This window comes from Balaenoptera physalus (genome assembly GCF_965194825.1).
Source record: "Balaenoptera physalus genome assembly, chromosome: 1".
Taxonomy (NCBI): Eukaryota; Metazoa; Chordata; class Mammalia; order Artiodactyla; family Balaenopteridae; genus Balaenoptera; species Balaenoptera physalus.
Genome location: NC_138882.1, coordinates 177,125,159 through 177,191,906, shown reverse-complemented (window position 1 = coordinate 177,191,906; position 66,748 = coordinate 177,125,159). Strand labels below are relative to the sequence as shown.

Here is a 66,748-nt window from a genome sequence, read left to right as displayed (position 1 = left end):
AGGGGCTTCATGGAAGGATGTAGGATCTTGAAGGAAGGCCATTTGTGACTGGGAGGGGCAGGAGAGCATCTCTCTGGAAGGAATGGCCAGCTCTGACCCAGAGCGCAGGGCAGGTTTGAAGAGCAGAAGCCGCCCACGGGGCTGGGGAGAAGTCCAGATAAGACTGGAAAGGAGAGCAGGCCCAGAGAGTGATGGCCACAGTGATGGGAGCAAGAGACGAACAAATAGTCAGATCAGGATCGTTAGTGAAATTGAGGATGGAGGGCACGTGTCCCTGAAGATCAAGCACCATCTTAATCTCCAGACTAGACGGGCTCTTTCTGGTTCAACTCCTACTGTAGGGCTAACCTCATGGTGGGTAAGCCTGAAAGCCCTGGGGCCAGATGAACTGGGTGACCTTGGGCAAATTGTACTGACTTGTTCAAGCCTCAATTTCTTCATGTGTAAAATGCAATAAATAATAGTACCTACATCATAGAATTGTCTAGACAATCAAATGACTTATGCATGTAACACATGCTCCCTAAACATGACCTATAATTTTAATTTTTATTATTCACTCTTACCCGATGATCCGAGAAACCCTGGCCAAAGACTGTATTTCATCTCTTCATTCATGACTTTCCTGGACATCTATTTTTTTTTTTTTTTGAATAAATTTATTTATTTATTTATTTATTTTTGACTGTGTTGGGTCTTCGTTTCTGTGCGAGGGCTTTCTCTAGTTGCGGCAAGCGGGGGCCACTCTTCATCGCGGTGCGCGGGCCTTTCACTGTCACGGCCTCTCTTGTTGCGGGACACAGGCTCCAGACGCGCAGGCTCAGTAGTTGTGGCTCACGGGCCTAGTTGCTCCGCGGCGTGTGGGATCCTCCTGGACCAGGGCTCGAACCCGTGTCCCCTGCATTGGCAGGCAGATTCTCAACCACTGCACCACCAGGGAAGCCCTGGACATCTATTAAGTTTAGAGAATTGTGCTTGATGCTGTGGAGGACACACAGGTGAACAGGACCCGAGAAGCTCATGGTCTATTCGGAGAGGAAGAATAACATCCACCGTGTCCATAACAGAAGCTAGTGAAGGTACATGTGATTGGGGTTATAAAAGTTCCCTGGGAACTGACAGTTGAGCTTAGTCTTGAGACTTGAAGGGTACACAAGGTTCTCAGGCTGCAAGGGAATCAAATACGCTTTCTCCTTCTAGTGCCACAGCGGACGGGATGCCCCGTGATGTGACCAATTACGAGGTGGTATGAGTTTGCTCGGGCTGCCAGAACAAAGTACCAGAGACTGGGTGGCTTAAAGAACAGATATTTATTCCCTCAGCGTTCTGGAGGCTGGAAACCTAAGATCTGGGTCCGTTTCTTCTGAGAACCTCCCTCCTAGGCTTGTAGATGGCGGTCTTCTTCCTGTGTCCTCACATGGTCTTCCTTCTGCGTCTGTGTCCTAATCTGCTCTTCTTATAGGGACACCAATCACATTGGATTAGGGCCCAACCATACGACTTCAGTTTACTTTAATTACCTCTTTAAAGGCCCTATCTCCAAATACAATCATATTCGAAAGTATTAGAGGTTAGGCCTTCCAACAGGAATTTTCTGGGGGTGGAGGGGGGAGTGAGTGGGGGGGACCGTGGGGGACAATTCAGCCCATAACAGAAATTGAAGTTGGAATGATCAACAGCCTGGCCATCACTGGGAAGTAACACAGTTTCTTAGCCTTCAGGTAAGAGGGCCATTCCGGCTTGCAGGAAGGTGGGAAGAGTGGCTGAGACGCCGTGACAGCCCTCTGGGGGCTCCCAGCATGGAAGGGAATGAGGTGCTGAGCGGCACACAATGACACTGGGCCTGGGAGAGGAAAGATCTCAGGCCTGGGTACCAGCCTTTAGGCAAGTCACCCCCGTCTCTATGGTCAGATGCTGCTCTCGACCCTGATCACAGATAGCATCACCAGGGCAGCTTGTAAGAAACAATGTGAATGCCTGGCCCTGCCCCCAGAGACTCTGGTTCAAGGGAATCTGCAGTGTGACCTTGACCTTGGCAGTTTTTCAAAGCACCTGGGTGATTCCGAGGGACAGCCAGATCCCTGGGCTAGCGGATGTCCAAGTTCCCTTCCAGCCCCAGGCCATGATTCAAGCTGACTTGGGTTCTCCATCCCTGGATCACCACATTCTCTGGGCCTTTAGGATCTCTGTAAATGCTTTCATTGAACAAAATGTTCACTTATATGTTATAATTATTCTTTATATTTGCACAGCCCATTACTGTTTGAGGAAGTAATTTTATGAGCATCAGCTCATTCACTCCTCATCACAACCCTTAGGGGTAGGCAGTAGGCAGACATCACTATTCCAACTCCTTTTTATTTTTCTCCAGATCACTTACCACCTTCCGACATGCCATATCACTGGCTTATGTATTTTTATTGTTTTCCCCTCATCTCAGGATGTCAGCTTCATCAGGACAGGGATTATTGTCTCTTTTGTTCATTGCTGGTACATAGCAAGCACTCAGTAAATATTCTTTCAATGAATGAATGAATGAATGAATCATAGAAGAGTACACTAAAGCCCAGAGAGGTTAGGAGATCTGCCTGAGGTCACACAGCAAGTAAATAGAGTAGCTTCTCTGTGTGTGTGTGTTCTTTCTACTCCTGCTCTGGGTTTCCTAGGGTGACTGTGATATTAGGGTGGACCCAGGAGGTACCAGGGGAGAGCGAATCCAGTAGCAGAGATAGCTGCAAATGGACTGACTGCTGTCAGGAATTGCTCCTAGAATCCCAGATAAAAGCACAATTTCCTTGCCAGGGTGAGGAAGTGCAGCTTCTGCTGGTGGCCAAAGGGCTTAATTTACAGCCTCTCATTTTCATTTTGGGAACAGAAGTTTTTCCCTTGCAACCAGTGAAATTGAATCATGGGTTTCCTAAGAATGTAGCATAAAAATGAAGAAGCTGCCAGGTAATGACCTGGGCTGGCTATTTAAAGGGGCAGTCATGACAGTCAAACTCACTGGAAGAGGCCTCAGAAACCAAACAGTCCAATCTGCCATTTTACAGATGAGAAAACAAAGGCCCCAAGAGACCAGGTGGCTTGCTGGGGGTTACAGAAGCCTGGCTCAGCCTTCGTCACTCTCTCCTGTCTTCACCCTCCATCACCCAGATTTTCTCACAGCTGAAATGGGAATTAACCTGAATGCAGGACCGCTGCTCAGCTTGTGGATCACATCTCTGGGTACCACAGGGTACACATTTATCTGTGTAGCAGTCACATGAAAAATCACACGGTGTGCTCTGTAGCTCATTAAGAACCATGGCTTCTGAGCCTTTTGCCCTTTGCTGCTCCCTCCATCCCCTTGGCTGAGAGACAAGGAATTGATTTCAGAATCGACTGGCCTGGGTATGTTTGCTTCCTCTTTTTTCCTGGATGAATCAGTGTGGACCTGTATGTATGTCTCTGGATTCATGATTCTCTGTGCTTCGTCTCCCCCTGAAATTGCCTTCTAGTCCTACAGGACATTTGTCTTGTTTCCCCAGCAACCATCTCAAAAGCCAAGAATAGCAGATTAAGGCTTTGAGGGCAGAGGTGAGAGACTACACGGTCCCGGCCAGGAGATGAAAACCCGGGGGCTCAAAGGCTGGTTTGCAGCAACACCCTCTGCTAACAAGAAAGGGAAGGTTAGCTTGGTGCATCTGGGTATTTTCTATGTGGAAAGAGCAGTTTTTTTGTTATTTTTAAACCTCCTGGTGCCTAAGCATCCATATGGTACATCTGAAACAGGGGTGGTTTGTTGGGTAATTTTATAAGCCATTTTCATTGACTTATAAAACTGTTTTACATAAATATCATCGTCTCTACAGAAAAAAAAAGAACACGGAAAATCCCCATGCTTTATTTACATTCCACCAAATTCCCTTCAAATCTTAATCAGTATATGGACATACATTTTATATAGTTGTCAGAGTTTGCACGTGCTGTTTTCATTTTCTGTTTATACACTCTTATGTGAAAGCGTAATCTTGTGTCTCCTCTACTCTCAATACCCTGCTTTACTTCTGACACTTCTGACCACCAAATGTGTGTGGGGGGGTGGAGGAGTGGGGTGGTTTTCTCAAGGAATTCTGCAACACCAGCTGGGTGTCCTACAATGTAACTCAATTCGGACTCCATCTACCTGGAGATAGCATCAGATCCCCCAGGTTAAGGGCTCAGTCCTACAAGACTGACCCTCACTTCAGATGCCAATCAAAGGTCCAGGTTATTACCTGTGCTTTTGACGACCTGGTATAAATCAGAGGTTCCTGTGACACCCTCCTTGGGCTTGATTAATCTATTAGAGTGGCTCATAGAACTCAGGAAAACAGTTTACTTACTAGATTACTGGCTTATTACAAAGGATATTAAAGGATACGAATGAACGGCCATATGAAAGTATACATAGCACGAGGTCCAGAAGGGTCCTGACTACAGAAGCTTCTGTGCCACCCTCCCAGCACATGGATATATCCTTATTTGCCAACTGGGAGGCTCTCTGAATCCTACCTTTTTGGGTTTTTTATGGAGGTTTCCTTATATAGGGCACGATTGATTAAATCGTGGCCATTGATGATTGATTCAACCTCCAGCCCCTCTCCCCTCTCTGGATGTTGTTCAGGGAGGGCTGCACTGAAAGTTCCAACCCTCTAATCACTTGGCTGGTCCGGCAACTAGCTCCCATCCTTAGGTTACCTAGCGGCTTTCCAAAAATCACCTCATTAACGTAAACTCAGGTGTGGTTGAAAGGGGTTTGTTGTGAATCACAGAAGACACTCATTTCACTTTTACCACTCTGAAGCTATCTTAGGAACTGAGGATAAAAACCAAATATTATAATTAAAGATGCCCCTATGGCTCTAATCACTTAGGAATTACAGGGTTTGGGGAGCTGTGAGCCAGAAACCTTGGATGAAGACCAAAACACATATTTCTTATGTATCTCCACAGTTGGAAACACCTGAGTATTCACATGTCTGGTGCATCTGTTATGAAGCACAATAGGCTAGGCCATTCTTTGTCGCTTGGAATTGTGGTCATTTCTAGCTTTTACATGCAGAATATCACTCGGTAATCCCTTTGCCTGGTGCGGCACCTTAGATGACCAGTTCCTGGTTTGCCCAAGGAATAAATCAAGGCCAGTGGGTCAGGCAGGTTCTGGACTGGGAGCTAGGGGACCTCTGCCTTTACCTGGGCACGTTTCCCCACCTCCCCGGGCTCACACTCTGTGGATGTAAGATCTGGGGGTGACCTGAAGGTCTCTGAGTTGCATCCAGCTCAGCAGAAGGAGGGTCAGGGATTCTGGTCATGGAAGCTTCCACTGCTCAGGGCATGAATTGACTCGGCAGCAAACAAACCACCACATGGCCTTCTTTGAACCTTCCTCTCCATCAGAAATTCCTGTCTGCCTGTCCTCCAGAATATATCGCAAATCTGATCACTTCTCTCCTTTTCCACTGCCACCCCCTGTTCCACACCTCCCTCCTACCTGGGCTCCCTTGATCTGTTCTTCTCAGCCAGCCACAGTGGTCTATTTTTTTTGGCCACACTTTGCAGCTTGCAGATTCTTAGTTCCCTGACCAGGGATTGAACCCGCGTCCTCAGCAGTGAAAGCGCAGAGTCCTAACCACTGGACTGCCAGGGAACTGCCCAGAGTGGTCTGTTAAAAACATAGGTCAGATCAGGCCATTGCCTTTCTTAAACCCTCCCATGGTTTTCCATGGTTCTTGAAATGAAATCTGAACTCCTCACTCTGACCTATAAGACCTCACAAGATCTGACCTCTGCCTGATTCTGACCTCATCCTGTCCACTCTGCCCTCTACCTCCACTCTGGTCCACCATACTGGCCTTATGGGCTTTCCCTCCATCCAGAGTGCTCCCCAGCCCCAGCCTCTCCCACACCAGCCTGCTTGTCCTTTAGATCTCAGCTCACCTGTCTTCTCCCAGCAGATGGTCCTTGCTCTTCCCTCCTTTTCTGAAGGATCCCCTACCCTCCCATGGATAATGATCAAAGACGGTATGTTATTTCCTTCGTAGAACTTTTCACAGGTTGTCTTTCTCTTGTGTTACCCTCTTTTGTGCTTGGGTATCATCTGTCCTCACAGCCCCACTGGAAGGTGAGGTCTACTGGGTGGGGCAGGGCCCCCACTGACTCTGCCCCACCTTGCAGAGTGCCTGGCCTGTAGTGAACATTCAGGAGGACTTAATGAATAAATAAACTGAGAGATGAAGGTTACCTAGAGCCTTTTTATGCTTCTGCCTCACTGAGCTTGGCTTGTGTGTCTGACCCTGGTCAACTCCTCATGGGGAAGGCTGGTGAGAGGAAGAGTTGTTACCGAACTGAACTCGGGTCTGCTCAGTTGACACCAGCAAAGCCAATCTACTGGGTTGTGGTGAAGGAAAGTACAGTGTTTATTGCAGGGCATCAAGCAAGGAGAATGGGTGGCTAGTACTCAAAAGACCTGAACTACCCTGGCCTTCAGGCAAGGGTTTTAAAAGTAGCATTAGGGGTAGGGCTGCAGGGTACATGATCAGCTCGTGGACATTCTTCTGATTGGCTGGTGGTGAGGTGATGTTTTTCAAATCTCAGTCATCAACGTTCTGGTTCCAAGCAGTCTGAGGTCTATGTCCCTGTGGTCAGCATGTAGTCGCCATGCTCCAGCAGGTGGGACGGGGTCTTAGTTTCTGTAGGACAACTCAAGGATATGTGTCAGATTGTTATCTATATCCCTTCAGGAGGAACTAGGAGTCTTTTGACTCTATTTTCTAATCATTAACTGCTTGAGTCTGCTCTTTGGCGCCCAGGGAAGGCCAAACAAGAAGTGGGGGACATGGAGGGACTTGTACCAGGGAAGGCCCTACAGGGTCCTGTTTGGTTTCAGAGTTTCATTCCCGAATCCCTCACGGCAGGTGTGTGCAAAGCCATTCTGACATGGCAGGTGTCCTATGGCTTGGTTGGCCTGGGTTAAGGGGAGAAAGCAGAAGGTGGGGTAGAGCCATGGATGACAGAAGTCTGAAGACCACTGAATTCCTCAGAGGGGAACCTAACAGAGATGCTAGGTCCCCTTTGTGTTGGCGTGTCCACCTCCCCAGCCCCTACCACTTAGCATAATAATTCTTCCATTTATCTAGACTTTTATAAGCATTATCACATTTTTTTTCCACACACACACACACACACACACACACACACACACTGTATTTTATTTTTACAAGAGATAAATAGACTGACACCAAGCATTGTACATGGATGACCACAACAAAAGCAACAATGATTTCAATTACCAAACATGAAACACACTCATACTATGTCATAATATTGACATTCAGTCCAGTAATCCTCCACTGTAACAGCTCCTTTACTTTGCAGTGAAAATTGATTTGTATATTCTTTGCCTCTGAGTCCTTGTGGGATTTTTTTTTTTTAATTCAGACAGAAAGTCACAAAAATTATACTCATCCTCATCAGTTCACTCAGTCCCATGTAATTAATTTTTTTTTCATCTTGATCTTTTGTTAGCACTTTTATGAGTTCATCAGTTTTTCATTAGAGTTCTGAAAATGCTTATTCATTCAGTTCAGCAGTACAGTCAGTTACCAGAAACCTGTACTTGTCAGAGTCTTTTCCATGAATTTCTTAAAGATGAAAGCCTTTTATAGGAACATATTTGCAAAAGCATCAGAGTACACCCAGAACTGTCTGTAAATGACAAAAGACTTAAAAAAGACCACAGTTAAAGATTTGATGAAAGTTCATAATAAGCATTATCGCATTTTTAATTCTCACCACAACTATACTGAGGGAAGTATACTATCTTCATCCAACCGAAAGAAACTGAGTCTCAGAGAGGTTAAAAACAACAACAACAACAAAAAAAACCTGCTCCTGCCTTGCAATTAGTAAGCAATTGAGTCAGGATTGAAACTTGAGACCATCTGACTGCAGAGCCCTTGACCCTATGCACAGCCCAGCAAGAGCTTCTGGAAGTATCTTGAAGTGGTCTCATAGATCTCAGGTCTCAGGACCAGAGCAATCTCTCACGGGGCTCTCTCTGCCTTCTGCCTTCCTTCACAGCCCCTGCTTTGTGGACAGATCTGCCTCTCCCACCACAGAGAAGCTCTTTGAAGCCAAGGATTGTGTCTCATGTATTTGGTGAGAAGTAGAATCACAGGCTGCTCTCACTTTCCAAGACAACCTCATGCCCTGGGGCTGCTCTCGCCTTCTGAGATGGACAGCATTCTGCCTTTGGAATGTGTATCTCTCAATAAACCTGCTTTCACTTAAAAAAAAAAAAAAGTAGAATCACAGAATTACACTTCTTTTTTTAATTGAAGTATTGTTGATGTACAAGATTATATAAGTTACAGGTGTACAATATAGTGAGTCAGAATTTCACTTCTTAATCAATCCTTGTTAATAAACACCACCTGAGTTGCCTGTGAACACACAGTGGGCTCTCTCTGTTTTCAGCCAACTTGGGAGGAAGTTATCAAGGCTTTGACAGCATCTCACAGGCACCAGTGACATAGCATTAGGCCCCAAACCAAACACTTTCTAGAAATAATTTGAAAACACAATGGGGAAACCTGGCTGTACTCTTGATTCTGACATTCCCCTGCTGTGTGATTTTGGGCAACTTACCTCTGCTTCCTGGGCCTCAGTTTCCTGTTTGTAAACGGGGAGATCCCCTAAGCGACCCCCTAAGATCTCTTCTCTCTTTTTATAAATATTAATTGAGGGCCCACTGTGTGCCCGGGATAGAGTACTGGGCTCCAGGGATCCAGCCGTAAACCAGTCTGATGCAGGAGACTGCCAGATTCTACAGGGCAGAGTTTTTGACATTTGCTAGCCCGCAAACCTCCTGGTGTAACATTCTGTGATTGTCTAGACCCCAACCTCCCCCCAAAGCCTTAATCAAATTAGCACAATCCCACTTAATTAATTAATTTATTTATTTGGCCTCACCATGCAGCTTTCGGGATCTTAGTCTCCCAACCAGGGATCGAACCCATGCCCCCTGCAGTGGAAGCGTGGAGTCCTAACCACTGGACTGCCAGGGAATTCCCAGCACAATCCCACTTTAAAGACACCTAAACAAGTACAGCCACTATGGAGAACAGAATGGAGGTTCCTTAAAAAACTAAAAATAGGACTTCCCTGGTGGTGCAGTGGTTAAGAATCCGCCTGCCAATGCAGGGGACACGGGCTCGATCCCTGGGCCGGGAAGATCCCACATGCCGCAGAGCAACTAAGCCCGTGCACCACAACTACTGAGCCTGTGCTCTAGAGCCCGCGAGCCACAGCTACTGAAGCCCAAGCGCCTAGAGCCCATGCTCCACAACAAGAGAAGCCACCGTAATGAGAGGCCCACGCACAGCAATGACTCAGTGCAACTAGAGAAAGCCGGTGCGCAGCAACGAAGACCCAACGCAGACAAAAAATAAATAAAATGAAACTTTAAAACAGCTTAAAAAAAAGCTAGAACTACCATATGACCCAGCAATCCCACTCCTACGCATATACCTGGAGACAACCATAATTTGAAAAGATATATGTACCCCAATGTTCATTGTAGTGCTATTTACAATAGCCAGGCCATGGAAGTAACCTAAATGTCCATCAACAGAGGAATGGATAAAGATGTGGTACATATATACAGTGGAATATTATTCACCATAAAAAAGAACAAAATAATGCCATTTGCAGCAACATGGATGATCTAGAGACTGTCATACTGAGTGAAGTAAGTCAGACACGGAAAGACAAATATCATATGATAACGCTTATGTGGAATCTAAAAAAGGGGTACAAATGAACTTATTTACAAAACAGAAGTAGAATCACAGATGCAGAAAACAAAGTTATAGTTACCAGGGGATGGGGGGGAGAGGGATAAATTGGGAGATTGGAATTGACATATACACACTACTATATATAAAATAGATAACTAATAAGAACCTGCTGTATAGCACAGGGAACTCTACTCAATACTCTGTAATGGGCTATATGGTAAAAGAATCTAAAAAAAGAGTGGATATACGTATATGTACAACTGATTCACTTTGCTGTACACCTGAAACTAACACAACATTTTAAATCAACTATACTCAAATAAAAATGTTTTTTAAAAGGCTATAAATGGGCTTCCCTGGTGGCGCAGTGGTTAAGAATACGCCTGCCAATGCAGGGGAGACGGGTTCGAGACCTGGCCTGGGAAGATCCCACATGCCGCAGAGCAACTAAGCCTGTGCCCCACAACTACTGAGCCTGCGCTCTAGAGCCCGGGAGCCACAACTACTGAGCCCGCGTGCCACAACTGCTGAAGCCCGCGCGCCTAGAGCCTGTACTCCGCAACAAAGAGAAGCCACCGCAATGAGAAGCCCGCGCACCGCAGGGAAGAGTAGCCCCTGCTCACTGCAACTAGAGAAAGCCCGCGCGCAGCAACGAAGACCCAGTGCAGCCAAAAAAAAAAAAAAAAGTCTATAAATATTATAAATTAAAAAAAAACAACAACAGACACCTACACAAACCCCCTGCAGCTCACACCCGGCCTGGTGTATTCGTAAGGCCCCTTCTCCCCTTCTGCCCTGGCAGAAGTCTGGCCTGGGAGACGTGGCCTTGGTGGGCTGAGCGCCTGGGGGTGGGGGTGGGTGTGCCAGAACTGGAATCTCAAGAAGGACCCAGGCCAGCATTAGCGCGAGGACACTGCGGTGAGGCGCCGCCCAGCCAGCGTCCCCAGCCTGGCGCCCCCAGGATGGCCCCCGAGGCGGTGACCGAGGGGGCAACTCGGCCCCTCCCCGGGATCACCTGCGCGGGGCGGGGCGGGGCGGAGCCGGGGGCGGGATCCCGGGCGGCCGGAGCCGGGGCGGCTGCGGAGGCGCCGGCGGGAGGCGGAGCGGGCGGCGGCCGGCGCGCAGGGCTCCCCCGAGCAGGTAGGAGGCGCGGGACGCCGGGGACGCCGGGTCTGCGGGGGGCACGGGCGGCCCGGCTCAGGCGCAGCGGCTCGCTGTCCACCTGCCGCGCTCCGCGGAGGGGTGACGGGAGAGGGAGGGTGAGGGGTTCCCAGTCCCACCCACACCTTCGTTGGAAGAGGTGCCTGGGGTCTGCGCGCGAGGGCGGTGGGCGGTGGTCGGGGTGGAGGGAGGGATATCGGTCACCTTTTGCGGGTTTTGGAAATGGGGATGGGGCATGCGTACAAGTGCCCGGAGTGCCGAGCAAGCTCGACCCTCGCGGAGAAGTGCCCCGAGCGTCAGCCTGCGTTTGGGGGGTTGATATTACGGGCATCCCGCAGGCAGGTCGTTTCCTTGTCCCACCGCCCTCACCAAGCCTCCGGCTGAGGGTCCGAGACTCCCCGGAAGAAAAGGGAGCGGACTCGGCCAGCCAGGAGGTAAAGGGATTTTGAACCACTCGGGACCTGTGTTGGCTTCATCTGTGAAATGGGCGTCTGGACGGGTGAGCCCTGTGTGGAGGCCCCTCCAGGAGGAAGATCTGCGATGAAAACCCACAGCAGGGGGAGGAAACCAGTGTTCTAGCTCAGATCAGCAAACTCAGCAGCTCCGGGGTGGCTCACTGGACTAGCTGCTCCAGAGGAAAGAGGTGGGGACACGTTCTGTGGTCTGGATATCTGGCAGGAGGAGGACATGGGTGTGTCAAATACTAGAGCAGGCTTAGAGGGACCGAGGAAGCCGTCTAGTCTGGGAGGAGGATCTGGAGGGGCGCTTGGAGGGGGTGGGATTGAGTAGGGGTGGGGAAGACAGCATAGTGCTGGTGCTTTAGAATCAGTCAACCTGGGCATTGGAATCCCTGCCTTGCCCCTTAGGTGGCCAATAACTTAGTCTTGGGAAGGACCCTGCATTTCTCTACAGTTCCCTTTGCTCCGTAAGTGAAGCAATTTCTTTGACAGAGTGTCAGCTAGTCCATATAAAGTGCTTAGTACAAGGTCTGTATATTATAGGCACTCAGTAAATATAAGCTGTTAATTTCCACTAGACTGTAGCTTCTTTTTTTTATATATAAATTTATTTATTCATTTATTTAATTTTTGGCTGTACTGGGTCTTCGTTGCTGCACGCGGGTTTTCTCTAGTTGCTGAGAGTGGGGGCTACTCTTTGTTGCCGTGGCTTCTCTGTTGCGGAGCACGGGCTCTAGGCGCGTGGGCTTCAGTAATTGTGGCACGTGGGCTCAGTAGTTGTGGCTCGTGGGCTCTAGAGCGCAGGCTCAGTAGCTGTGGTGCGTGGGCTTAGTTGCTCCGCGGCATGGTGGGATCTTCCCGGACCAGGGCTCGAACCCGTGTCTCCTGCATTGGCAGGCGGATTCTTAACCACTGCACCACCAGGGAAGCCCTAGGCTGTAGCTTCTTGGGGGCAGGGGCCATGTCTCTTTGGTTCACCATTATATGGTGCCTGGCATATAGTAGGTCTCACTACATATTGGTTGAATGAATGAACAATGAATGAGTATGTAGTACAACAGTTGGCACGTGGTAAGTAGTCAATAAATAGCAGTGAATTTAGAGATGATCAGATCCTAACAGATGGGATGATGTAGGAGACGGTGGTTTAGGTGGATGGAGCAGTGGAACAGATTAAGATAAGCCCAGAGTAACAGATTTGGGGCACCCCCTCTTATGGGGGGCAGGGGAGTAACATGATAAGCTCATCCAGAGCACAGAGGTAGGGAGGGCACACAAAATCCTGGAATCCTGAGTCCCAGCAGCCACATGGGAGTAGATGAAGGAGCTGGAACTCTAGGTAGGTCAAGTACCTTTCTCACATCCTCTAAGAGTCCACCTCCAAGTTACAGGGGTAAGGGGAGGCGGGGGGGCGGGGGGGAAGACACAGCAAAGGACTGTGGGTGCCTGATGGGAACGGAAGATGAAAAGGGAAGGGGGCTCCCATGGCCCCTTCATGGGGGTGGGACATTCCTCACCTTGTCCTGCTGTCTCCTGGCTGGTGGTGAGGTAGCTGAAGGGGGCAGTGTGGTGCCAGGTGGGCCAACTACTGTGGGTGTGCTGAGCCAGGCTCACAGTGAGTTGGGCTAGGGGAACGTGTTGGGTCTCTGGGGGAATCTGCTGCAGTGGATTCAAAGCTTATCCCCGTGGCCGGTTCCCACACCCCTTATCACCCCTGTGGACAGTGGCCACTGATGCCTCAGGCTGGGAGGGAGCTATGTTCTTGAGGTGGAGCCACTCTTAGCAAAGTTAGGGACCTTCAGCCTGTCTGACGTCCTGGCAGGCAGCCTCATTGGGTTTCCATCTCCCTGTGGTGACTAGGAGTCTGTGAGAAGCAATTGAAAAGTAAATGTTTAATGGAACATTTGATGAAGGAGGAGGTGAGAATGAAGTGGAGGTGAGAGATTTGGGGGAACACATCAAGAGGAGATGGGAGCCACTGTATCCCTCAAAAGAGCCAAGTTCAAAGCTTCTCCTTTTAGCACTTTCCATAATTGCTCATAATCATTTAATGTCTGTGTTTCCCACCGACTGTAAACTCTATGGGAACAGGGAGCAAGCCTGCCTCCTTCCTTACTGTATCCCCACCTACGACAGTGTCCCGCACGTGGTAGGCATTCGGTGAATGTCTGTGGAATGCACAAACCTGGGCTGAGGACTGGGGCTCTTGGCGTTGAGAGAGGAGAGCACCTCCTGACAGAACTGAAGTAAGCACCGCCAGTTCTTTTTCCCCTGTCCAATCCCTACCCCACAGCTTGAAGGGTGCGTCCCCCTGCCACATGTTCTGTGCCTCCACCCTCTCTCCTGCCACCGTCAGCGTCTTAGGGAAGACTCCACTACTAGTAGACATTTACACCTCAGGGGGAGGCCTAGGCACTGTGCTGCCGCTGCCAGCCCTGCTGCCCTTGACAATCAGCCCCCCGGAGCCCCCCGGGGCTTTGAGAGGAGGAAAGCAACATCCAAGCTGATCCCCATCCCATTGCTCCTGGGACTCAGGGTCACAGAAGGTAGGAGCTACAGGGACCCTTAAAGGTAACAGAGGGCTCCCTCCATTTAAAGGTGAGAAAACTGGGGTCCGGAGAGGATGAGATGCACTCGGTCAATGGGGAGTTAGGGGAGACCTCAAGTCTCCTAATCCAAGCGCTTTGTCACTACAGTGGGCTGTGAGAGTCTCTGGGAATTGTAAATCCTGCAACATTTCTCTTTACTTTCCAATCTTCCAATAAAATGGAATGGAAGGTTAAAAAAAAGAATGGTAAAGTGGATTTTAAGTTGCCCAATAAACCCTTTTAATTAAAAACAAAAACCTCATATGATGAAAATAGACCCCAAATTATGTATGTTCACTTTACTTTTTAAAAGATGTATGTTTGATATTGGAGAAAAATAATCCAAAATAGGAACCTGTCTAACCTAGGCTAAGTATTGCTGGCCAGCAGTGCCTGTGTTAAGATGCCCCCTGCACGTTGCCATGCGAGAGCCTCTGAAGGCAGCCCAGAAGCAGCGGCGTGTTTGTTTCTCCTGGACAACCTCCAAGCGCCGAGCACACTGCCCTATTGGGTTCCCCATCTCCATCCATCCGGCCTCCTGATGCGGTCATTGACATCTGGGCTTCTGGCATCCCACTCTTTGCTTTGGGATCTGGCAGGGTGGATCCCTCTTTGCCTTCTTTCAGAGGAATTCCTTATCAGGACGATAGATCCTCGGTGGGCAGGAGGGGGCAGGAAGAGGGGAAGGGGACTGGGCCAAGGCAAGAGCCTGCCAGCAGGTCTCTGGATTCCTGAGCAGGGCTGGGTGTAGGTAGAGTTGAGGGGGTAGGGCCAGTGGCAGCTGGGCTGGAACCTCTCATGTGGTTTGAAACTCCTGGGGGTGGTGGCTGCAGTTTGGCCTAAGGAAGGAAAAGAGGGTGTGCCAGTCTCTAAGACAGAGAGGCCTGTTCTTCAGCCAGCTTCCAGGCCTCTTGTGAGGGGCCTCCTGCCTGGGCCAGATACTCCTGAGCTGTTGGGGCCCTCAGTGGGGCTGCCAGATCCTATGGTACATCCTGGGCAGCTTCAGGAGGTGGAGGGGGCGGTCTTAGAAGCTCCTGGCATCTCAAGGACCCGTGCAGACCCTGGACCGCCAGCACACCTCGCTGCATCTGGGGCAGCCTCAGCCAGCTGTGAGGGTGGGGCACAGAGCAGGGACATAGGCCTCTGCTTTTGAGCCGTGGGACCTTGGTCAAGCCACATCGCCTCTCTGAGCCTCAGTTTCCCAATGTATTAAAGAGGATACTATCCACAGTCCTCCCTTAATAAATGTTAGTTTCCCTTCCCCTTCAGAGAAGCTTGTGTCTTGGGACCTGTCGAGCCAACTTTTAGGGCCAACAAGCCTCAGGATTTTTCAATTCCTTCAGGATTCATTCATCATTCATTCATTCATTCATTCACTCACTCATTCTCCAAGGCTAACACCTGCCTCGGGCCTGCACTGGAAATTCAGCTTTTTCCTGGTGTTTGTCTGGTTTCTGGCAGACGCCGGCACACATGGCCTGGCCTTGAAGCTTCCATCTGTTCCTCCACTGGGGATGATCTCTTTCAGCCTGTCGTGCAAATTAAAAAGCAGTTGTGTAACTTGTTCCTCCGCTGCTGTCCCTAATCCCGTAACCCTCCTCCAGGTTTCCTAAGGTTTTAGCCTGCGGGTCTCAGAGGGAAATAAATGGTTAACGTCTGCTTGCTGAGAGCCTGTGTTTGCTGGTGCCCACACAGTGCTAAATGCTCCACATGCCTCAGTCCCTTTAACACCCACGGCAGCCCAGGAAGTGAGTAGTAGTATTCCCTCGGTCCCTGCTAAGGTTCAGAGACCACTTGCTGGTGGTCACAGAGCTTACCAGGGACGCAATTTTGCCTTCGTGGACCCCTTCCTCCCTAAAAAATATTAACAGTTATATTAATGACAGCATTGGTGTATTAAAACATTTTCTTCAACCTAAAAGTTCCTGTTTTCTTCTGATTTTGACAGAAATGAGAACATTTTTGTGAGCCCGGGAGAGTATTGTGAGCCCTGGCACTTTGTCTCCTGGGCCCAGGAGGGACGCAGGCCCTGAGGCTAGGGAGAAACAAGGCTGAGATTCCCGCCCACACTGTGGAAGTTCTAACCTCCTCCCTGTACTGCCCTTTAGCAATTAAAAAAAAAAAAAAAAGAACAAGCAAGAAACTGTAGAAAAGAGACTAGTTATCTGAAATCTTAATGCCTATGGTGGTATTAATTGTTCTCTCTGGAAAATGTAACTTGGTTTTTTTATTCACCTCCCCACCAAACTCCCACCCTCTGCCTCGCTACTTCTTGACCAGAACTTTTCAAAGAGCCAAGACCACTCTATCCTCTTTTGTGGAAATTCTAGACACCCCATCTTGGCCTTCTATCCAGTCTCAGACCTAAAGGGTGACTGGTTTGCCCAGAGGACAAAAGGGGATTCATTTATCTTATGGGAGCAGCTCCAAGTTCCTACCTAATCCCCAGAAACATTATCATTGGTCATGGTAATAATAACAATTCATATTTTTGAGAGCGCTCAATGTGCTGGGCATTTGCTAATCACTTGGCATGAACTGTCTCATCTCCATTTTACAGATGAAGAAACTGAGACTTAGGAAGACTCAGTGAGGTGCCCAAAAGGAGGTGCCAAGATAGGGCCCTTAGTAGGGAACTAAGCTGAGTCTGTTAGACCGTTGTAGTTACAGGTCCAAGCTCTCTCTGCTCGCCGCACGACAGGCCAATAAATCGGAGACGTTGAGGTGAGGCATAACGACTTTATTCAGAAAGCCGGCAGACCGAGAAGATGGCAGACAAATGTCTCCGAAAAACCAACTTATCGGGTTCGGATGCCATTTTCTTTTATAGAACAGAGAGGGGAAGGAGGTGAGGAAGTAAAGTAAAAAGGCCATAAGATTTGCAGCTGTCCCCTGGAATGGCCAGCCTCGGTGAGGGGACGTGTTAATTTCTTCTTTCTTGCAGCCATCCACAGGTGGACAGGGTCGGGATGTTTCCCTGAACAAAGGCACTTTGGTTTAACATTCAGGCAGAGGGGCAGGGTTCCCCAAGGCAGGCCATTTTGTAGAGACAATATCCTTTTAATGAACAAAAGCAGCTGAAAGCAAAGGTTAAAGTAAAAGAAACAGATCCAATCTGTAGTCAGATTTAGCTCTTCCCTGTTTCATTGTCAGAGCATGACCTCCACGAGGGCAGGGTCCATTTCCCACGGTCTCCCCCGTCGCCCAGCACAACTTTCAGTGTGGAAAGACACACTTTCAGTGTGGAGTGAATGAATGGTGGACTGACCTCTCCACTGTCCTGCTCTCTAGGACGCTTACCCACTTCCTGTCCCTGCTCCTTGTCTTGGGACAGTCACTATCTCCTGCCTCTGTAGTGCAGAAGTTGGCAGCTACAGCCCTGGGGGGAGTCTGGGGCAGCTCAAAGCCCTGCTGGAGTAAGGGACTGACCAAAACAGGACAAGCTTCAGGCATTCACTCCCCCATCAATGCCCGTCCAACCCCACCACCCAGCCTAGCCTGTGGGATCCCACTGGAGGATTCTACCTCCTGCCAAGGCTGCTTCTCCCTGGAACTCCAAGGTGAAGCCTGACACACACACAGGCAGAGTGCCAACGGGAAGGAGGTGGCTGAGGGAGTCTGTGTGGCTCTCTGGCCCCGGGCTCATCTTTTTTCCTCTTAATGCCTTTGGCCCTTCCCCAGGGCACATTACCAGACTGAGAGCAAATACCCCCAGGGGGACATGAATTCACCCACGAAAATAATCAGATGCCCGAGAAGTACAACTACTATACAAGAAAGACAATAAATCAAGCTGCATATGTCATCTAAAGCAGAATGATTGAAGTAGATGGACCAAGATTTTGAAGTAAAGCACGATAATTATGCCTAAAAAGATAAGGGAAGACATTTGTAAAATAACGCAAGGGCAAGAAGTCACAGGAGAGAACCAAGGCAAAAGATTAGCTATGAAAGATACACTCTTTAAAATAAAGGACACAGTAGATGGTATAAATATCAGGTTGGATACAAGTGAACTAACAACTAACTAGTAAAGAGGAAAATCAGATTGAGAACTGTCCCGGGATGCAGGAAAAGACAAAGAGAGAACAAATGAAAAAGAAAACCTAAGAGATGGAGGGTAGAAGTAGGTGTCCCTAAAGGAGAGAAAAAGAAAAATGGAGAATAGGGAAGAATTGAAATAATGGAGATTAAATGTTCCAGAATTAAAGGAAAATAATGAACTCAGATTGAAAGGACTCATGGAGTAGCCAACAGTAGAAATAAAGAAAAATCCACACAAAGATATCATGGTAAAATCGAGAATATGACAGACAAAGAGGAAGGCCAAAGAGAAATAGCATCCCTTACAAAGGGCCAAGAATCAGATTGACATTATACATGTCAATAACAGCCCCTGATCCAGGAAGTCAAAGAGTAATGTTATTATAAGAATTGAAAGAAAAGAACCCTTTCAATCCAGAATTTTAAAGCCAGCCAAATTGTCATTCAAACATGAGGTCATACTAAAAATATTCTTAGGCAAATAAAGCCTTAGAAGGTGGAATACACAAAGACCCACATTGAAAATACTCATGAAGGAAATACCTAAATAATAAAAGAAACAAGTTCCAGGACGTGCTGCAAGAGCTATGGGAAGTCAGGGTGTTTAAGTCAGGGGTCAGTGCAAGAAACAGAAGCAGAACTCAGCATTTTCAGTAGGAAGGGATTTTATGCACCTAATTCTTTTAAAATATTGGAAAGGCTGGAGGCTTCCAAAACAATACAGAACTGGCCAGACTGGAGAGCTATGGCACCTGCCGTAATCAGGAAAGTGAAGGAATCACAAGGCTGCCTGGAGCTGTTGAATTTAAGGATACACAACCTTGGCCATGTGATCCAGGCATCTGGAAGCTGGTGTGCTGTAACTACCCAGATTCTGGAACTCAGAGTCTGGCTACAACACTTGCTCATCTTTTTAACGGAGGACCAGCCTTGGGCCCAGACACTTTGGGAGGTAACACTGTCCAGCTAGAGTTTAATGACATTGATCCGTTTCATCTATTTTATTTTGTTACTTTCTGTTGATGGCAAGTGACATTGGTTTTCTATTTTCAGAAATGATAGAACATTTCTGTTTAGAGCACACTTTTAAATGTTTTAAAGGAAAAGTAGGTCCAGGGATCTCACTGCAAAGCCATTGTGATTGGTGCAGACAATTATTATAAGTAGTCAGAGGTGGAAGAGGTGACCTAGGGAGGAGGGGACAGTTGGGTCTCATGACAGAGGAAGGTTTAGATTGGTGTAGCACTGGGAAGAGAGCACTGGAGCAAAGGCCAGTGTGCTGATTATTTATCCCTGTGTAACCAACTACTCCAAGACTTAGTGCCTTGATGCTGTCTGTCGCGTGGTTTCGGTCAGATCTTCACATCTGAAGGCTCAGCTGGCCTGGGCGCCCACAGTGGCTCACTCACGTGGCTGCCTAGTGACACTTGGCTGTCAGTTGGGAGCACAGCTGGGGCTGTCAGCTAGCACATCTACCTGTGGCCTCTGCACGTGCCTTGGGCTCCTCACAGCATGTCAGCTGGGTTCCAAGAAGGAGGTTTCCAGGAGCAAGCATTCTGAGAGGCAGGAAGCAGAAGCTGCCTCTGAAGGGCTATACCTGGAACTTCCAGTGTCACTTCTACCGTATTCTAGTGGTCCCAGCAGTCATAGGGCCCACCTAGATTCAAAGGAGTGGAGAAATAGACTCCACCTCTTCAGCGGGGAGCAGTGGGATGGGAAATACTGTGCAGCTAGCTTCCCAGTGCTGGGAAGCATGGGTGAGTTTAGGAGACAGGAAGTCACTCATTCCCTGCCTAGGGCCGGGGAGAAAAGGAGGAGACAGGTGCTGGTGGATAAAACTGGAAAAATTTCATGGAACACCTTAGTTGATGAGACGAAGAATTAGGGCTTTATTCTGTAGCCAGCCGGAAGCGATTGACGGTATTGGAATGAAGGAGAGACACCGTTCAGAAAGCCAAGGTCTCAGCAATTCTTTCTGCAACAAGTGGGTCCCCAGAGAAGAAGGCTGGTAGCTTCTGTTCCTTTACAGTAGAATATCCCGGCAGCACGATGGAGTGAAAAAACACACTGCCCCCAATCCACTAAGCATTTGTTAGACAGTTATCGTATGCCAGGTGCATGACCAGGCCAGGCATTGTGGAAGTAAGTCTACAATTCATAAACCACTGGACTATCCTGCAAATTCCAGTATTTCTACATTCATTCTATAGCTTCTAGATCTCCTCTTGGACTCCTCATGGACCCAAAATCTTTTGCTAGGACAAGTGTCCTGGGTTTTGACTAAAAAATTATGGTGCAGGTCCAAGTCCAAGCCCCATAAGCACCCAGAAGAGGGTGTGGCTTGCCCCTGGGTCTGCATGGAGCTGAGCGAGGGCCTCTGATGGCCATCAGCAGAGCTCAGGCAGCCAGAGCCCAGAGAGTTCAGTGTATGTTCAAAGCCAACCCAACCTAGGGCATCTGTGAAAGCCCATCTCTTCCATGCAGCCTCTCTGTGTGCATGAATTTACTCCCCATGGAGCTCCTAGAATAGAAGGGAAGACAGACCTGTCTACTAATTACAACACTTTCATATGATAAATGCTGTAAGCAAAGTACCTATGAGATGCTGTGACGTCTCAGAAGACATCGACCTATTTGAGATTGGCGGGGATGCTTTGGGCAGGTCTTGGAGAAGGAAAGCAGCATTTATCAGTGACCACTATGCATCAGGCACTCACTTTTCTAGAGGCTTGACACGCATTGCTAAATGACTTATACACGCAAAACCCTCACACGTTTATGCGTTAAGGCTAAGTAATTGGCACTTATTAACAATTGTTATCTCATTTGATTGTTGCAACCAGGAAAAAGACAGGAATCACCAAGCCCAGTTTACAGATGAGGAAACAGGCCCAGAGAGGTTAAGTCACAGGCCCAAGGCCACTTAGCCCGGAATTCAAGCCCATGTCTGACTCCAAACCCCACACCTCTGTCTGCGCCACCATACCACCATTTCGAGGGAAGGGGAGGACTTCCCGGGAGACGAACAAATCCTGTTGGGGGGGCGTGGGGGACCCAGTAGTCCCAAAGAGCCAGGGTTCGTAGTGTGTGGGTTCCAAGATGGGATGGGGGAGAAGGCAGGAGAGAGGGCTTTGAATGCCAGGCCAGGGTGCAGGGAGAAGGCTGGATTCTCTCCCCAGGGAAGGTCCCACCACTCCCTAGCTCACACTGTAATCTCTCCTCCCAGGTCACTCGTTGCCTGACGTCCACGTCCTTCAAGTCAGGGCTAGGTTTGGAACACGGGCTCCTGACTCCCAGCCCAGAGCTCCTCACCCAGCTTCCTCCTTGTCACGGCGTCCCTTTCAGGCTGTGGTGTTTGCTCAGAACCCGAGCCCGGGGCAGAGAGCAGAGAAATATTTACTTATGTCACCGCCAACCCTGCCTCCTGGCGGCCCCAAGGGCTACCTCACAGAGAAGTTCAGTTATATAACCCCGAGTTGACACAGCAAGAAGGAGAAGGAAATAAATTATAATTATTCTTTTTCCTCAGTCTTGGACACACTTTGGATAGCTTGACATTTGCTTCTCTGCTTCCTCGTCTTATTGACCTGTGGTCTCCAGTGACCTTAGTGGTTCTCGATCAGCTGTTGATTTTAGCCTTGATTCTGGTGAGGCTGGGGATTTGGGAAGGTCGTCCTAGAGGCCGGGGAAGGGAGAGAAATGAGATATCAAAGGGCTGCTTTATGCCAAACTCTGCTGGGGCTTTGTATTCATAACGTCATTTTACTCAAGCAGGAGCCCAACGAAAGATGTCCCGTTTATTACCTCCCTTTTGCAGAAAAGGAATGGAGGCACAGAGAGGTTAAGTAACTTCCCAAAGGACACTCAGCAGAGCCAGGTCAGAAGCTCTGAGGCTCCTAGTTTTCAAACATCTCACATGGAATCCGTGACGTAGGGATCCTGGAGAGAGCAGAGCATGCTAGCATCTCCCTGTGGAGGAAGTTCCTCCATAGCTTAATCCCAAAACATCCCTCACATCTCATCTCCTCTCTGGCCTTCCCTGGACACTCAGCTCCACCGTGCTGGGACCCTCACTGTCCCACCCGCCTCACCAATCTCACACTTTCCTTCCTGAAAGTGTTCATCCTCACCCCCGCCTCCCAGTCTTCACACCCAATGTTCTTCCCAGCTAGAATGTCACTCCTCCCTTCTCCACCTGACAAAATCCCAGCAAAATTATAATAATAATAATGCACCTTCATAGAGCAGAAGCTGTGAAGTGGAGTGGTTAAAAGAATGAACTCTGAGTGTTCTGCATGGTTCCAACTAGTTTCATCACTTTTGCTGGCTGTGTGACCTCAGGCAAGTTAGTTAACCTTTCTGGACTTCAGTTTCTTCACCTGTAAGATGGAGATAATGATACCCAGCTTACTTATAAGAAAGATAAAATTATGGGATGAAATGAGTTATAAAAATAAAAATGATACAAATAAAACTTACTTGTAAAGTTTTTAGAAAAGTGCTTGGCACCTAGTAAGAGCTCATCAAATGCTTATTCTTTTTTTTTTTTTTTTTTTTTTTTTAATAGGTTTTTTTTTTTTCTTTTTGATCTGTATACTGGCTAATTTAAGTGATTTACTTTCCAGTTGTGATTTCCTCCTTCCTATATCTTCTTGCTTCTTTTCTATTTATTTATTTATTTATTTATTATTATTATTTTTAATATTTCTTTTTGGCTGTGTTGGGTCTTCGTTTCTGTGAGAGAGCTTCCTCCAGCTGCGGCAAGCGGGGGCCACTCTTCATCACGGTGCGCGGGCCTCTTCACTATCACGGCCTCTCCCGTTGCGGAGCACAGGCTCCAGACGCGCAGGCTCAGTAGTTGTGGCTCACGGGCCCAGTTGCTCCGCGGCATGTGGGATCTTCCCATACCAGGGCTCGAACCCGTGTCCCCTGCATTAGCAGGCAGATTCTCAACCACTGTGCCACCAGGGAAGCCCCCAAATGCTTATTCTTATCATCAAGGCTTCAAATGTGGAGCAGACTCTGAAGTCGGATTCCTTGAGTTCACATCCCATCCCAGTTGGTGACCTTAGACAAGTTAGTTAACCTCTCTGGGCCTCAGTGTCCTCTATAAAAAATTTAAACTGTAATGTGCTTTCCACTTAGGGTGGATGAGACAATCAAATAGACATAAAGCACTCAGAGGGCTTGGCACTTAGAGACAGGTAAATATAATCTACTATTATATTACTGGGATTCAGACCCAGATCACTGACCCCAGAGCACAAGGGTTTAATGACCACATGGTGCCGCCCAAATTTTGCCTCTCCCGGCAGCACGCCCTCTTCCCCGGCCCCCTGCTCAGCACCCTCTCCCACTCCGAGCTCCATAGCACTCACGGCCTGTCTTGTCTCTTAATGTTATGTCTGCATTACCAGCGGCCACATGTGGTGGGAAAGCACAAGACCCATGACCTGTGCTTGGTCCTGGTTCAATGAGGCAGTTCAGTCAGCTGCTATTAACCCCCCACTGCTCATTCACTTAGCGGGGGTTGATTTCATTTGACAACTATGTGTTCATACCTGCAATGTGCCAAGCAGTATTTGAGGAACTAGGGATTCAAAGGGTGCATAAAAACTGACACATCCCCTACACTCATGGGGCTCAGAGTCTGATATGGGACACAACCATTCATCAAATGGAAGGTGCTAACTACAACCAGTGGTGACAGAGGGACACAGGGCTGTGACAGTGCACAGCATGGGAATTTGAAGTGATGCTTGGGTTAAAGTATCAGAAGTGTCAATAAATGAGGAAAGAGTGCTCTGGCATATGCAAAGGCCCTGTGGCAGCGACGGGACAGAGTGACAGAGGGCAGAGCTCAGACAGGGAGGAGACTGGAGGGGTCTGAAGGATCCAGATCCTGTACAGGGGACTTGCTGACCATCACAAGTTCTAGTTTGAAGTAGTCTTGAGGTTTTTAAAGATTGCTGCAGCTGCTGTGGAGAAGGGTTGCAGTGGCCCAGAGCAGAGGCAGCCTTGGCCTGTTAGGAAGCTATTGCAGCATCCAGGTGAGAGAAGACAGAAGCCTGGACCTGAACAGGGATGGGGAGGATGAGAGAGGTTAGTAAGAAAATGTATAAGAAATGAAGGTAAATCTGAAACGCCTTGATGATGGGGGTGGAGAACTGGTGACAGGTGGTGACTTTAGGTTTCTGGCCTCAGAGGCTATGTGAGTGGCAGTGACATTTCCTGCAATGGGGAACCCTGGAAGAGACCAGATTCTGTGAAGTGCTGGGGCATGACAAAGCCCAAGACACTGCCTAGGCCCTCAAGAGGGGGAAAGCAGACATATAATAACAACGACGATGGTGATAACAGTAGCTAATTGAGTGCAGGATTTGAACCGAGCTGTCTGGCTCCAGAGCCTCTGTTGTAACACCCTCTACTCTACAGCCATCATGCCATCATCTTTATTTTCTAAGTGCCTACTAGGTGCCAAGAACTGTGCTAGGCCCTGGGATGTCAGCTCTGAACAAGAAAGACAGTAGCCCTGCCTGGCCGAGCTCCCTGCTGGCTCAAGATGTACCAGCCCACGGAGGCAAATGCTGGCATGCTGACCTACCGGCGGCCTCCTGCCCTGCTCTCACAGAGCTTAGGATCTGGGGGTTGGATGGGTCACAAACAAGACAGTTTCAGCTGGTGGTTATTCTGTGAAGAAGGTTAAAGAGGATGAGACAATTCCTGGGGTTGTAGGGAAAGGGATAATCTTAAGAGTGGTGACATTTAAGCTGACACAATAGTAAAATTGCATAATCACACAGTTAATAGTTCAGAACCCCAGCAGGGAGTGGGGGTGGGAGTGAACAAACTGTATGAGGTAGATTTTTTTTTTTTTTAAGTGTTAGAATTTTTTTTTTTAATAAATTTATTTATTTATTTATTTATTTATGGCTGTGTTGGGTCTTCGTTTCTGTGCGAGGGCTTTCTCTAGTTGCGGCAAGTGGGGGCCACTCTTCATCACAGTGCGCGGGCCTCTCACTATCGCGGCCTCTCTTGCTGTGGAGCACAGGCTCCAGACGCGCAGGCTCAGTAGTTGTGGCTCACGGGCCTAGTTGCTCCGCGGCATGTGGGATCTTCCCAGACCAGGGCTCAAACCCGTGTTCCCTGCATTGGCAGGCAGATTCCAAACCACTGTGCCACCAGGGAAGCCCGATTTTTTTTTTTTTAGTTGAAACATTTGACATAAGTGCTTGAAGTGTTTGACGGTTTGGGTTTTGAAGTATAAATAGGAGTTCACCAGGCAGACTGGGTTAGGAAGTCGTTCTAGAGAGAAGCATGAATATGAGCAGAGGCAGGTAATGCTATGGGATGTGTGTGTGTAGAACACAAGTTCTTTAGTATCTCTAAAGTATAGTTCATAAGCTCCATGTGGGCTCAGGCCTATATTGTTTCCTTTTTGTCTCCAGTGTTTAGCACGTAGCTTATGATTAATGAATTTTTACTGAATGAATAAATGCATGAAGAAATGAACAAATGAATGAGCTAGTGTTGATAGGAGAGGCAGCAAAGAGAGAAGGACATAGTATAAATCGGTGTTGTTCAATATAAATGAGCCACATTTGTAATTTTCAATGTTCTAGTAGCCACGTTAAAAAAGTAAAAAGAAACATTACATTTTGATAATATATTTTATTTAACCTTGTATATCCCAATATTATCAAACATCTAATCAATATTTAAAAACTACTGAGGTATTTCACACTCTTTCATTTTGTGCTACGTCTCTGAGTTCCCGCAGGTATGTTACGCATACAACACACCTCAATTCAGACCAGCCACATTTCAAGGACTCCATAGCCACATGTGGCTACCGTATTGGCAAGCACAGGTCTAAATGCTGCTGGGCGGTAAAAAGCCTGCTGAGGGGTTTGGACTTCATTCGCCTTAGCCGGTGAGAGGCCGCGGAAGGCCTCTATGCAGAGGTCAGCACGGTCAGATTTGTTGCTAGAAAGCTCTCTGGGGTAGCTGTGCAGCCGATGGGCTTTGAGACAGAGAGTCCTTTTCCAGCCTCTCCACTCTGACATGGAAAGGTCACACTCAGGGCATACTCCACTCCCCCTGGCTGTGGTGTGACTGGTGTGGAGACGGGCGCCCTGTCCCCAGCTAAGAATCTCCCTCCTTTGGCGAACGGCAGAGCCCGAGGTCCCCAGCCCGCAAGCAGCCACATTCTCCTCTGCGAATCTGAGCTTCTCTTTCCCGAGGCAGTCAGTGCTCACTGAACAGCGCGGCATCTGCTGTGGTTTGTAGCTAAACAGACGTGGCTCTGGGCAGTTCGGAGAGAAAATGAAGTGCCTATTAGCGTGTTTTGCAGTAGCCCCGCCTGGCCAAGCACCTTGCCGGCTCAAGACACGCTGGCCCGTGGAGGCAAATGCTGGCACGCTGGCCCCTGCCCTTGCCCCTGCACAGCCCACCACCCCCCGGGGTACCCAGGTGCCCCTGGTGCGCTCAGTCCCTGACACACCCACTCCCTTCCCCACAATGCTCTCCTGCTCACTTTCATATTTCCTTGGACCCCGGACTCACACTTGCCCTGCATGTTCTGCACACCCTCAAAGCCTGCTTCATGTTCTCTCTGACTCTTCAAGGAGGCCGGGGTGGGTGCTGGGAGGCCCCTGGTTTGGGAAGCAGAAGACTGGGTCCCAAGCCTGCTCTGGTAGCTCTGTGACTTTGGGTGAGTTACTCGGCCTCTCTGAGCCTCAGTTTCCTTGGGTGTAAAGCGGAATGGGTGTGACGAGGGGTAAATGAGATTATGAATGTGAAGCCCCAAGCACAGTGCTAGACACAGAGGAGGTCCCAAAAGGGAGTGGTGGTGACCGTGAGTGGTAAGTGCCCATCGCCCCCCACCCCAGTTCCTTGAGAGCCAGGCCGGCTTACACACCCAGGGCCCCTGGATTCTCCCTGCCTCCACACCTGCCATGCAGCTGGGGCCTGTCATCCTCGCGTGACAGGGCTCGGACTGCATTGACACTGGAAGATTTGGCAAAACTGGAGGACCGTGGGCTCACCTCCGGGGTGGGAAGCATCAGTAGTGATCCACGGGAGATTCTTCAGAGATGGCACTGGGGGCTCTGCCCAGGACAGGTCAGCACTGAGAAGACCCTGATCCAACATCAGGCCGACTTCTCCGCCGGGCACAGCAGACACAAGGCCCACAAGATCTTCAAGGGCCCCCGAAATGTTTTAATTTCTTTTAAAATCGGCGGAGGGGGGGAAATCCCATTTTAGGGCAGAAGGAAATGTTTCCATTTTTTTCTCACATCAGAAAAGATAAACTGTTTAGAGCCCATGAAACTTTATTACGGTGAAAGCAGCCCTGCGGCCACACTGCGGCCCTGACCAATTCTTCATTCATTCAAATGCATTTTTTGGGCAGGGTACGTCGCATCTGTTCTTTTTTGTTCCTTATGATCTTGTCTGGCTGCACACACATCTTTTTTTCCCTGAGATGAGGAAGATGAGGCTCATGGAGGGTAAATAAATTGCCTATAACTTAGAGGTGACAGAGGCGGGATTTGAACCCAGGTCCACCTGAGTCCAAACTCGTTTCTTCCCTAGACCACGCTATTTGCAAGTTCATCATCTGATTTGATTTACAGCATAAGGGCAGGATAATCAGCTTTTTTTTTTTGCCTCACTGCGCGGCTTATGGGATTTTAGTTCCCTGACCAGGGATTGAACCTGCACCCTCGGCAGTGAAAGCGCGGAGTCCTTACCACCGGACCGCCAGGGAATTCCCAGCCCCATTTTAAAGCTGAGGAAACTGAGGCCTGGAGGAGAAGGGAGCATCTTGCTCACGAGTCCCTTCCTCCTAGTCAGTGAGGGTGGGGAACCAGCCCCTCCTTCTGAACCCTCCCTACTGCCCCTGCCCTGTCCAAAGCCCTTCCTGTGCCCCCCACACACTGTCCCTTCCCCGTGGCCACGCCCCATGCGGCCACCCTGCACACGTGTCTCCCCTGCCCTTCTTCCCACCTTCCTCCTTTTGTCCGGTTTCCCAGCCCTTAGAGGGGCTGCTCAGGTCTGCATAGCATCTACATCCCGCCTCCTAGCAAAGCTGGGGGCTGGTGCTGCCACCTGAGAGGGAGGGAGGAGAGAGAGCGCGAAGGTTTAGATGAAACCGTGGGTCTCCCAGACAAATGCCCCTCTGTATCTCAGGGCCTGTTGTGACTGGCTGCGGGCCAGCTCTCCCCGCGGGCAGCTTGAATGGCTGGGATTGTTCCCCCGCCTTCTGTCCTGTCTGCTGCCCAGCGCCTGCCGCCCAGCGCCTGCCAGGCCCCAGCTCGGGCAGGAAAGGGGAGGGCTGTTCCTTCTGGAATGGAAGGTGTAGGAGGCAGGCGAGCCTTGGGGAGGGTGAGGGGCCACGTCCTGAACCAAACTGGGAGGCGGGAGAGTCACACGACGGAAGGAGCGTGAGAGAGAGGTCACCGGTCCCCGCCGTGCACTTTGCAAGAGAGCAAACTGAAGTCCAGACAGAACAAGTGACTTGCCCAAGGTCACACAGCAAGCAAGTAACAGAGGTAAGACTCGAACCCTGGGCTCCTAACTTCCAGCCCAGGGTTCTTGCCGCCCCCTACATCAGGCCTCCCTGTCAGGGTTCTGGTGGTGACCCTGCTGAACAGGTGATGTAATGAGCTCCATAGCCTGGGACACTGAGACGAAAAGAAAGAACGTCACGTGATAAGCTTACACAGAACTAGGTTCCCTCGAATTCCGTAGTAAAGTGCAGATGCTCGAGACAGAGTTTACATCCTTAACTCATTCATTACAAAGACCTTGAGGTTAACCAAGCCCTTGGAAAAGGCGGAGGGAGAGGCAGAGAATCAAAGTGAGGCCCCTGAAAGGTCAGCGTTAGGGGTAAACTCAGATGATTGGATTTTGTAGGACGGCATTTGCCTGGGTTCTTTAAAAAAAATAATGAGTTAGCCAGGGGCACTGGGGGTCAGGGCATCTGGTTCCGAGGAGACTTGGTTTTTTCCCCTGCACTCCCACCCCCAATTTTTTTTCTTCCAGAGGTTCACAATGGCCTGTCCATGGTGTATACAACTCAGGTACATCTCTATGTTCTTGCTTTCATAGGTGGCAACGAGAAGTAACTCAGAAACCTCAGCTGGTGTGTTTTAGAAACTTAGTGCAGTTACCAAGCGGGGTGGTTGAGGGCAAAGCTGAGGGGGAAACACAGGGCCTGGTGGCACCTCATCGTGCTCACGGGCCAGAGTCCCTTCGGGTTGTCTTTGGTTCTTGCTCTTGTTATTACTGATCTTGTCTTGAATGAATCAGAAAGGAGTTCTGGAAAACGTACCAAATGAACTACCAATGAACCTTCCTGTCTGTGTGCCCTGGGCATCCCCACCGGCCCTCAGCTTCCCCGTTTGTAAGGAGAGGGCGGTGGACTCAGCAGTTTTCAGACGACTACCACCAAATCCTCTGATCACAGGAGTTGCCTCCTAGGGCCATCGCAGAGGGTGTGGGGACCAGTAAAGAGAAATTGTGGGGGGAGGAGTAGAAGGGAGCAGTTTGGCTCCTTAAACCTTTTGGAGGAGCTGAATTTTTCATCATAAGTTCATCCCCCAAACTCTCCAACGGAAGAGTAGATCTCCTTTCACTCTGGACAAACACATAGAAAGTCTACCGGTTTCACTTTTTCCTGGCTGGCAGAATCCCCCTGCACCTCCCTCCTCCCCCTAGTTGGACTGGCTACCCCCAGGCTGCTGCGGGGCACCGCCCTGGGCACTCCTCGATCCCTGGGTCCCTTGAGCTTCTCATGTTCATTCGCTCCTCCACGTTAGTGGGGCACATCCTACAGGAGCATCCCAGGAAAAGGTGCATGGGGTGGGATGGATTTTTTGTGAAGCTTCCTATGTCCCAAAATGTTGTTCTTCTACCCTTACACTCGATATTTAGTTTGGCTTCTGTCCACTTCTAGGCTGGAGATTATTTTCCCTCAGAATTTTGGAGAGTTATCTCAGAGCTTCCCTGCTGCTGCTGTCAAATCCACTGCTGTCTGGTTTCATCTGAGTGTTAATCCTTTTAATGGTATTTGACCTTTTTTTTGTGTGTTATCTATAGATGTGTGTGGGATATTCTCTTTAGGCCCTGTGTTCTGAAAGGTCATGATGATGAGTCCCACTGCGGGTCTTTTTTATTCATTTTTCTGGGGACTCTGTGAGTCTTCTCATTCTGAAAATTCATGTCCTTCATTTCCAGGAAATTTCCAGGTATTCTTTGATAATTTCCTCCCCTTGATTTTTTCTGCTTAATCACTTCTGGAACTCTTATCATTAGAATGTTGGACCTCCTGGAGTAATTTGTTTTTGCCCCTTTTCTCTCCCAATCTTTTTTTGTTCCACTTTATGAGACATTTCTTCAACTATATTCCAATGCTTCTATTGAATTTTTAAATTTCTTTTGTCATATTTTAAATATCCTAGCACTCTTGTTCTTGGAATATTCTTTTCTTATAGCATTCTGTTCTCGTTTTATTGATGTAGTATCTCATCTCTCTGAGGACGTCAAAGTTTTCTTCTGCCCTTTGAAGGGCCCTTCTGCCCTTCTGGCTCTATTTGCTTTAAATGCCTCCCTCTGTTCATTTGTTTGCTGTCTGTTCATCGTGTTTGAGGCTTGTACCCTCAGAGGTCTGTTGACCCTTAGCTATCTGTTCCTATTTAAGAGTAAGCCACTAGAAAGCTCATTGAATAAAAAAAGTTCAGGGGAAGCTCTGAGTGTGGGGGCCGGCTTATCAGCTAGTGGCCTCCCCATTGGCTGATTGGCAGGAACCTGGTCATTTCATTGGAGGATCGTGTAACATCAATCAGTATCTGTCAGTCTGTTCTCTTTAGCTGGTCAGTCTCCCAAGAGCCTCTAAGTTCCTGCCTGGAGGTTAAGCCCAGTGGCCCAGGGGGTTAAAGGGACTAATGAGCCCCACAATGTAGGACTTTACCTCAACGCCATTTTTCAGCCAGAGATTAACCACCACCTTCCTTTTCCTTAAGTCTCAAAGTCAAACGTGCCTATGAATCACCTGGGAATCTGGCTAAATAAAAGGCATATTCTCATTCAGCAGGTCTGAATGGAGCCTGAGATGCTGCCTTCCGAACAGGGTCGGAGGGTTGCCAGCGCTGCTGATTCAAGGACCGCACTTTGGATGGCCAGGGTCTAGAGCCGTGCCGTCCAGTGGAAACTTACGCAGTGGTGGACACGTTCTAGACCCACACTGACCAATACAGGAGCCGCAAGCCCCAGTGGATGTTAGCACTTGAAATGTGGCTAGTGCGACTGAGGCCTTGAGCTTTTAATTTTATTTAATTTTCCTTAATTTCATTTAAATTTAGATGGCCAGAGGTTTGAGCCTCGGCCTTTGCCAGGCTGCTAAGTCACACTCAGCCATGAGCTTTTCCAGCTTTCAAACCTTGACTGGCCTCTCTCCAATGTGGTTGTCGTCTCTCCTTTCTCTTTGGCCTTACGGATCCATACGTCTGAATTCCTTTACTGTCATTCATGGGGGGGTTTCAGAAGGAAGCAGAGATGAAGACTTGTGTTCCACCTGCTCTGTTGGACCAGAATTCCCTCCTGCATTTTTTAAAAGACAAAGATAGATCCCACACTTTGTTTCCCCCAGGATGAAGCAAACCAGAGTTTGTCCTTCTTACCTGTCATCTTCCTCTGGGCCCAGAGAAACCATCTCTGAGTCACTGCAGAGCCTGAGAGCTACTGGAAGAGGTAGAAGGCTCTGCCTGTCTGTGGGGAGAGCCCGGCTCACCCACTCGGTGTGGTTTCTCTATTCTGTAAAGGGAGGGGTGGGCTTATGGAGGGGCCAGGCAGCCAAAGGACATCCTTGCAAACCAGAGCTGGGCAGGGAGTGGACTTATAAAACTAAAGACATTCTAAGCCCTTGGCAGGGAGGAGATTTGTCTGTTCAGGCAGGACAGGGCAGGGGAGGCAGGAGTGGATTAAGTACAAACCTTGGGGTCTGACAGGTTAGAGTCTGAATCCTATATGCTAGCTCCCTCAGCAGGGAGGAGATTTGGACAGGAAAAATTGAGAATGGTCACCATTTAATTGTGCGAATAAATCCCACCGATGGGACCGAATCCTGGCAGGCAGGGGCTGGAGTAGGGTGGTCCTTCAGGACAGGATGAACTGCAGATGTATTCGTAGTTAGTTTGGAAGTAGGTGCTGAGACATGTGAAATCAGCTCGTGCAGCAGGGATGGAATCAGGCCTGCGCGGTTGCCTCCTGAGCCCACGCCCGTACACCCCTTCCTAGCTGGCCCAGTGTCTTCAGGACCCCTTCTCTGCTCCTCTCACATACTACCTCCTGATGTGTGCTCATGACCACCACTCCCTGGATGTGTCTGATCAACCTCCGCATTCCCCACAGCACCTGGCCTGTGGCATGTGTCTGAACAGACACAGGCAGGGCAGGGGAAGCAGATGTGGTTTGAATACAAACCTTGGGGTCCAACAGAGAAGAGTCTGAATCCTATATATGAGGCAGAGTAATGCCCCCTCAAAGATAGCCACATCCTAATCCCCCAAACCTGTACCTATGTTACCTTGAGTGGTGAAAGGGACTTTGCAGATGTGATTAAGTTAAGGATTTTGAGATGGGGGATTATCCTGGGTTACCTGGATGGGTCCAGTGTAATCACAAGGGTCCTTATAGGAAGGAGGCTGGAGAATCAGAGAGAGAGAAAGAGATGTGAGGTTGGGAGCAGAGGTTAGAGAGAGAGATAAGAAGATGCTACACTGGGGACTTCCCTGGTGGTCCAGTGGTAAAGGATCCGCCTTCCAACGCAGGGGACGCAGGTTCGATCCCTGGTGGGGGAGCTAAGATCCCACATGCCGTGGGGCAACTAAGCCCGCGCGCCACAACTACTGAGTTCATGCCCCTCAACGAGAGAGCCCACATGCCGCAAACTACAGAGCCCACGTGCCCTGGAGCCTACGCACCACAGCTAGAGAGAAGCCCGTGCGCCTCAACAAAGATCCTGTGTGCCACAACTAAGACCCGATGCAGCCAAAAAAATAATAAAAGAAAAAAAAATAATAATAATCATAAAAATAGTTTAAAAAAAAAAGAAGAAGAAGGTGCTACACTGTTAGCTTGAAGAGGGAGTAGGGGCCACAGGCCAGGGAATGCAGGTGGCCCACAGAAGGTAGAAAAGGCAAGGAGACAGAGTCTTCTCTAGAGCCTTGAATGGAGCATGGCCCTCCCAACGTTTTGAGTTTAGCCCAGTGAGTCTGATTTTAGGCTTTGGACCTCTAAACTATAAGAAAATAAATTTGTGGTATTTTAAGCTGTAATTTGTCACAGCAGCCATAGGAAACAAATGCGTCCTAGCTCTGCCATACATTAGCACTGGGACCTTGGGTGAGTTACTTAACCTTTCTGAGCCTCACGCCTTTTTTATCTGGAAAATAGAGAAAAGGTATGTGAGAAAATATGTATGAAATACTTAGCTTGGTAACTGACACATAGTAAGCATTTGCTAAGTGGTAGCTGCTGTGTTTGTGGGCATCATAATTGCCATCATCCTTGCTGTTATTGGTTGCCTACCCACACATGTAAGTACAGGCTGGACATTTTCCTGTTTGTCTAGACCTTTATGGAGAGAAAGGATAGGAAGCTGTTATGAGACAGGCCCATAACTCAACTCCAGTAGTTCTCAACCAGGGGCGACTTTGCCTCCCAGAAGACGTTTGGAAATGTCTGGAGACATTTTTGGTTGTCGTAAGCGAGGGATGCTTCTGGCATCTGGTGGGTAGAGGCCAAGGATGCTGCTATACATCCTGCAATGTACAAGATACCTCCACGACAAAGAGCTGTCTGGCCCAAATGTAAACAGTGCCAAGCTTGAGAAACCCTTCCATTCTCTGAGGTTTTGTGGTAACTCTTGGGCTCAAAATAACAACATGTAGTAAAAATAGTGAGCAGGGTCCTGCTGCAGCAGGGCTGCTGACCCTTGGAGTGCCCCCAGGAAAGTTGCTTACCTCCTGGAAGACTTGGCAGCCACCACAGTTTGGAGGTAGATCTGAATTTGAGAGTCAGCGTCTCCACTCATTTGCTGTGAGACTTTGGGCAAGTCAGTTAACCTCTCTGAGCCTCCATTTCTTACCAGCAAAGTGGAGATAAAAGACCCGCCTTGTCGTATTGATTAAGTGAGAAAACGTATGAACACACAGCGTCTGAGTCTTCATTAGCGTCCCCTTAAATGTTAGTTTCCTTTCCTTCCTGATCAGAATGTCGGGGTGGAATTATTTTCCTCTGACATATTCACTTAGGGCCATAAACTCTTTAACCTTGTGCCTATTTCCCTTGGGGAGAGTGGGGCACCTGGAGATTTATGTAGGAACTCGGGTGTAGTTTGAGGACTCCGTGGCTGGGCCCTTGGCTTGAGCCCAAAAACTGAGGGGCAAATGGAAGGCACAGGTCACGTTCCAGCTCTCGGTCAGTCTCAACCAGGGTACCCACTGGTCTCTTCCTCCCACTGACTCCTGGCACGGCCTGTGCCACCCTATTGGCACTAGGTGTAAATCTGCCTTGTGACAAGTTTCATCTGGGATTTCTATTTATAACTCTTCGTCCATGAAACTTATCAGACTTTCAGGTCTTGGGCTGGAAACTCCTTGAGCCACCTTTCTTTGCAATGTGGGTCACAAAAATAAGAAACAAAGGATGTTCAAGCCAGAAATTGACAGATGGGTAAATAAGACTTTGTAGATGTGGTGGGCCTGGAACCCAGACTTCCAGAGCCACAGGCCACTGCCTTTTCCATAGGACTTCAATCTGATGTTGATCAGCCACCTCTCTGATCAGGCTGGACCAGGCGTGAGGGGGGATGAGCCCCACGAAATATTGATGGAAGGAAAGATTCTTTTTTAATTTTTTTTTTTTTTAAATTTTTGACTGCGTTGGGTCTTGGTTGCTGTGCGTGGGCTTTCTCTAGTTGCGGCGGGCGGGGGCTACTCTTCGTTGCGGTGCGCGGGCTTCTCATTGCGGTGACTTCTCTTGTTGCGGAGCACGGGCTCTAGGCACGCGAACTTCAGTAGTTGTGGCACGCGGGCTCAGTAGTTGTGGCTTGCAGGCTCTAGAGCACAGGCTCAGTAGTTGGTGGTGCACGGGCTCAGCTGCTCTGCGGCATGTGGGATATTCCCCGGACCAGGGCTCGAACCTGTGTCCCCTGCATTAGCAGGCGGATTCCCAACCACTGCACCACCAGGGAAGTTTCAGGAAAGATTCTTAAAGGAAATAATTCCGTTTCTCATCCTCTTTGTCTGAGCTCTAGATACATGATCCCCGTGGCCCATCTTTGAATCGTCTCAGAGCTGTGTACATGGTGGGCGCTGGCTGAATGAATGACAGGGAAAATGGACAGAACAAGTGGGAGGATGAATGCGTGCACAGTGGGTGGGTGGGTGCATGAGTGGATGGGAGGATAGAAAAGTAGATGGATGAATGGAACAAGAAATGGGCTTCCTAATTTCTGGGAACCAACCACAAGGAACATGTATTCAGTATGTAATTGTGTCTGGCCCCAAGTTCAAGATAGCATTATGCCAACTCACACCCCACCTTTGGAAGCTGTGACACACAATGGGACAGAGCCAAGCACAGGCAGGGCAGATGGAGTGGGGGGAGACGATGTGGAACGCAACAGGAATGGAGGGTGTAGGAGGGGCCAGCTAGGATTCAGGCAGACTGGGGTTACTATATGTACTCAGCAGAGCATTTGGAGGTTCCTAAGGGTCCCGTGTGCAATGCTGCTGCCATGTCAAAACCCCTCTGTGGAGTTCTTCTCGGTTTGCTCTGGTCTCACCTGCCTTCCAGCCTGAATTGTACACACCGTCTCCCAATATCCCCCAAGTAGGTAGCTACAAAGAAAGATGAGCTTTTGGAAGACACTGGTTCTTGAGGTAAGCTATGAATGGCTGGTCCATGCAATAGAACCACAAGTTGGAAAGGCCCTTAGAGATCATCTCCAAACTGGGCCATTTTACAGGTGGGAAAACCAAGGTCCAGGGAGGGGAGATGACTTTCCAAAGTTGTATGGCAAAGAGTAACAAAGGGGACCCAGGTGTCCTGATTCTCACCCAAAGTTATGAGTTCATTTTTGCTCTTTTGCTGCATACCCAGCAGCCCCCGTGCCCTACCAGTCCCATTAGGATTTTTGCCTCCCTGGGGGTGGTTTCACTATTTCATCTGTCCCTACCCTCAGTGGAAATGAAGGAGAAGGTCAAACCTCTGGAAATTCTGAGGTATCCCTCCTCAGATCCCCTCCTTGGGACATCAGCCTTCACGGCCTGGCTCCTTGACCTCCCTGTTCGTACTTGAACTTGAGCAAACGCAGCAAACACTTGGCCAGGTGGAGAACTGGGGGCTCCAAGAAGAGCAGGGAGAACACAGACTGGGAACAGGGAGGAAAGGAGAAGAGGGGCTGGGATGGACATTCACCGATCACCCACCATCCAGCAGGCACCGTGCTGGACAGTTATAACATCTCATTTATTCTCGTAACCCCACAAGATAGGGAGTGTTATCCCTGCTTTATAAATGAGAACACTGAAGCCTAGAGAAGTGGCTTGGCTTGTAGAGCTGGTCAGCAGGGAGCCCAAGATTAAAACCCAGGGCTACCTGACCCCAAAGCCCTTGCTGGGTCCTGAGTTCCTAGACAACATGCTTTGTCACAGTCCATCAAGAGTTCTCAGGAGCCACCCAGGAGCTGGAGTTTCTCTCCTGAGGGCTCAGTCAACAAGGTCAAGGCTAACAGGGATCAATGCAAAGTCCTGCCCTTAAGTTCAAAAAGACAGCTGCACAAGAGTGTAATGGAGTTCCGGTTACTGGACCGCAGCTCATCATAATACTGTCACCATGCATAATGCGGCTGTTATTACCTTCTAGTTCCATAGCACTTTGAGTGTAGAAAGCCCTTGCACTTACCGATCTTAGGGCTTTGACCGTAAACAAGCACAAGAATAAGTCAGAAGAAGGTTTGCGGGTGTCCCAACAGGGTATGGGTGGAGCAGTGTGCTGTGGCTGCCTGTAAAGCTAATGAGCTATTTGTCTGCGTTAATCCAGTGCAATATCAATAGGTTTTGTGTGCAGCCACTGTGCTAAATATATCACATGTTTTATCTCATTGAGTTCTCACACAACCCTATGAAGTTTGTACTTCCTGTTTTACAGATCAGAAAACTAAGAAGTGAAGAAAGTTGACGGAGGTCACACAGCTAGTAAATAGTAGAATTCAGGCTCAGGTCTGATAATCGTGAAGAAAAATGTCATTCTGGAGAGTTCAGGCCCCCTCTGGAGTCATGTATCCAGTTCGGGGTGTTACATTTAAGGAAGACATTGACATACAGAGAAACAAGGAGCCCATCCATGAGGGAGACTATCACCCTAAAGATTGTTTGAAGGAGCTGAGAATATTTATCCCGGAGAAAAAAATCACCAGAGAACATGCAGTTGCTGTTTTCAAGGGCAGAAAGCTCCTCTACTTAGAAACAGGTTGGGTTCACAGGACATTTGCCAACGATTTGTTGGTTAAGTCCAAAAGGACATACTATGGCCAACTGCTATTGCCACCTACTGGTGGGAGGTAAAATTGATGTGCTGATTTCAGCTACTGTAACTGTTCCATTCATAGAACTTTAACTTTTCATACATAGAAGGGCTTTTAAGCATAATCATTGTCATGTGTAAGAAGTAGCAGATTACCTTTGTGAGAAGAGATTTAGGACCAATGGGTTAAAATCACAGGGGGAGAGCTTTTGGTTCCAAAATGAAAGTTAATTTTCTGATAATGAAAACATAATTATCAAGAGACTGCTTGGGAGTAGTGAGGTTCTTGTCTGTGGAAGAAACCAAGTCATGCTGAATCTCCCATCTCTCAGGTGAATGGGAGAAATCGATCCCAATGTTTTGTGGGTCTCAGGCATTCATGGCTTACCTGTTCTGAGCTATAGTTGGACGTTTGGGTAGGGGTCTGCCAGGGTTGATAGCATCTGGGTTGTCTTATCCAGGGAGGAACTTTTAGGCTAGGCCAGAGGGAAAGAGGGTACCACAGGGGCAGAGCAGAAGGGGGAAATATTTTGGACAGGTGGGGTCCGGCAACATTTATCCTCCAGTTATGCCCTTACACTTGACCAAAGAACAGTCAGAGAGGGGTGGTTCAGTGAGGTTCATGACCCTCCATCGCTTCCCAAACTGACCTCCCACACGGGGCCATTTGTAAACAACCCAAGGAAGAAGTTTCTTATAGATTCTGCAAATGAGATTAAGGCTCTGCTGGAGACAGAGGTTCAGAGTATAGGCAAGGTCAGGGACCAGTCAGGTAGGACCAGTCTGGGTCAGGGTTAGATCAAGGGCTCTGGCTCTCTCTGCCACAGCCTGTGAGGTTTTTCTCATCAAAGCCCTACATTGATTTGGGCCCCAGATTCACTGGGAGGCAGTCCAGTGAGAGTTTATGGAGAAGGGGCTGTGAAATCAGACAGACCCTAGCGTGAATCCTAGCATGGCTACATATTAGCCTTGTGAGCTTAGATTGATTTCTTCTCTGATCTGAGTCTCAGTTTCCTCATCTGTAGAGTGGGCACAGTGACTGCACCCTCCTAACCAGAAAGGTATGAGGATTAAATGAGACCTCCCATATAAATCACTGAGTGCAGTGCCTGGGGCACATAGTATATTATTATTATTATTATGAATTATTAAATTAACCTCTGTCAGTAAAAACTAGCTTTGCCCTCCCTGTATGCTCCCCCATTTTCTGTGGCCATGGATCCTGGTCATGGGCACCTCTGATACTGAAATCCCCTGCTGGATCTCACTTGGTTAACAAGAATTGCAGGGGCCCTACACATGAAAACACCCACATCCTTGGCCATCAATGCTCCACCACCCTCCCTCCCACCTTCTCTGATGTGGCAGGAACAGAGACATAACTTAGAGCCCTCGGTCCTTAGATGGGGCAAGATATGCTCTGGGATTACTCACTGTTCTCTCAGAAAGAAGAGTAGCTGGGCCCATCCGAAAAGGAGTCACACCTGGAACTTGGCACCCAGGAGGTCACCCTGAAGGACCTGCAGAGGAGCCTGTGTCCTGGTGGCCTTAGGCGGCTCCATTACTGGTCAGTATGTGTCTGTGAGTGCATGTGTGCGAGTTCCTGTAGTGACTGTTCATTCCCCCCCTCCCCATCGATGTGTACCAGGGGCAGGTGGTGTAGAGGGAAGGATACAGTCTTTGAAGTTTGCAGAGCCAAGTGCATACGCCAAGCCTGCAACCTCCAGGCCGTATGAGCATGGAAAGTCTCAGGGTCTTCATTTGAAACAAGGGGAGAGGAAAACCTACTTTACATGGCATTTGCTAATTAAATCAGAGGATGGATAAAAAATATCTGGCACAAGGTCTTGGCACGTGGCAGACACTCGGATGGTGGCTTCCGTCATCTTTGTGCATGTTGGTTTAATGGGGGATGTGTCCATGGTAGGGTTTAGTTTATCTAGTGATTATGCCATGTCTCTCTCCTTAAATGACCTTTGACCAATGGCCACCTATTTGCCTCTTCTTTCTCTTTTTGTTTTTCTCTCTTTTTTGTGTTTAAAAGGAATTGTGAGAAAGCGTTACTGGTGAGTGTTCTCAGCTTGATATTGGTGGGGATAGAAGCAGAGGGTCTGGGCAAATGCATACTAAAACTCCTTATGTGCTGAGACGGGGAGTGTGTGTGTGTGTGTGTTGAGGGAGGGGCTCAGGCACCTCTCCTTAGGAGCAGGAGTGGGGTGGGGGGCTGGGGAAGACTTTTATTCCATGTTCTCAAATTGGTCCATACCTATTTTTTTTAAATTAATTAATTAATTAATTTATGGCTGTGTTGTGTCTTCGTTTCTGTGCAAGGGCTTTCTCTAGTTGTGGCAAGCGGGGGCCACTCTTTTTTTTTAAGGATTTTTAAAAAAATTTTTATTTATTTATTTATTTTTGGCTGTGTTGGGTCTTCGTTTCTGTGCGAGGGCTTTCTCTAGTTGTGACAAGTGGGGGCCACTCTTCATCGCGGTGCGCGGGCCTCTCACTATCGCGGCCTCTCCTGTTGCGGAGCACAGGCTCCAGACGCGCAGGCTCAGTAGTTGTGGCTCACGGGCTTAGTTGCTCCGCGCCATGTGGGATCTTCCCAGACCAGGGCTCGAACCCGTTTCCCCTGCACCGGGAGGCAGACTCTCAACCACTGCGCCACCAGGGAAGCCCACCTATTTTTTTAAAAATAACTTTATTTATTTATTTTTGGCCGCATTGGGTCTTCGTTGCCGCGTGCGGGCTTTTCTCTAGTTGCGGCGAGCGGGGGCTACTCTTCGTTGCGGTTCGCGGGCTTCTCATTGCGGTGGCTTCTCTTGTTGCGGAGCGCGGGCTCTAGGCGCGTGGGCTTCAGTAGTTGTGGCGCACGGGCTTAGTTGCTCCACGGCATGTGGGATCTTCCCAGAGCAGGGCTTGAACCCGTGTTCCCTGCATTGGCAGGCGGATTCTTAACCACTGAGCCACCAGGGAAGTCTGGTCCATACCTATTTTTATAGAAAGAATTTTTTTTTCCTGTTTTGAGCTCCTGTCTCTAATTAGTTCAGCAAGTATTCACTAATACCCAGTAAAATCCTGAGGGCTATCTACCATTTATTGAGCACTTAAAAGCACTTTCCATACTTAACCTTGAACCCTCAGTTCCCTTGAGAAAAGCTACCTCATTTTACAAACAGCAACCCCAGCTGGGAGAGGTTCAGCCCCTCACTCAAGTCCTTCCACTGGCAAAGGTGAGGAGAGCCAGACAGGAGTGAAAAGAACCAGAAACAGTCTCTACCTCAAGGACCTGACAATGAACGTGGAGAGTTGACTGCCAGACACAGCAACTGAGACACAAGCTGTGGTGGTGCTTCTTTGCAGGGCACTGCTATGGGAGGATGGAAGGTAGCATCGCTAATTCTGACTGGCGGGAAGTCTTCCTGAAGGTGACTGGGCTGAGTCTGGAAGGTTCTGTTCCTTTTGGAGGGGGAGCGGGCAATGGAGCGTGGCCAGCAACCCAGGTCTGTTTAAGGTAGTCGGGAGTCAGGAAGCCCAGCCAGGCTGAAAGGTTGAAAGGTTGGCCGGCGGGGGGACGTCAGAGTCACAGACACGTCCTTCAGGAAGCCTGAGTTGTGAACGTCCTGAGGATGGGTGTTTGGGAGGAGGGGACGGACAAAGCTGGGGGTGCAGCAGTAGTTTAGGCAGGATCTCAAGGCTTAAAGGAGGGCAGAGAAAGTAAAGGCAGGGCCTATCCTCTGGATCAACAGGGCCTGGCCACACAGGGTCATTCTGAGGCTGAGGCCCTTGTTGGGTGGGTTGGCAGGGGAACAAGGTCATAGCCACCAGAGCCCCCAGCCTGGCTGCAGATGACCTGACCCCACTGGAGGGGTGCTGACCCCTGTTTCCATCATGAGCTGGCAGAGTTGGGGGACCTGGGAGGCCAAAGCCTGGGGCCACAGCCTAGAGACAGCAAAGACCAGGAACGACGGGGGAGGATGGAGTGGCCCGTTGTCCCAGCAATTTGGCAGAGGTTGGTGGGAGGAGCCAAGAGGCTGAAATGAAGGGTGGAAACAGCCAGTGAAGGGCTTTCACTGCCAGATATAGAAGTGTGGGTACTGGGGAGATGATTGTTTTTTGGGCCCGAGAATGCTATGGTCAAACCTACTGTCTCTCTCACTCTCACCAGAATGTGAGCTTCCGGAGGCAAGGAGTCTGCCTTTGGGCCAAGCTCCACGTCTTCCTAGCTGTGTGACTTTGGTCGATTCACTCAACCACTCTGAGCCTCAGTTTCTCAGCAGCAAAATGTGATGATTGAGAGGATTAAGTGAGCTGACAGATGTCATTTGTGAAGGCACCGACGACAGCCTTGTGCATGGGAGATGCTCTCTTCCCATTGAGGGTTTTGCACAACCACGCCTGTGTTCTCTCTCCTCCACCCCCATCCCCAAACCACACCCATCCTTCAAGGCCCATTCAAATTGATCTCCTCCTTGAAATCATTCTTCACAACCCAATGGCTCATGTCACTGACTGCTTAATAATCAAGTAACCATAATTTGTTCATTTGCTTTTATTCTTTCCTCCTTAGATAGTAAAGCTTTTGAAAGCAGGAACACAATTTCAAGCACGGTTGTGGGGTGGCCAAAGTCCCACTAGCATGGGAAATAGACACCCAGGGTTCAGTTCTTCTAGGTAAACTTGGGGCTCCACATGGCACTGGGGGCTTCAGTTTCATCAGTGAAATGGCAACAATAACCTCCCTCACAGTTTCCAGAAGATCAATTTAGACATTCTGTGAGAAACATAGTTAGGAGGAGTTGAATAAATATTGTTGAATGAATTGAAACTGCTTTGAAAAATGAAGTTCTTTACAAATGTCAGACCTTATTTTTAATTCCCCATAGTGTATAGTAAAAGGCCTTATCTTTAATTGCTGCTAAGAGAAACTGCATGCTTAAATATTTTCTCCTGTCATCCAGATGAAGACCAAAAAAGACATCATACAGGGGTTATAAAGATTACTCTGGTTTTAAATGATATTTCATCTTCCTTCTCAGCAGGTCGAGATGACCACAGCTACCCCTTTGGGGAGTACCACCTTCTTCTCATTGAACATGACCACCAGAGGAGAAGACTTTCTGTACAAGAGTAAGGTCAACTTAGCTTGGTGGCCAGGGGAGCGAGGGCGGGACAGGTGTTGTGGTCAGCTCCTGGTGTCGAGGTCAAGGGCGTGGGCCCTGGAGACAAACTGCCTGGGTCTCAGTCTCGGTAATATACCACTTGCCAACTACATGACCCTGAGCACATGACTTCACTGCTCTGGGCTTGATTTCCTCATCTGTAAGATGGGAATATTAACAAAGCTGCCATATAGGTAGGTGTGAAAGCTAGAAGGAATAATCCATGTAAAAAACTTAGAATAGCCTCTGTGCGTATGAAACATACTAAGTACCTAATGAGTATTATTATTATTATTACTATTACTATTATTTTCATTAGGGAATTTTGAGGCTTAGAAGGCGATGGAAATTTGTATCTCTTGTAAGATGGCCCTACACGAGTCACCTTAAGATGCAGCTACTTTCGTACTAGTTTTGCAAAGCAAAAACATCCCGTCAATTTACCAAGGAGTAAATGAATGTAGGTAGGAAGAGTTAGTCCTGGGGAGACATTTGCCAAGAACGAGGGGTCCCTAGAAGGAAAATTTGAGGACCATTCTTCAGAAAACCAACTGACTGTATTAGGTGAAGTTTGGGTCCATTTCAGTCATCTCAGGTGACTTGGTACATACCTCCATGAATGGAACAGGCCTCCTGACACACGTGGAACAGTGATGAACAGTGACAGACAGCTCCAGGCTGGGGTACTGGTAGGAAGCTGGGTTAATGGCAGGATGTGGCTCTTCTATGGAGACCCAGAGAGGGTCGCTCTTGGGACAGGGTCCCACATGTTAGCCTGCTCTTTTCTGGGTGGGGAGACCTACAGAGGCCTGCTGATATATGTCTCAAAGCAGTTCTGAAGTGAAATGCAGGGTAGATAGAATCACTGTCAGCAAGATGGGAATAATACTGTTTTTATTTAACTAAAAGTCATGGTTCTCAACTAGGCAATTTTGCCCCCTAAATAAGGTTGCCAGATTTAGCAAATGAAAGTACAGGATACCCATTAAATTTGAATTTAAGATAAACAATTAATAGATTTTTAGTATAAGGATATACCATGCAATATTTTGAAATTATTCATTGTTCATCAGATATTCTAATTTAATGGGTATCCTGTATTTTATCTGGCAACCCTACCACCAGGAGACACTTGGCAATGTCTGAAGACATTTTTGCTTGTCACAACTGGGAGTGTGGGAGGAGAAGTGCTACTGGTATCTAGTGAGTACAGGCCAGGGATGCTGGTAAATACCCTGCAAGGCACGGGACAGTCCCCACAACAGAGAATTATCCAGCCGAGGTTGAAAAACCCACTGGACTCCCCAGGAAGGAAAGAAAAACAAGTAACTCCATGATGGATTCCCCACCCCCTCCCTTTTTCCCTCTGTCTTTCTTCCTATGAATAAATGCACAGTTGTTGTTGTTTTGTAAGTAAACTTTTTATAGAAGCATTACATATGTTCCAAAAAGTGCCCAAATGATAAGTGCACAGCTGGACGAATTTTCACAAAGTGCACACAGCTGTGTAGCCACCCCCCAGATGAAGAATCAGGCCACCATCAGTGTTCCAGAAGTTCTGGTGCCCTTTGCAATCACTATTCCCCACCCACTCAAGGGAACCCACTGTTCTGACTTCTACCACCATAGATTAATTCTACCTTGGTTTTGAACTTTGTATTTGTGGAATCATACCACACATGCTCTTTTGTATCTGACTTCCTTTGTTCAATGTTATGTCTGTATGCACATATTTAATGGTTGCAACATAATGTATATGCATGTATATGTGGATGTGTACATAATATCATATTCTATATTCCATACTTTTCTAGCATCGGAAGTGTTCCATGTACCATAGTCTTCATAATTATTATTTTAATTACAGTATATTTCTTGGGATAAGTGTGCCATACCTTATTAAACCCTTCCCATATTTAGAACATCAATAATGTAATAAACATTTTCATTCATGTAGCTTTTTCTGTATTTGGGATTATTCCCTATGATCAATTCCCCAGAATCAGATAGATCGGTTTAAAGTATGAAGCTTTTTTATGATTCTTGATGTTTTCAATATCAATTCTGGCAAGGTTGTTGATCTTGAACCTAATATTAGAGTTTGACTTTGGGACTGGGAGCTGATATTGAAATTAGAATCTGAGATATTAAGCTACAAGGACATTCATCATAGCCTTGTTTTTAAGAGTGTAAAATTGAATGCAACATAAATATCCTCAGTAAAGAGTTGGTAAACAAGTTATGGCACAGGCAAACAATGGAGTACTATACAGCCTTCAAGAGTCATGAAGAAAAATATGTACTTACATAGCAAGAGGATCAGGGTATTTTGTTGTAAAACAGTATACGGAATATGGTTCCATTTTTATCAAGTGCATATTTTTCCATATTTATGAATATTTTCTTAAGATAGATTTTCAGACATAGGGTTAATTATTCTAAAAGATGATAGATAAATATGCACATATGCAAAAACATGATCACATTGGTGAATATATACGTATGTAGACTATCAGTGGTTCTTGGGGTAATGAGGTCTTCGTCTTCCCCTCCTCTTTGGCTTGTATGTATGTTTTCAAAATTATCTGCACAGGGCACAGGGCTATTGTTGTTGCCCATGTGTGTCCTGTAGGAAAAAAAATTATCTACAAAAACCACATATTACTTTTATATTATCTGAAAGAAGGAAGGATGTTTTATTTCACAAAAGAAGTTCGAAGCTATCTTGGGGACGATAAGAGCAGGACTTAGCCTAAGGCAGGATTTTGGCAGGGAATGTGCTGAGGATATGGCCCTCCAAGTCCCATTGGAGGTAGAGGTAACTGCCACTCTAGATGTGACTCTGTCCTGGGGTCAGCAGTGAGTGTGCCAGGATTTCACATTCTCTCCTCTCTTTGACCCAGTGAGGATGCCAGGTGGTGTGTCTTCCTCCCAGCCTCCGAATCCTTCCTTGCATTTCAGTTTGCACATTAGCCATCTCCACTCCTCTCTTCCTCGTAGGTTCTGGAGCCATCGTTGCTGCCATTGTGGTGGTTGTCATCATCATCTTCACCGTGGTTCTGATCTTGCTGAAGACGTACAACAGGTATGGGATGCCCTGGGCTTTGGAACTGTCTGGTCCCTTCAGTGATGCCAGAATGAATGGGAACTAATGTTTGTGGGTGCCTATTATGTGCACAGCAGTATCTATGAGTCCATCATCAAATGCTCTAACCCTTTGTGGGTCCTTTTTTGCTGTCTGTTCTACTGGAAGAACTTCACAGTGACCATATATTTTTGTATTTGGAGAAATATTTTTAAAATATAATAATATAATGACAATGATAATAACCTTGAGCTGTGTAGTGAACTCTTATATGTAATTTACAGATAATAGAGGAGTGTTTCAATCCTCTTCTCCTGGAGAGCCCTCTGCTAGGTTGTATTGTGTGGACCACATGAGTATTTGAGGTGACAAATACTGAATTGCACATACCTGTGACTTTACTTTCTGGGACCAAATAAGAGGAAATAAAATCATATAAATTGATTGTAAGAAGAGTAACTGCTGTGTTATCACCTTATGTGTTATCACGTGTAGTCACAGCTTTGCTAGAACATTATTCTTTTCAGTGAATAAATCAAAATTAAAAGACTAAATTCAATTACATCATAGAAGACCTGGAAGCCATTAAAAAATATTGTAGAAATGTATAAATTGATGAGGAAAGTTGTTTACAACATATTGTCAAAATTTACAAAGCAGTATGTACATCATTTTTTAAAAATTAATTTATTTTTTGGCTGCATCAGGTCTTAGTTGTGGCAGATGGGATCTTTTGTTGCGGCTAGTGGCTCTTCGTTGCGGTGCGCGGCTTCTCTCTAGTTGTGGCGCACAGGCTCCAGGGTGCGTGGGCTCAGTAGTTGTGGCGCACGGGCTTAAGTACCCTGCAGCATGTGGGATCTTAGTTCCCCTACCAGGGATCGAACCTGTGTCCCCTGCATTGGAAGGCGGATTCTTAACAACTGGACCACCAGGGAAGTCCCTAAAGCAGTACGTATATTATGATCATACACATGGGTTACGCACATGCACCCAGGAAAAGTTCAAATGATATACCATAAGGTGTTAACAACCAATATGTCTGCATGATGGGATTGCTAGTAGGTTAGTTGGTTGGTTGGTTTTTGCAGGGTCAAGGGGTGTGCTTCTTTATTTCTGCATTGTTTTTATAATAATATTAATGTATTTATAAGGGTAGCTAACATATATTGATCTCTTACTATGTGCTGGGCACAGTTCTAAGCTCTTTACATGTATTAACTCATTGAGTCTTCATAACAGCACCACAAAGTGGATGCTTCTATAGCCCCAATTTTATAGGTGTGAAACAGGCACAGGAAGATTAAGTAACATGCCTGAATTTACTCAGCCCTAATTGGCAGAGTTGGGATTCAAACCCAGTTCATCTCGTTTCAGAGAAAATACTCCCACCAGTACACATATAATAACAATAATAACATTTCATATGTTATTTTTAAAAATCTTTGGGCTGTTACAATTTGGGTCTATTTCAAACCAGGAAGTGACATCAGACCCCAAGTTCTACCCACCATTCCTCTCCATCATTGCTGGAGCTCTCAACCCCTTTTCTAGGTTGAAATTTGCATGGAGACTCTACTCACCCCATCCTGTTTACAATGATACGTGGGCTGGGAATTGAGAAACCTGGGTTCAGTCTTTGGTCTGTCAAAAGTAGGCAAGTTATTTAGCCTCTCTGTGCTTTGATTTTATCATCTTTAAAATGGAAGTGTCTCTAAATAGACATTTCTCCAAAGAAGACACACAGGTGGTCAATAGACACATGAAAAGATGCTCAACATTGGTAAATATTAGAGAAATGCAAATCAAAACTGCAATGAGGTATCACCTCACACTGGTCAGAATGGCCATAATTAAAAAGTCTACTGGCCGGAGGAGCCCGGCTCCCAGCAGGAGATGGAGGCTGGGCGGCCGCAGCCGGTGCTGCGCTCAGTGAACACTCGCAAGCCGTCCCAGGTCATCTTCTGCAACCGCAGCCCGTGCGTGGTGCTGCCCGTGTGGCTCAACTTCGACGGCGAGCCACAGCCCTACCCGACGCTGCCCCCCCGGCACGGGCCGCCGCATCCATAGCTACCGAGGTCATCTTTGGCTCTTCCGAGATGCTGGGACATCTGATGGGCTTCTAGTTAACCAGACTGAGCTGTTTGTGCCGTCTCTCAATGTTGATGGACAGCCTATTTTTGCAAACATCACACTGCCAGTGTACACCCTGAAAGAGCAGTGCCTCCAGGTTGTGCGAAGCCTAGTCAAGCCTGAGGATTACAGGAGACTGGACATCGCGAGATCCCTCTACGAAGATTTGGAAGACCACCCAAATGTGTGGAAGGACCTGGAGCGGTTGATCCAGGAGCATATTGAAAATCAGTGGATGGCAGAGGAGACTGAAGATTTTAATTGAAATTTATACTCCTTGGTCTCGGCTTTTGACAGTCCTGACAAGTCTTGATCTAGATCTAGGACTGGTCATTTTTTTCTCGGCTTCAAAGTGTCTCATTCTTGGAGTCAAAAAGCTCCATTGCTTAAAAGAAAGTTAACTGACCTCATTACTGGGCACTGTGATGTTTAAGGGCAAATATCACAAAATGTAATTTAATGCCTGTCCCTTCTAGAAGTATTTATCAAGGGAAAGTAGTTGCATTTTTGCCTCCTAGTGAGTCAGGAAAGTTTCTGTGTAAGGACTTTTGTGTAAGTAATTCAGTGAGAATTGTAGCTTATTCTTGAGTTGTAGGAAAGCAGTGGCGTCTGCTTTTCATTCCTGTATTTTGGTTGGTGATGTGCCCGCGTCCCGCACTGAGAGACCAAGGTGTCCTTGGGGCAGGGGCATAGCCGTTGGCTCTTTGAGACTCCAGTGCCTCGCACGTTATGAGCCTTCCTTCAGTGTTTGTTGAATGAACAAACCAGTGGCTACTTTGGTAGTGTTAGAGTTTTTCACCCTTTTTTTTGAGGGTGGGTGGTAGTGGGGACCTTAAAGTATGTACAGTAAACAAATGTTTTAAAGGGCATCAATTTTATAGAAAGCAGTTTTTATAATTTTCTAAATTGTGGCTTTTCTCTGCCCACTGTTGTCGCAGGGCTGTTTTATTTCTGTTTCTAAGCCAGGATTAGCTTTCTACAGTTCTTATTGATGATAGCTTTTTTGAAACTTGCTATCTGCACAGAAGATAGGAGAAAATAGCCGTCCCCTTGTTTAATCATAGTATTAAAGAGCTACTCCTGTACTATAAATGGTTTTTTGCCAAATGTGGGTACTTCTGTTCGTTTTTGTAAATCCATGACATTTTTGTTCGATTCAGCAGTTTTTCATCAGGCAGGATCTGGCGACACTTTGCATCTGGCTGGAGGAGAGGACAAAGCCCTCCAGCCTCTCGGAAGTTACTGCTAACACACCGTGGATTCAGAGGGTAGCCTGGAATGTTTTCTAATTTTATACATGTACAGATCCTTTCCTATAGGCTGGACTTAAATTCATTGACTCAAATTCAATACTTCTATCAGGCCTCCTTTTTTGGTAGCTAATCGTTAAAAAAAACAAAAAACAAAAAAACTCCCCAGTAGAGAAAGTGTTGGAAGAGACAGAAAAGTAAAGGAAGAGAAAAGATCCAATTAGGTATACTACTTAAATACAACCACTAACTTAACATTTTGAACTTTTAGCCTTTTTTGGGCTTGGTTTTACGTAGTTGAGATCATACTGAATATAAAGTTTTGTATTCTACTTTCTCATTTAACTTTATAACTTAAATATTTTTCCATGGTATTATAAGCTCTTCATAGACATGAGTGCAGCCTTCCTTTTATAAATAATGTTGGCATATTTCTTGGCATCTTTATTAGTTCCTTTGAGCACAGTTTCTATGCTCTGATATCAGAGTGAAGTGAATGAATCAGACGCCGTACAGTTTTCCCACCTAATCTTATTCTCCTCTTTCAACATTCAGCAAATAAGTGGGCTTTTTTTTTTTTCTTTAGCCTGTTGTGGTACTCATTCAGTGACACACCTATAATTTTTTATCTAATTTTTTTGTCGAATTGTTGGGTAGGGAAGAAGAAATGTTGGTATAGAAGGCAGCCATATGATCTCGAAAGTGGGATAGGATGGGAGATTTAAGGAAGCCTGCTGGTGCTCGATTAGTTCAGTGTTGGTTTTATTATTTTTTAAACCTGTCTTTGTGTCAAAATGAGATTTCATGTTCCTGTCAAAACTTGCAATTTGAGTACTGTGTTTTTTGTGTTGTCCAAGGAAGATTGAAAACCTACAGCATGTATGTACTCATTTGAAATCTTATGAATGTATTAAATGTGTTACTTTAAAAAAAAAAAAACAAGTCTACTGGACTTCCCTGGTGGTCCAGTGGTTAAGAATCCACCTGCCAATGCAAGGGACATGGGTTCGATCCCTGGTCTGGGAAGATCCAACAAGCCATGGGGCAACTAAGCCTATGTGCCACAACTACTGAGCCCATTCTCTAGAGCCCGAGAGCTGCAACTACTGAAGCCCGTGCACTCTGGGCCCACGTGCCGCAACTACTGAGCCCGCATGGTGCAACTACTGAAGCCCGCACGCTTAGAGCCCATGCTCTGCAACAAGAGAAGCCACCACAATGAGAAACCTGTGCACCTCAATGAAGAGTAGCCCCTGCTCGCCGCAACTAGAGAAAGCCCGCATGCAGCAATGAAGACCCAAAGCAACCAAAAAAAAAAAAAATCAGTTAAAAAAAAAAAGTCTACAAATAATAAATGCCGGAGAGAGTGTGGAGAAAAGGGAACCCTCCTCCACTGTTGGTGGGAATGTAAGTTGGTACAGCCACTATGGAAAACAGGTTCCTTAAAAAACTTAAAATAGAGTTACCATATGATCTAGCAATTCCACTCCTGGGCATATATGGAGAAAACTATAATTCAAAAAGATACTTGCACCCCAATGTTCATAGCAACACTATTTACAATAGCTGAGATGTGGAAGCAACCTAAATGTCCATTGATAGATGAACGGATAAAGAACATGTGGTATGTATACACAATGGAATACTACTCAGCCATAAAAAAGAATGAAATAATGCCATTTGCAGCAACATGGGTGGACCTAGACATCATCATACTAAGTGAAGTAAGTCAGACAGAGAAAGACAAATATCATATGATATTACTTATATATGGAATCTAAAATATGATACAAATGAACTTATTTATGAAACAGACTCACAGACATAGAAAACAAATTTATGGTTACCAAAGGGAAAAGGCAGGGGTTGGGGGAGAGGGATAAATTAGGAGTTTGGGATTAGCAGATACAAACAAAATAGATAAACAACAAGGTCCTACTGTATAGCACAGGGAACTTTATTCAATATCTTGTAATAGCCTATAATGGAAAAGAATATGAAAAAAATATGTATATGTAACTGAGTCACTTTGCTGTACACGAGAAATTAACACAACATTGTAAATCAACTATACTTCAATAAAAGAAAAGAATAGGAGGACTTCCTTGGTGGAGCAGCGGTTGAGAATCCGCCTGCCAGTGCAGGAGACACGGGTTCAAGCCCTGGTCCAGGAAGATCCCACATGCTGCGGGGCAACTAAGCCCGTGCGCCACAACTACTGAAGCCCGTGCACCTAGAGCCCGTGCTCCACAACAAGAGAAGCCACTGCAAGGAGAAGCCCGCGTACGGCAACGAAGAGTAGCCCCCGCTCGCCGCAACTAGAGAAAGCCTGTGTGCCACAAGGAAGACCCAACGCAGCCAAAAATAAAATAAAAAAAAAGAATAGGCAGAAATTTTAATTCAACAACAACAAAAATGGAAGGTTCTTAAAGTGTGATAATTGTGTTATGGTTACATTGAAGAATGCCCTTGTTCTTAGGAGTATTTAGGGTTGAAGTGGCATGATGTCTGCAACTAACTCACAAGCAGTTCATGATTTTTTTAAAAACTGTGTGTGTGTGTGTAAATGGGGCAAGGAAAAGAAAGAAAGCAAATGTGGCAAATTGTTAACAATTTGTCAATTGTTTAGTGAAGGTTATTCAGGTATTAGTTGTACTATTTGTGTAACTTTTCTGAGGATTTGAAATTTTGAAAAAAGAAGCATGATAGGTCAACAAGATGAAATTTCATGTAGACATTAGAATGAATGATTGTTGTTAGTTATTGAATTTTATGGCATGAGATGAAAGCTAGGATATATGTTTTAAGTCCATTCTCTTCTCAACTATGTGAAAAGTTCTTCAATATTTCTAGCAATAAACTTAGCAAGCATAATGAGGCTACAAAATTTCACTCACATTACAACTTTGAACAGAAAAAAAAATGTAATATCTTTATTTTGTCTTCAAAATAGCCACCTATCTGCTACTTTACTCATTCATTAATAGGAAAAAAATAAAATTAAGTATCCAACCTAGGTTAAACAAAAAACTGAAGGGTCAGACTGCCTGATGTCTAAGATCCCTTCCAGTTGTAAAGTTCTGTGATTGGCAATTAAGCAACATGATTTAATGATGATATATATTAATTTCATCACTGGAGCTCTAGTCACAGAGCTCATTCCCCAAGGCATATGAGGGGGAAGGCTCAGCCATGCGTGTGTATCTCATTACAGGAAAATGAGGACAAGACGGGAGCTGGAGCCCAAGGTCCCCAAGCCAGCCTCCCCTTCTGCCCTGGGCCCAAACAGCAACAGCAGTCAACACCCTGCAACCGTGACCTTCAGCCCTATTGACGTCCACGTGGAGACTCGGTGACCCCCCCATCCTGGGTGCTGTCTTGGCCACTGTCCAAAGAGCCTTCAGTCAAGACCAAGAAGCACATTTCTCCTCTGGCAGCTTCACTATGAGTTTGTTCCGGTCAGGTCAACAGGGGCATCTCTTATGCAATCCCTGATGCTTCAGGCAACCCCCAACCCCATCCTGCCAGGCCCCACCCCAGGTACGTCCATATGCCTGCTGCCACCCTTCCAAAAAGCTGTGCTATTTTGGGAATCCACTGCTGTGGGTTTAGTTGTCTCCCCCCAAACACAATAGCTAGACAGACAGGCAGCCCAGGAGTCTTCTGGTCAGGAGTCAGGGGTCAGGGCATGCTCCTGAGAGGGTCTGCCTGAGGTCATATCAGAGGAAGAGCCATATCCACAGCTTTGTAGAGCAAAATAGTCAATCCCATAATCAGACACAGGGGAACTAACTTGGACTAACTCACCAAAAACCCAGCTTGTTAATTTATAACTTGTTCCAGTGCTGAATGACCGCTAGCTAGCTCATGATGATTGATCAGCACATTTCTCCCTCTTTAAGAAAGGTTTTGGGAAAAACTGGATTCTTCTCCAAAGGTGTCTACTTCTTTAGTAAAGAGTCAAAGTCGAAGACATAGGATGACCTTGAGGAAGAATGGCATCTAGGATGAAAGCTTGTTGTAGTGTCCATGGGCCTGGAATGAGCCTGGCATCTGGTCAGGGCCCCTCCCCGCCCCCCCACGGGGGCTGGATTAACCTTGACTCAGTCTCATTTCTTGGCTTCCCTCTATTTGGATTCTGAGCAATCCTCACTCTCCAGTTACCATCTTACCTCCAAGGTCCAGTATTTGGAGACTGATTAGATTATGACTCTATTTATGTTACCTCTGCCCTTCCTGGTCACCTTGCAAAGATTCAGGATATATTCAAAGTACCACATTCACAAACCATTCCTCTGGACAGAACTCATCTCTTTGACACTTTAGCCTGGAGAACAATCTACTGAAAGAGGAAAGCATTTTGGAGTTAAGAAGACCTGCCTTCCAAGCCCTATTTCCTGGTTTTGTGGCCTTGGGAAAGTGACTTGACCCTCCATATTCTGTTTCCTAACATGAAATGGGAATAACGTCTGCCTCAGTGGGTGACTGTAACAAGCCAAGGACTTAGTAAAGCAGCTTAGGTAGTGCCTGGCACCCAGCAGATGCTTTATAAATGGGAGCCAGCGTTATTATGACGAATTTCTTCCATTGTAAGACATACACTTGTTCCCATTTTAATGATTCTGAAATCAGAATATGTCTTAAAATTGATGGATCCACTAATAAGGTTGCATTTTTTCTCTCTCTCTCTCTCAAAAAGCTGTTTTTTAGCCAGTTGTGCATTTTACAATTGAAGGCATCTTGGAAACAAGGTAATAAATCTGTATTCTGTTACAGACAGTGACACACTCTGACATTTAACCTTAAATTCTAGGAGTGTCTCCTTCTGAGGGAAAACTGAGGGTCAGGAGGTAAGAAGACTGACACAGGGTCACACAGTTCATGTCATCCCACTATAAAAATGCTCACTTGAATGTATCTGGAGAAATACAGGCAAATTCTTTCTCCCCAGACATCTCTTCTCCCTCTTGTGTTTAAATATCCACCAGACACTTTGCAAGGTGCTTTTACATAAGTTATGTCATGGGATTTGTTTTTCCCAATAACCCTGGGAGATATTATTTTTCCCATTTGCCAATGAGAATTTCAAACTCAAGAAGAAAAAATACTCGCTCAAAGTCTCACAGCTTGTGAGACAGTAAGTTGCAAAGACAAGACTCAAACCCTGGTCTCTTCGACTCCAAAGTCCATCTTTTTGTTGTATCACACTCTTCCCTAACATCCCGGCTCAAGGAACATGGATTCTTTTGTGAGCTGAACAAGAGGAGGACAGGCTTACCCATGTGTCTGGGTGGAGGTCGGGGGTCAGCTTCCACACCAAAAGTGGGGCAAAGTCACTTTGGTAGCCTCCTTTGGGCTTCCATGATTATAGCCAAAGGGGCCCTTTCCAAATCCATCCAAGCTCTGAGGATTTCTGCTTCATTCCCCCACCACTTAGGCCCAAGGGGCAAGGCATGAGATGGCCTCGAACCAGGGCAAAGCCATTTAAGGACTCAAGCCCACATAGATATGTTTCCCAGATGTATTCTGCTTTAAAAAAAGATTGTTTGGAGTGTTCTAGCCCTAAAGCCAAACTCTTCTGTCCACAGTGGAATCTTCCTGGAAGAAAGAAGGACATATCCCTCTAGTATAAATGAAAGCTTGGAAATGGAAGGGGAAGGTAGAGAGGTGAGGGGGAGGCAAAGAAAAGCATTGTGTTTTGTTTTTAACTGATGACGATTAACTCAGTAAACCTCCTTTAAGGGCTCCTGTATGCCAGTTGAGGTGCTACTAAACACAGTAAGCATGGTCCCTGCACTCGGGGAGTCTGCAGCTGGCCTCCTGAGACAGGGATCTCGCAGCACAGTTGGATTTCATTTCTGACAGGTGCCTTTCCTAACGGAGCAGATGCTGCCTTATTTGGCCACTGAATCAATAAATATTAAACGCTTAAAGAATAATGTCTAAAAATAAAAAAGTTTAAATCAAACATTTGTTGAGTTGATTTCAATTCAGTTTAGAGATAACAAATACCTTTTTTAGAAACTTCCTTTCCCTGACAATGTAGACAGGGCCCTAAGGGAAAGCCGGAGCTGTTTCAAACATTGCGTTCTCACTTCTGTAGGATGGTGGAAAAGATGGGCTGCTCTTTGAGGTAGAAAATGTGTTAACTTGATGAAATATTATGCAGGGAATCCCATTTCACAGCAGGCTGAGAAGCCAAGGTTTGGGGACCCCGGGGAGTGGAGGAGACATTAGAATGGAACCCAAATCACCAATAATGATGTTTACCATTAACTAAGCTCCTACTGTGAGCCAGGCATAGGATGGGTCCTTTCTACCCACCAGCTCCTTTAACCATTACAGCTCCCATGCATAGAGTGATCATTATTTCTATTTTTTGGATGAGGAAACAGGTGCAGGGAGGTAGCTTGTCTGTGGGTGATATCTTGGACATGTGTCCTTCTTTTGGTGATGTTGAGTTCATTTGACTGGTCTAATTATTAAATATACATAAGACTTATTAACAGGAGAAAAAAAATTAGTTTATGTACATGGAGGTCTCATAGAAATGGGGCCCCTGAAGTGACCAAAGCAGGCTGTTTATGCAATATCATTTTTAGACAAAGAAACAATTATTTGTGAAGATTCAATGAAACCAAGGGGCTGGTGCTTGGGGTAGCAGATGAATGAAGAAGTAAAAATGTTTGGTTATACAGCTTTTTTAGCCTTGAATTCCCTAACTCTGGTGATAAGGATGCTTTCTATCCTCCTGGTATAAGGAGGATACCTTCACATGGGAGATTTATTTCCCACTATCAGGGAGAAACAGGGCGGTCAGAGAGGGTTTTTTTTAATATCATTTTTTTTCTACCAGCTGTTTCTCAAGTAACTTTAATTCAAAATAATCAATATGCCATCATGGCGTATCTTGGGCAGGCTTCTCTGAGCCCCAACAGTGACCATTCCTGTGTTTGAGAAGTCCTCTGCTTTAAGAGACAGGACCACCTCCTGCTATAAAAACTGGAAAGGCCAGACACTCATTTTCTCGGAGTCTCTTGCAGCTAGGGGGAGGTCACATGACCTAGGCTTTGCCAGGCAGACACCTGTGCCGCAGACTTTGAATCCTGAAGTTGGCAACCTCAAGGGATAGGAACTGCAGAATCTGCTCTGGTGGCAGGTGTGTTGGCACCCTCCACTTCAAGAGGCAGCCACATCAGGGATTCTAGCAGCAGTGGCAGGGGCATTCTTGAGTCCAGACCCAGTGCCCATTGGAGTTGACTATGTAAGCTGTGCCCGACAACATCAGCCATGGTATCTGTACCAAACTAGTTCTGTAGTAGGATTTTAAGCATCACACCTGGCATCATATCTCTGAGCCTGGTTCTAGCCTTCCAGGAATTCTAGCAACTACCTGATTCCCTTTTCTGCTGAAATCAAGAGTCACTTCCTATTGCTTGTAGCTAAGTACTATATGGCTGTGGGAGACTTGCTCGTGGCCACCACATGGGAAGTGGCTGGCACTAGAACCCAGGTCCCCAAAGCTCTTGCTCTTTCCATGCACATGCTTCCAGGCAAGCGATCAAAGGATCCCAAAGTGCTGTGCAATCATAGAGGAAGTAAAGTCGCCACCAATTACTCTTATCCCAGAGACTTTGTGACTTTGTAAATGTTAATGAGGGAGTATTTAAAAAGAACCTGGAAGAATGAGTAGGATTTTTTACAGTTTTTTTAATTGAAGTGTAACACACATGCTCGTGTGTGTGTGTGTGCAGCTCAAAAAATGTTCACAAACTGAGCATACTTGTGTAACCGACATGAAAATGAAGAAATAAAGCATTACCAGCACCCCAGCAGCCTCCCTTTTCCTCCTCCTGCCCTATTCACCTCCCGCAAAGAGTACCCACTCTCCTGACTTTTACCACCACGGAACAATTTTGTCTATAAGTAGAATTATACTGTAAACTCTTGTTTCTGGCTTGTTTTGCACAACATGGTGTTTGTAATATGTGTTGATATTGTTACCTGTAGTTGAAGATCATTGATTCTCATTGTGGTAGTATTTCATTATGTGACTATAACTACATGTTATTTATCCATTCTACCGTTTGATGTACATAAGAGCCGTTTCCGGTTTGGGTCTGTAACAAGTAGTGCTGCTGTGGACATTGTGGTGGTCATATATGTATTTCTGTGGGAATATTTCTAGCAGAGTAATTGCTGGGTCATAGTGTATGTATATATTTAGCCTTGGTCAACAGTGCCAGTTTTCCAAAGAGCTGCACCAATTTACAGTGGTGTATGAGAGTGCCACCTGCTCCCCATCTTTCACTAACACTAGGATATGTTCAGAATCTTCCATTTCACTCATTCTGATGTGTGTGCAGTGGATGCTCATTATGGTTTTAATTTGTATTCCCTGATGATTAATGGAACTGATCGCTTTTTCATGTGTTCATTGGCCATTTCAATTTCATTAGGTTTCATCTCTTATGAAGTTATGTTTCCATTTGTCCATTTTTTGTATTTGCTTCTTTCCTTTTTCATTACTGACTGGTCAGAGTTTTATATGTATTCTGGATATAAGTCCTCTGTCAGCTTGCGGCTTGCCTTTTTAAAAACTAACGGCTTTATTGAGATATAAATTGCATACCATCAAGTTCACCCTTTTAAAGGTGGTTTTTAGTATATTCACAGAGTTGTGCAGCCATCACCCCTATCAAATTCCAGAAGGCTGTTCAGTTCCCTTGTTCCTTCTCTGTGGCTCACATTTATAGATGCACACCAGGTACTGGCGAGATGATGATGGGCAAGATAGAAGTGGCCCCTGACTTCACAGAACTTCTTGCGTAGCAGGGAAGACAAACAAACAACTGCAGTATAGAACAATTATTCTTGTGATAAGAGGAAGTTCAGGGTGTTATGGAAGCCTCTTGCTTGGGCACCTAGCTCAGCCCGAGGTTGGCGCATAGGGAAGAAGGCTCCGCAGAAGAAACAACATCTATGTGAAGAGAGAAAGACTGAGTAGGAGTGAGCAGGGGGAGAGTGGGAGGAGAGGAAGAGAGATGAAGAGGGGAGCCCTGCTGGAGAGAGAAGCTGCAGCTGAGCAGATGGCCAAGGAAGCAGCAGGAGATGGGTGAGGAAAAGAGAAGAGAGGCTCCGGGATGAAGGATCTTGAGGGCTTCACTCTTTTAAAGGCAATGGGGCACTTCCCCGGTGGCACAGTGGTTAAGAATCCACCAACCAATGCAGGGGACACGGGTTTGATCCCTGGTCTGGGAAGACCCCACATGCCGCGGAGCAAGGAAGCCTGTGTGCCACAACTACTGAGCCTGTGCTCTATAGCCTGCAAGCCACAACTGCTGAGCCCGTGCACCTACAGCCCATGGTCCGCAACAAGAGAAGCCACCGCAACGAGAAGCCTGTGCCTCGCAACGAAGAGTAGCCCCCGTTCGCCGCAACTAGAGAAAGCTCACGCACAGCAACAAAGACCCAACGCAGCCATATAAATAAATAAATAAATACATACATACATACATACATACATACATACATACATAAATAAATAAATGGCAATGGGGAGCCACAGAAGGTGCTGGAGCGTGGAAGTGACCAGATCAGATCTGTGCTTTAAGGAGATGAATCTTGCTATAATGTGCAGAATGGATTGGTGTGGGAGAGACTGGAGGCTGGGAGAATAGTTTCAAGTCTATTGCAAGAAGTGTGTCTGTGTGCATCTGTGCGTCTGTTAATTTTTAAATGCCTTTTGTAAATAGCCCTCTAATTGTGAAGTTTTGTTCTTTTCCTTTTTTTAAGTAGCTATTTGTGGGTGTGTAGTAACCCAACAAAAATGTCTCCAGGAATCCTCTCGGGCCCACTGGACGGGAACACACAGGGGGGCATTGTATCAGCTCTGTAGCCCTTTGTCCCAGGACACCCATTCCCCATACAGAAAATTTCCTGGCAAAGAGGCGAACTACTGTGGTTCAGCAGATGCTACTGTCCTGGACTCTTGACGGTCTGCCCACGTTTGGGAGAAGCAGGTAAAAACAAGAATGACCTTCAGGTCTCTAGTGACATGAAACCCTCTACCTGATCACAGCCCAGATAGTAGTAGAGAGGGTCCCTTCCTGGCTCAAACTCAATCTCCTGAATGAACGTTACCTGGGCCCCCAGATATTCTTAAAGATGCTGCAGTGCCTTAATTGATCTCAGAGAAATACAACAACCAATTTAGGCATTCTTTCTAGCTTTCCAGTTCTTGTCTTAGGAGGCATATGGAGTAAAAAAGTTAAAAAATTTTAATGTCTCAGTATTCACAACCTTGACTGGAAGAATCTGTGAATTGGGCAGTTTGCTCTGCATAATAAAGGAGGGGAGAAGAGGGTGGTGTTTGTTTTGTTTTGTTCCATGTGTTTGCTTCTCCTCCCTGCCTGGCCCCTCCACCATTCTCTCCAAGTTCATGGCGCTGTCATCTCTGACCAAATGAGCCCCTTCTTATTTTATGTTTTCCACTTCACCCTGAATCGCCACTCCTACTTTTCATCTCCACCGTAGACACTCCCTTTCATTTATTTAATTTATCTCATTAAAAAAACAAGCAAAAACTTTGCATTGACCACTCAGGCCCCTTCAGGCACTGGGCCACCTCTCTGCTTTCCCTTATAGCAAAATTCTTCAAAAGTGCTGTGTGCGGAATAGTCTTAGGAAGAGTCTTGGGAACAATGAGGGTGGGGACAGAATGGAACGGAGGAGCGACCATAGAAGTGGACAGAGGGCATGAGTGGGATAAAGCTGACCCCACGCAGGTATAGAGCTGAAGGTCAAGTGGAGTCACTGTCTCTCTCCCTCTGGTAAGCTTGGTGGCCTGAGGCCCAGGGACCCGCACTGGGTGGCTGTGGGACTGCCGACCTGGGTGGCCTCGGGGTTTCTGGTGGCCAGACACGAGGGTCATGGAGGCCTGCATGAGAACTTCTGTGGTCACAGCCGCAGGCACCCAGGTGTGGATTTCCACCAAGGACAATCATGCCTGTGCCCATGGCCACACTCTCAAGAGCATCTGGCGTGGGCACACCCCCGGTCACGACCATGGAGGATTTGCCCCATGGCCACAGCCATGGCCAGTCCCATGACAGCCTCTCCCACAGAGGACATGGATATGACCATGAGCACAGCCTATGCGCTGGGGCCACAGTGCTGATCTCTGCAGCTCCATTTTTCTTCCTCTTCCTTATCCCCGAGGAGTCCAGGTCCCCTGACACTGCTTTCCACTCCAGATTTTACTCAGTTTTGCCTGGGGTGGGCTCCTGGGAGATGTCTTCCTCGACCTCATGCCCCGTGCCCTGGAACCTCTTTCTTACCACTGGCTGAAGCACAACGGGAGGGCCCTATGCTGTCTGCGAGATGGTGGGTCCTCAGTGGAACTATCGCCTCTCTTTGCGAGGCGAGGCGGGAGGAGAAGCACATGCTCTGGATCACACATGGAAGTCACGGACGTGGAAGACAGGAGCATCCCCTGAAGGAGAAGCAGAGCTCAGAGGAAGAAGAAAAGGAAGTGGGGCGGAGGGGTCTCAGAGGAGGAGAGGAGGGAGCACAGGGCGCAAAGATGGGCCCAGGAGACCTCAGAATCCTGAAGGGGAAAAGTCAGGTTCAGACCTGCATGTACTGCGGTAGCTGAATCTGGCTGCTGACTGGCACCAACCTCACAGGTGGTCTGGCCACGGTGCTTCATTTCGGGGGATCGGGGGCTGGAGATCCCACTTCCTGCAGTGGGACAGTCAGACCCCACTGACTGTCCCACTGCAGGAAGTGCCCCAAGAAGTCGGAGACTATGCCTTGTTGGTCCAGTCTGGCAATAGGGGCGCTGGTGTGTGCAGCCTTACGGTCCTAACTCAAGGAGGGGCGTGGGCAGTAAAGTGCAGGCGGGGCAGGTCCTGGCTGGGCTCTGCCACTCACTGCTTTATCTACAGAGCAACTACGTCCCATGTCCGCCTGGCCTGAGTTGTTGAGGGAGGTGTCACCATTGCAATCCCTTCCTGGAGATGCTGGGGCAGGTTGTCAGAACGGTGCTGATGGTCCACTCGAGGGAGAGGTGGGAAAAACTGCCCCCACCCCTGCCCCAAACTTCTAGCCTCTAACTCCTCCAGGTCAGGGGTCTGTGGAGGTTGGAGGCCCTGGCTAGGGAGCTCTGCTAAAGGAAAGAGCTGTATCTGAGGGAAGTGGAGGCTTTGGCACGAGGACCGTCAGGGTCTGGCAGTCTTACAGGGGCTGTAGAGGCGAAATTGAGAGGCCAGGGGGACGGTGCCATCAGGCACAGGCTGGCCACGTTGTTGGGTTTGGAGGGGTACCTGGGGCCACGAAGAAGGCTGGAAGAGAGAGAGGGGATGGCAGCCCACCCCATGTCCCCACCCCACCTGTTCTCAGAGGACCAAGCTGCCACACACAGGCTTCTCCAAGGTCTGCCTCCCTTCTCCCACCTGGTGGTGGAAGCTCCAGGGAAGACCAGAGCCCTGGACAGAGGGGGAAGCAGGAGGAGGTGAGGATAAACATCAATTAAACTTCAATCACGTGACCTGATCCAGGAGTGACGGGAGGAAGGGATTTAGCTGCTAATCTCGTGGCTTGATTTGTGTGTGTGTGTTTCTATTCTTTTTATATTACTGTTTGAATGGAGAGTAGGGGTGATGAAATAAAGTCCTTGGATCTTCAGCCCCACCAAAAAAAACAAAAGTGCTGTATCTGCTTGCTTTACCCACTTCTTTTCCTGGTCTCTCTAAAGCTCTCTCTAGTAGTGAGGCTTTCAACCCCATCATTGCACTAAATTATCTTTGCCAAAACTATTCAGTCCTCCTCGCTCATTTTATCAGCTTATCAGCAGAATCGGGCACAGCCTATTGCTCCTTCCTTCTGGAAATGGTTGCACCCTCTCTTGGTTCTCTTCCAACCTCAGCGGCCATTCTTTTTCGGCCTCCTTTGTTGGCTCCTTACCACCTTCCCTCCTTCTAAATAATGGAGTGTCTCGGGGCTTGGTCTCAGGCTCTCTTGCTGTTGTGGTCTCTAGGTGACTTCATGTAATCCCATGATTTGAATACCTTCTATCTACTGCAACTCCCAAAAGTGTATCCTCAGACCTTTCCCCTGAATTCTATTCTAGATAAATGGCCAACAGACTTCTCAGTACCTCCACTTGGATGTCTAACGGGCATCCCAAACATAAACCAAACCAAACTCCTGTTTTTTCCACCTAAACTTACTCTTCCCCAGTCTTTCCCTCCCAGTGAACCGTCAGCAACATCTGTGGTTCCTCCTGTTCCCTCACAGCCATTTATTAATAAATTGTCCGCTCTTTTTAAAACTCTCTCTGTTCTCCCAGTTTGCAACTTGTCTTTTTACTCTTGGTGGTATCTTTTTTTTTTTTTTTTCTGCCTTTATTTTTTTATTTTTTATTTTTAAATTTATTTATTTATGGCTGTGTTGGGTCTTCGTTTCTGTGCAAGGGCTTTCTCTAGTTGTAGCAAGCGGGGGCCACTCTTCATCGCAGTGCGCGGTCCTCTCACTATCGCGGCCTCTCTTGTTGTGGAGCACAGGCTCCAGACGCGCAGGCTCAGTAGTTGTGGCTCACGGGCCTAGTTGCTCCGCGGCATGTGGGATCTTCCCAGACCAGGGCTCGAACCCGTGTCTCCTGCACTAGCAGGCAGATTCTCAACCACTGCGCCACCAGGGAAGCCCCTCTTGGTGGTATCTTTTGATGAACAAATGTAATTTGTTTCTTTTATGGTTAACACTTCTGAAAATACCTTGTTTGAAATATTTCCCATCTCTAGTTCTTGAAGATACTCTCTGGCAGCTTTTCTTTTTTCTCTAAAGATTTGCCTTTCACATCTCTCCTACCACCCTGTTCTAAATTACCAGCACCGTGTCCTGGATCACTGTAACCCCTCCTCACTGCTCTCCCAGCCTCTAGTCTTGCCTCTGCACAATAACCATGGTGATCCTGTAAAAACAAGCCAGATGGTTTCAATCCTCTGCTAAAAAGCGTCTAATGGATTCTCATTTTGTTCCCAGCAAAAACCTCAGCACTTACCACAGCCTGCAAGGCCCTGTGTGACCTGGCCCACTACATCTCTCGCTTCCTGTAACTCCCTCTCTCACTCTACTCGGGCCATGCACTGGCCTCCTTAATGTCCTAAAACATGCCAAACATTCTCCCACCCCAGGACCTTTGCACATACTGTCCTCTTTGCCCGGAGTTCTCTTCCCTCACATAACCAGTCTTGTTCCTCTTAAAGCAGGCTTCTGCCCCCAGGTCTCCTTATCAGAGAGGACTTCCACAGCCGCCCTGTATAAAATAGCACATCTCCTCCACCCGCAATCTCCATCCTGTGTTCCTCATTTATTTTACCTTGTCATCTCTCTTCTTCTAGTAGAATATAAGTTCCATAAAAACCACAATTTTGCTTAGTGTGCTGCTATATTCCCAACGTCAAGAGTGGTGCCTGACAGACAATAAGTATTAAAAAAATACTACTGAATACATGATGGGATGAATGAATGTGTCTTGAAAAATATACAGTGTTCATTTAAGAATAAATGCTTTGAATGTACATAAATTTACATAAATGTCATGTAGATATTCTGCTTCTTACTTCTCACTAAACATATTTAAGATCGAACCGTACTGCTGAATGTAAATCCAGTTCGTTATTTCTGACCACTGCATAGTGTGCCATCAAATGCCACATTTTCTCATCCGTCTCCTTAATGATGGACACACAGTTTGCCTGCAGCTCCAGCTATATACACAGCATGAAATAAACTTTCTGCAACTTACACCTTATGAATCTGTGTGAAAGATCTTTTTGGTATTTTGGGGGTGGGGAGTGGAGGGAATGGGACGGTATGTATACTCACGAGTAGAATTGGTGAGTCACAGGACAAACATAGATACGCTTAATTCAACTAAGTACAGCCAAAAGGCCTGCCAGGGAGAAAGCACACATAATTTATGCCTCCCCCCATCAGCAATTTGTGGAAAATCCTGTTTCCTCCATATCCTTCCTGGCCCTTTGAAGTACCTTGAGTTTCTAATTTTTGGCATTATTACAGATATAAAATATTATCTAATTGTTGTTTTCATTTGCATTTCTCTGATTACCAGGTAAGAGCACATAGAGTTTTAGTTCCGACGTTTGCAACCTTCGGGTTCTTTTGTTGTTGTTGTTTGTTTTTTTGTTTTTCTTGAGGGGGAGAGGGAAGGAAGGGGAGAAATCACTATTTAGACACTAATAAAATTTATTAAGTCATTTATTCTCCTTTATTCCCCATATCTCATTGCTTTCTCCTGGATTCAGTTCTCTTCTTGCTCTATGCTTACTTTAGGAGGGATTTCAAAGAAGCTCTTTACATGGCAACATTTCTGAGACCTTGAATAAATATTTACTTTCCTCGAGTATTTAAATGACAGTATAGGACTTCCCTGGTGGCACAGTGGTTAAGAATCCACCTGCCAATGCAGGGAACATGGGTTCGAACCCTGGTCTGGGAAGGTTTCACATGCCGCGGAACAACTAAGCCCACGTGCCACAATAACTGAGCCTGCGCTCTAGAGCCGGCGAGCCACAACAGCTGAGCCCACGTGCCACAACTACTGAAGCTTGCGCACCTAGAGCCCATGCTCTGCAGCAAGAGAAGCCACCACAATGAGAAGCCCGCACACCGCAATGAAGAGTAGCCCCCGCTCACCGCAACTAGAGAAAGCCCGTGTGCAGCAACAAAGACCCAATACAGCCAAAAATAAATAAATAAAATAAATAAATTTATTTAGAAAATAAAAATAAATAAATAAATAAATAAATGACAGTATAACCAGAGATAAAATTCTAGTGTCAAAGTTCTTTGCCTTCAGCACTTTGAAAATATTAGTCCATTGTCTTTTGCATCCCAGCTATTGAGGTCAACGATCTAACCATATTGCCAGGAGTTTTTCTCCCCCACATTGTGTTGTATTTGTAAAATACCAAATAAAATATGTAACATTTTAAAAAATGGCTCTGAACCGCCCTAATTGAACTCGAGTTGGAGCATTACCAGTCCTGTTTAATAATCTACCTCTGTGTTCTTTCCCTATCATATTCTCTATTCTCACCCACTCCGCACCAGGGAAACAATTTCCTGAATATTCCTCATTTTAAAAATAAATTTGTCAAAAAAATAAATAAATAAATAAATAAATTTGTCATAAATGTGTGCTTCCCTAAAATAATACATTGTTTAGTTTTGGAGTTTTTTTTTTCAGCTTTTCATAAATGAGCTCATATTGTGCATAGTCTTCTGTAACTTCTTTTTTTTTCACTCAACTTTATATTTCTGTTTCATCTGTTTTGTTGCATGTAGCTGTACCTAATTCTGTTTCTTTCTGCATAATATTCCACTTTGGAAACATGTTACAATCTACCCATTATCCTGATGACAGACATTTAGGTTTACATCCAAGTTTTTGCCAGTAGAAAGGATATTGCTATGAATATTTTATACATATCTCTTGGTACATGCATACAATTGTTTGGAGTAGAAATGCTGGGTCATAAGGTTTGCACATCTTTAATTTTATTCAATAATGCCAACTTGTTTTCTAAAGTATTTGTAAAATTTCCTCTTCCACCAGCAGTACATGAGAGTTCTGTTTAATCCACATCTTCAACACTTTGTATTACTAGACTTCTTAATTTTGAGTAGTCTAGTAGATGTAAACTGGTACCTTGTGATCTTAATTTGCATTTCCTAGATTTCTAGAGAGGTTGAGCATCTTGTCATATGTTGATAAGTTCTTCTGTGAAATGCTGGTTCAAGTCTTTGCCCATCTTTGCATTGGGTTGTGTGTCTTTTTCTTATTTGTTTATGGTAGTTTGTAACAGTATCTATTCTAGATGCTAATCTTTTCTCAGTTTCAATAATTTTGTTGCAAATATCTTCTCCCAGTTTACAACTTGTCTTTTGACTCCCTTTGTGATATCTTTTTTTTTTTTTAGGCCACACCATGTGGCATGTGGGATCTTAGTTCCCTGACCAAGGATCAGACCCATGCCCCCTGTATTGGGAGTGCGGAGTCTTAACCACTGGACTGCCAGGGAAGTCCCATCTTGGTGGTATCTTTTGATGAACAAACATTTTTTACTTAATGTAGTCAAATTTATTCATATTTTTATTTTATAGTTAGCAGGTTTTTTGTATCTTGTTTAAGGAAATCTTTCCTATCCCTAGGCCTTAAAGACATGCTCTCGAAGCTTTTTTTTTTTTTTTTTTAATTTATTTTTGGCTGCATTGGGTCTTTGTTGCTGCGCACGGGCTTTCTCTAGTTGTGGCGAGCGGGGGCTACTCTTCATTGCAGTGTGCAGGCTTCTCATTGTGGTGGCTTCTCTTGTTGCGGAGCACAGGTTCTAGTCTTGCGGGCTTCAGTAGTTGTGGCATGCGGGCTTCAGTAG

The 66,748-nt window shown here is 46.8% G+C and overlaps 1 protein-coding gene and 1 pseudogene across 7 annotated transcripts; both read left to right on the top strand.

The window, feature by feature from the left end:
• Positions 1–10,869: 10,869 nt before the first annotated feature.
• On the top strand, positions 10,870–57,034 carry NCMAP (non-compact myelin associated protein). Of its 6 annotated transcripts, none has more exons than XM_082462806.1 (4): positions 10,870–10,958; positions 42,702–42,792; positions 45,825–45,909; positions 52,504–57,034. In XM_082462806.1, exons 2-4 carry the CDS (start codon positions 42,711–42,713, stop codon positions 52,643–52,645), a joined length of 309 nt encoding a protein of 102 aa, XP_082318932.1. In that variant the 5' UTR covers positions 10,870–10,958; positions 42,702–42,710; the 3' UTR covers positions 52,646–57,034. The 6 variants fall into 6 exon arrangements, with proteins under 6 accessions (XP_082318932.1, XP_082318934.1, XP_082318936.1 ...); XM_082462808.1 differs by having other exon boundaries at positions 10,882–10,958; positions 42,705–42,792; XM_082462810.1 differs by lacking the exon at positions 10,870–10,958 and adding an exon at positions 11,161–11,622 and having other exon boundaries at positions 42,705–42,792.
• On the top strand, positions 47,771–50,222 carry LOC309661247 (von Hippel-Lindau disease tumor suppressor pseudogene; annotated as a pseudogene). The gene has a single exon. The product of its transcript is annotated as a von Hippel-Lindau disease tumor suppressor pseudogene (transcript).
• Positions 57,035–66,748: the final 9,714 nt, after the last annotated feature.

Coding starts and splice junctions, on each gene's coding strand:
- NCMAP (XM_082462805.1), top strand. CDS start 42,678: ATGATATTTCATCTTCCTTCTCAGCAGGTCGAGATGACCACAGCTACC. Junction 42,793..45,824: donor AGAAGACTTTCTGTACAAGA/GTAAGGTCAACT, acceptor TCTTCCTCGTAG/GTTCTGGAGCCATCGTTGCT. Junction 45,910..52,503: donor TTGCTGAAGACGTACAACAG/GTATGGGATGCC, acceptor ATCTCATTACAG/GAAAATGAGGACAAGACGGG.